This window comes from Ptychodera flava, chromosome 10, assembly GCF_041260155.1.
Source record: "Ptychodera flava strain L36383 chromosome 10, AS_Pfla_20210202, whole genome shotgun sequence".
Lineage (NCBI taxonomy): Eukaryota > Metazoa > Hemichordata > Enteropneusta > Ptychoderidae > Ptychodera > Ptychodera flava.
Window position 1 is genome coordinate 10,337,427 of NC_091937.1, and position 60,948 is coordinate 10,398,374.

The 60,948-nt window shown below is 37.8% G+C and overlaps 1 protein-coding gene across 1 annotated transcript; it reads right to left on the reverse strand.

Annotated features, from left to right (window-relative positions):
* Window positions 1–42,201: 42,201 nt before the first annotated feature.
* Window positions 42,202–60,585, reverse strand: LOC139141955 (aminopeptidase N-like). The gene is made up of 18 exons (XM_070711733.1): window positions 59,807–60,585; window positions 57,008–57,281; window positions 55,361–55,481; window positions 53,714–53,868; window positions 53,347–53,460; window positions 52,801–52,935; window positions 52,287–52,352; window positions 51,845–51,910; window positions 51,403–51,584; window positions 51,081–51,175; window positions 50,208–50,350; window positions 49,498–49,701; window positions 48,073–48,149; window positions 46,583–46,693; window positions 45,765–45,932; window positions 45,176–45,316; window positions 44,213–44,294; window positions 42,202–43,837 (listed from the first exon to the last, which is right to left on the reverse strand). The coding sequence occupies exons 1-18, from the start codon at window positions 60,400–60,402 to the stop codon at window positions 43,688–43,690; spliced, it is 2,880 nt and encodes a 959-aa protein (XP_070567834.1). The 5' UTR covers window positions 60,403–60,585; the 3' UTR covers window positions 42,202–43,687.
* Window positions 60,586–60,948: the final 363 nt, after the last annotated feature.

The window sequence follows — 60,948 nt, forward strand, 5'->3', positions numbered from 1 at the left end:
AATCAGGTTGAACTCCATTATGTTTATAAAGTGTTTTTTTTTTCTAAACTAAACAAAGCTTTCCTAGCTTGAACAGAAATATATTTTTTTGTGCTTGATACCAAGCACCAGAACTAGAAAATATAACACCCAAGTAATTATATTTTGGAACAACTTCGATTCTTTGGCCTTACCAGAACCATTTCTCGGTTTTCTTCAACCCCCTGCTTTGCAGAACATAAAAATTTTAGTTTTGGCAAGATTCACATTAAGTCTCCATTCTTTACACATAGCCCGCTAATCGATTGAGGAGACGTTGCAAACCAATGGGTGTACTACTAATTAAAACAAAATCATCTGCATATAAAAGATACAATAGTTTTAACAAACTAGAATACACCACTGTTTCCGTACCTTGTTGCAATGCCTCCTCAAGGTCATTTATATAAAAACAGAACAAAAATGGCAGATCCTTGTTGTACACCAATATTAATGTCAAAATATTCTGTGATGCCTTGGGGTGTTTTAACAGCAGCTTTTACATGAGAATACATAGAAAAAAGAGCAGATAAACATTTCCCTCTTATACCAGTTTTAGCAATTTTATAGAATAGTGAATAATGGTGAATCCTGTCAAATGCTTTTTCAAAGTCTATAAAGGCGCAATACAGTCGACTCTTCAGATGGAAGACATATTTTTCGATAAGGGTGCGCAGAATAAAAACATTTTTCCCTGAATCCACATTGTGCTTCAACTATCTCGTTATGCTCATCAAACCACTTACCAAGCCTGTCAGATATAATATTTGTGTAAATTTTACTAATAACATTAAGTAGCATGATACTACGATAGTTACCCTGAAGGTCTCTAATTCCCTTCGTGTATACTGGATTTATCAAACCTAATGCCCATTGTTCAGGAAAACTACCACTATTAAGGATTTCATTAAATAAAATATGTAACATATCATAAATTTCTATGGGTGCACATTTCCAAAATTCTGCTGGAATTCCATCTTCTCCAGAATTTTTTAACCTCTGATATGGGAGGCGCATACTGCTCAATAATGTTAGACATGAATATCAGTCATAAGTTGTTGTCACTAAGGTAATCGTCCCACCTCTCTGTAAGAATGTGACGAACTGTTGTTAAAATAAATATGCAGGATGGTTTTGCCCAATACGCTAGCGGGACCTATTGTATCAATTCATAACGCCTCTGTTAATTCGACTCCGAGATCTTAACCGCTATCTACAAATCGCCAAATTGTCTGGACGTAATTTATTTCCATTTGAATATTCTGATTATTACAATTTGAAAGAAATGTCACATCTCTTGTATGCTCTCATCGTACAACTATAGAGGGCGAGATTGCCCGTCATTGAAATAGGCCTAGAATACACATAACAGAAAGCTCACTTAAACTATTTGAAATTTCGATCGACCTCCACATTACTTCTTACCTTCGCCAGATCATCAAAACTAATCCAAATGTCGTCGTTGATCTTTGAGTACATGTAGTGTTCTCTTCGTTTGAATGAATAGAAGCCAGGTGGCCACCCACAACATTGGTTCGGCAGTTATGGTCCGCGTCGCCGTAGTTTACCAAGTTTGTAAATACTCTGTAGCAATTGCCATTCCATTCATCGTAGAGCATAGGGCATCCTGTCATATCACACGTGTTGTATCATTGGTATGTATTTATTGTTTTGAATGATATATATATATATATATATATATATATATATATATATATATATATATATATATATATATATATATATCTCCACTTTCTAAGACATTGTTGGTTCATTTGTATTGTACACCGTATTGCACATTTCTTACGTCTGCATGTGATGTACATCGCATTCAACATATGCAAATCAGCTTGTAGTGTCAATCACCCAATGCATTTCAACCTCTGCTCTGGTTGGTTCAGTGTCATTTCCATCTTGACAGTCAACAAGTGAGTACAGTCTTGCGTTGTTCCACAACTCTTTGTGTAGTATAGATCCTCGTGTTGAGCCCGAGGTTCAGTTACCAGTAAAAGTACTTTTTTTTAGAGTTTCGCTTTTCAAATTCGTTTCAATTTTTTTAGCTTCCTGTATTTTCTTTCACATGCTTTATAGTCTGTTATCCGTTTATTTCAGTTTTTAACCCTGATGAAGGGATTAAGCCCACGAAACGTCGGACAATAAAATTTAGTTTGTAGTGAAGAACACTGTGTCCTAGAGTTGGTGCTGCTTGACCTATCCTGTTAATATATATATATATATATATATATATATATATATATATATATATATATATATATATATATATATATATATATATATATATATATATATATATATATATATTGCCAACAGTGAACGCCCCTTATATTACGCAAGAGGCTGCCCAACAATCTCAGAGTGCTCTAACTACTATTAAAGCAGTGAGTGGTGATAACCGGGAGGGCACATTGTATACATTTTGTGTATATATATATATATATATATATATATATATATATTATATATATATATATATATATATATATATAACTTGGCCAAAGCTTATATCTACTGGTTTTAGACACGCACAATTCGCTCATCTTAGTCTAGTCTTTACTAGTAATGATATTTACCAAGTACCTTTTCACAAAAAAACAAGACAGATACTAGTTTCAGGTCACAGACTTCTTCTGGGTCATACTATCAACATTTAATTTATTTACTGTGGATTTTCTGATAGCCGACAAATAATCGGTTGCTGGTGTACATGTAGATATGATACAAAAATAGAAACATGTGATCAGCCATCGAATAGGAATAAATGAGGTGTAAATAAAGCCATAGAAATGGCAGGACAGGCTCTGGCACTGTACCAGGAGATATCCCATGATTCATCCTAATATAACCCTCCGAGATTCGTCACGTCTCCCATGTATAGATAAATTGTAGATTTGTGTTTGGATATTCTTAAAACGTACTTTTAAAGAAAATATTCCTCGAATCCCGTTTTTAGTAATTTGAAAAAAAAAGCATGCTTGAATGAGATTGATGAACAATTTTGTATTTTTTTACTATTGCATCCTCAGCCATACGGCATTATAGTGCAAGTGAAAATGTGCGGGGAGGGGGAGGGCAGTAGCATCTGTTTTGCAGACAAAAACATTTTTTCCTATGGATATGACAAAAGAAATTTACATATTAGCTTTTCTTAGAGTGTTAGCCCGTAAATTGGCCGTAACTTGTTCCAGTAAGTGTAATGGCATTTGTATCCAGAACAATGACTTCTGAAGTTATTTGGTGATTTTGTATTGACTTTGAAACTGTTACCGTAATACCAATGTAACTAAATACTTCTTTGGATGCTTAACATTATTGCTAATATGTAGACTAGGAAAATTTATTAGACTGGCAAACATAATTGTAATTTACGGTACTGTTGTTCTTCACTGACACCATTTAAAATTACTTTAACACCAGATGTCTTCATCATATGGTATTTTTAAAGGGCGACTTTTGTAATATGTGTGATATCAAGTCAAGTCAGTAACAATTGTTAATGATGATAGTTACAGTAAAAGAAACAACAACGACCAGTGCTAAACTCCACTGTCCATTTTTCAGAGGTTCAGCCGCGTTAATTCGTTCTCATTTCGGACTATCCCCGTTGAGGGCGTTTAACTGACCCCCAAAAATCTTCGCGGCTCACGATGAACGCTGTAACTGCATAAACTAACCTCTATTTGTAAAGTCGATTAGGTCCTTGATCAAAGCGTCTAAGATTGTAAAACTTAGACTGGAGTGAAGTCCATGGAGCTGTGCCACAGGGTTCATGGCTCGGTCCCTTATTATTTATCATAATGATAAATGATTTGAAACCCAATATCCTGACATATAAATTCATGCACGATTCAACTATGTCTGAGTCCTTTCTTTGTCAAAGCTCCATGCAGGGGCAGTAACCTACACAACTATAACATGAATAACATGAAACTGAACCCAGATAAAACAAAAGACATGCTAATCTGTTTTAGGAAAGACAAACAAGACATTCCAAAATTGTCATAAATGATTCGGTCATAGAAAGGGTAAAGGTCCAAAAACTCCATGGAATTATGATAAATGATACACTCTCTTGGTCTGATCACATTAACTACATTACAACAAAGCTTCAAAACGTCTGTATTTTCTCAACCTACTAAAGATCAGGGTTGAGCACAAAGCATTTACAATTATACTACGTGTCAATCATAAGACCCGTGGTCGAGAGTATTATAGTCTCCACCAGAAAGACTCGTCACTCCAAACAATATGCTACTCCTAGGTGTCGTACACAAAGGTTTAAGAATAGTTTTATCCCCTACGCTCTTTACAATTATCAAAGATAGCTTTCCTTTTTATATGTATGCGCTTTTAGAACCACTTTTTATGATTTTTATGACTTTTAACAGAGCAATTTTAATATGCACCTTTTAATTTGTGTAATTTTTAATTGTAAGAATTCAACCTGTCTGTACTTGTATGGCATCTGGTTGCAAAACGTTTAATAAATATAAAAAAATAATAAAAACACACATCATAACCACACTAATTTCATGTTTGTCACGATGTTAGAGGACGTATTAATATTACAGTATATCACTATTTGAACTAAATTGCGATAATTAGATGAGGGTAATTGTAACGAAATGTGATGGAATCGAAATTTTACTGCCTGTGTTTTCATTCATCTTATTATAAACAATATAAAATTGCAAACCATAAATTCTCAATGATGATTTGAAATCAGGCCAGTTTTGAAATGTCCCTGACCTTTACGTCAGTTTGAGGCTTAATTAACGCTAAATGACAGTCAAGGCATATTTGAAGTGACCCTAACTGACTGACTGCAACTGTAAATCGATCGAAAAACTTCAATTGGTTGAGGCAATGACCACAAGGTGGTATTAGTACTAGTATTTCGGTGACCGAGAAAATATAGACAAAGTCTTAAATATATTGATTGAGATATTAATATTTGTCATGTTTTGAACGATATTGGATCAGATACCGTAGTAGTATTTTCAACATCGCAAAAATTTTAAGATTGAAAGCAAAATATACACTTATATTATACAAATTTGTTATTTTTTGAAAAAAACTGTGCAAATCGAATTATCACAAATTATTTCGAATTGTGTTACGTTTAATATTGTATATCCCTCTAGAAACTCTTTGATAAAGTTTGATGTTCGATGCCTGGATTCCGATGTTACCCTATTACTCTCAAAAATTTTTAGAGTAAGTCAATCTTTGAACAATTGTTAATGCGTCACAGCGTATGAAAGTGAAGCCACTTCAAGACCACTTGTTTCATTTGTTACTTAAGTTTGAACTTTGACCCAAAAATGACTTTAGAAACTTAGATTTGTCTCGGACAGGAACTGAAGGATATCCGTCGACATGGATACTAGGTGTGAAGGGAAAATCTGCCGGGGTTTAAGGAATAGCAAACTCTGGTCCCCTGGGGATGATGGAAAATATGTCTGCAAATAAATCTTTCTGATCCCCATGTAATTTCACATGGTAAGTGCTAAGCCATCCAACGATAAAGGGAAAAGAGATGCAAATAAACCAAAATATACAAGCAACCATCTAGGCGCTCATTTGCTTGCCATGTTGTTTAAACACGTGCCCAACACTAATACATCATAGGATCGCCCCTTATACTTGCCTACTAGATAACAAGCTCATGGGTTCCGGAAGGAATGCGTAAGATTTCCTGTTAAAAATCATTTCCTTAATGACAGACATACAAATGATCGATGCGTCGTTTGTTCTGTCACGTGACTGTTTCGACCAGCAGTTCAACATTTGTATCTGGCACGATTTTACGAAAGACTTTTCGTACACATCGATACTGAAAGCATGCCTCGAGAATCAGCCGACCAAGCGGTATTAAGACCACCGTTTACAAACGGAAAAGCCGGGGTTTAGCTTGTGGAAGAGGTGATATTGGTTGATCTACTGAGACAGGTGAAATCGGGCAGGCGAATGTTTTCCGGCCATGCATGACCACGGAGCGTCGATTTTTCAGTGCCTTGTCAAGTGTGTACTCATTCTTTCGTCGTCAAAGAGTGCCGCGCTCAATCATCAGCACATACATCATCCATATCAAGGTAACTTCATACAAATCCTATCCTTACTTAGTTATTTCAGTTTTACTAACCTCTTTGTAACACCTACTAGAACAAGTAAACTACCTCAGTCATTCAAAAATACGCGGTATTTGGATCATGGCAAAATACTTATGCATGAACTTTTTAGATGCACAGTTACAAGTGTTTAACTTATACTTTGTTAGGGCAGTAAGACCGAAGTCTGTAATAACAATTCGATGACAAATATTTAGGCCATATTTACAAAGTAACTATTTAGTATTCAACATGCCTTAAGGGAGTGTACAACAAGAAACGGTTGTCAATAGCAATAATATTTAAAAACTACCCGCGCTTGAAACATGATTAAGAACTTTCAGAGAATTGACAAGGTACATTCAGAAATCATCGTGCATATCGACTCAGCCACTCGACCCGAAATGCCATTTCTAGTTTTCCATTATTCCGTGGCAGTCATTCTGGAGGGAGTGGAAAGTTACTATTCTCCTTCCCAAAATCTCTCAGTTCCCCCTCTCAAAAAAGACTTCATTTTCCAGGCTGAAAAAACCCAATGAAACCAGGCCCCTCTTACTTTCAAGACGATTTCTTCATCAACATATGTTAAATCACACCCCCTACCACCTATAAACTATTTATAATCATATTTGGGTAACCTTCCGGTTGTATCTTCAACTGTGCTGAAATTCTAGCATTATTATTATAGCGCTATTACATAACAGAATTCAAACTACGACTTTTTGTGAAATGACAGTTTTCATGAAATAGAGAACAAGGAAAATTCATTACACTTTATAAATATTGAAAGAGACAAAGCAGAATGCAAGCAGCAAAATTTAATAATTTGGGATAGAGGTAGCAACAGGTGATGTCTCACGTTTAAAAGATAGAAAACTTTCTTGTAATATCGAGTTGTACACCGTTCATATGTGTAATTGGGGGCCAAGGATCTTACCTCGGTGCAGACGTTGGCTTTATGCAAATATAAAATAACATTGTATGTCTCAGTTTAGACAAAGTGGTACATGTTGTGTATAACAAAACGAAAAAGAGTTCTTCTTTTACGAAAACCAAGGCCTTTTGGGAAACTGAAAATCTTACAGAAGTTGCAATGATTTTTGAATATTTTGAGGAAAAATTGAACAAGGTGAAAAGAAAAATTTCTGAGTGATTTTTTTTTTCAATTTATTCTAGAAACAGGAAAATGTAATTGTATTTCTCCATAATAAATGTTTCAGAAAAATTCAAATTTAGATTGAAGATCTTGTCAGACTTTCATATTTTACTAAATTAACATCGAAGGGAATCAGCTTTTTGTCGCCGTAGCTCCAGTGTCAATTCATCTATTCATAATCTATTCGTACGTTTGGTTTGAAATGTTATTTTCAGTATTATCTTCGTTCAAATCGAGTGTAACTCTGCATTTGATAATTATCACGATAACACGTTTGGCCAGAAAATGCCTTAGATAAAGGGACGGAAATTAAGATATTCCTCACTGTTTGGTTAAAACATTGATATACGCCCACCCAATCTGATGCCGTTTGTTTGCACTTGCTTCACTTAACTGAACATTGCATTGAAACTCCAAATACGATCCATTATTAGCTACAGGCCCTGAAAACACAATTACTTGGAATTTCAAACAATCTAATCGTCTGCTTGCAAATGATAAGCAACGTAACGTCAACGAGTATATGCGTATATAAAGCTGTTTTGAAGAGAGGCTTATTGAAGGAATTGTATTTCTGCGAGGAAAACCTGTTGACTTTAATACAGTGATCTTACACCAGTATGGCATCAGTAAGCAGATTTGTTTGCTGGACTCTGCTCCTAGAAACCATAATGACCCTATGTTGGCCTTTCAGACCTCTCATTACATCTTTGGGATTGAGCCGGACAGTGCCTTATATCTCACTTCGAATTGAGCGGTAGACAAAGAGTGCATTCTGGCAAATAAGATAAGTTTTATTTAGACAGTGGGTAGGACTCGACTGGACACCACTGTGTACTGTACAGTGAAAAAAGTGATGTCCTTTATGAGTGCACTTGCTTGTAATGGACGACCTGTAATTTTAATTTTTAGGTGGTAGTAAACTTTCTCAGTACTTGATTCAAACTTGTCTCAATGTAACGCAGTGTATCTTGCAGCGATACTTTACCTGACAATGATGCTTTGAAATTCAATATTATTATTCGAAGAATAAAATCGTTGCCATTGATCTTCACGCGGATAACGACATGCGGGTGATGGCATAATGGCATAAAATACTAGTCAGTTACTGTTTACAACAGAGTATCAGTACGAACGCATGTCAGCGATAGCATTTCATACCATACACAAAGTATTTTGTTTGCGAGACTAATACGTGCGACCGTGCGTGTTAAAAAGAATAAGGACATATGCCGCTTTTGTGGAATCCAAATATTGAAAATGCTAGACTGTTACGGTCAATCAATTGAAACACTCTATGACTGTTCGCATTAAATACGATGCTGTATGATTAAACACATTTCCTTATTATAAGTCTATTAGTACATTCCCAAAACCATGACATTGCGTAATTATCCGATCCCTTTACTCTTCTTTGGTGGTTTCATGTGCACATAGTGAAGTTAATCGACTACGACAGACGCACGACTCGTACACACAGATCACTTTTATTCGACGTAGTCACTGCAAGTTACAAGATGAACGCTAGGAAATTAAATTATTGAAGATTATACAGGAGAAAATCACGGCTCTGATGTTTTCCGTCTTCCATGAAAATTGAGCCGCTTGTTCGTTCGATTTGTAAACATTATTCTTGTGTACCGGCAGAAGATGTACTTAGAGGAACTTTACAAACGTATTGAAGCTGAGTGCTACAACTTCTATCGTTCCATTTATTCCAATTATCTGTAATGACAATCAAAGTGTCTTAATTATCAGACGTAAAGTGTAATGTCGTTGAGTTCTGCTTCAAGGCTTACAGAACAGAAGCTTCGAAAGAAACAATTCACAGATCGACGTTTCCACTTATCAATCTATTTAGAATGAAATATGAAAGCGGGGTATAGAAGAGACTGCATGTCAAATAATATTTTTTATGTTGACCGTGGCTTGAGTTTGGACTGAAGACAATTTTAAATGCCGCTTAAGGCAGATTAGGCCTCGGAGACAGACTCTTGTGGAGTTAGTACAATTTACTCCCGGTATATTTTTGTGCAAATAATTAAAATTATTATACACATCTACAGAGTTAACACATGGATTGCGGCCATTTTGAATATTAAAATCGGAAAATATTGAGTAATTTGTTATCCTTGATTTTGAAATGGGATGGTTTAAGTTTGCCGTACGGAATGTTCGCAACCAACTTTTTTTCTTATTTTCATTGAATTGCAGAGTAACATTTGATATTTAAAAAAATGCAAAATAAAAATCATATATCACCAGATTAGTTTCGTTTTTCGCTAGAAGGAGTTAAAATGTTCCACGTTTCACGTTAAGAAAACATAATTCCATTTACTGATAAAGTGACCTCACACATTTATTTTAAGTCAAAATCATTAGAAAATTTTCATTGAAATGTTATCATGGAAACGGACACATGTGTTGAATGTTATTTCCTATTCCGTCAATAAAATATATCATACTTCCAACCCGATTACTTTGTAATATAATATATTTTGGGCTGACATGTGGCACCTCAAAAACCCCCAATAAAATATAGGGCCATATCCTATTTATTGAGTTTCGACCCAAAGTTAAATCTCTATCAATATCAAAGCAGAATATTTTCTTCTGCAGAAACGAGTCTTTTTCACTTAAACATAATTATGTTCTAAAGATTTATAAGTTTCCTTTCTGTGAAAAGCTCTGGACTCAATTTGCAATATCGTCACCGGGGTTTACAAAAGCAGCTCTAGTGGCAACTTATTTTGGGACGCATTTCAATGAAATTGAATATCTTTCTCTCACAGCCAAGTCTGCCTATTTCAAGTTACGGTGGACACACACGGGTCGTAGGGCCCAATACCTCATTTTAAAAACTTACTTCCTGCACCGTACATTGTGGCACAGTCTTCACCACCGGAACCCGTGTTGCTAGGTTCACCAGGAGCCCAGTTTTTAAACGCCGTGAGCGAACCATCTGTCCAGAAAAACTCATCTTCCTGTTGATAATTTACAAAGAGTGTTGTTCGTCAACTATATATGTATACAGTTCAATACACTTCAGTTCATTTTAGTTCGACTAAACAACGTTCTAAACAACGAAACATCCCTCTGAGGATGTCAATCACACTCGACTATACGTGCGCTACCTTAGTAATAGCTGCAGAGACCAGCCAATTGCAAGTAATCGTTGTGCACGGAGTACTTCATGAGCAAAGAGCCAAAAGATCGCTTTCAGCTTTTGCGGCCTACACTTTCAACGTCAGAAGTGAATGTCACTAGTGATGCCTGTAGTTAAACGGGAGAATACAAATAATCTGTTTCCCAAATACTTCGTTTCACAGCATTCACGTCCAAGGGCGAACAGTGCGATTGGTGTTGTTAGGCATTTTACTGATGCTGACGGCAGGTTTTACATTTCCTAATCACAGTTCAGCTCTTATGTGATTAATACTGACGCAGACAATAGAGCGACAGACTGGCAACGGGTATTGTTCATGGTGTGAAGCGGTTACGTAAGCCCTTCATGTACGCCTCGCCTCAGGTAGCTCTCGCCTCTCTTTTCCGAAGAGTGCCGACCATGCACCCTTCGGTAGTTTCCGAATTTTCGCGAATTTTTAAGTGAAAGAATGTTCGGCAAAATTCATACTGTTGTCGTGTGGCCCTGAGCGGAGTTGGCATGCTGGCGAAAACAGGAAAATTTTGTGCTTCGGGGACGTGAGTTTTAGTACAGTAACTATAAAATTACCTCTCACATTTTTATGAATATAATGAGTGTGTTTGAACCAAATTTGAAAGTCTTTTATCGATACTGTCTGGTTTTACTCAATGGTTTACGGTCAGTCATATTGTTTTTTACAAGTTGGTCATCGTAGGACGTGTTTATGAAACTGCTGGAGTGTTATGTTTTGATTCGCATGAAACAGTGTTTCTGCCCTGAGAGCTCACAAAGTAAGTATGGTTGCTACGCGACTGCTGGCAGCACGATGCCATCTCGTCGTACTTTTTCGCATAATCTCATGCAATTATCAACCACAAACAAAGTTTCCAAAAGTCTAACACCTGTGAAGCTCATTTTAATATGAAAAAGCCATAGTTACTGAGACGGCCATGAAACAAAAGGAGTGCTGCGTTGCTAGTCTGTCATCTATTTTTCTGTGATGCTGAACAACTAATTATATATCATTACTGCGTTCTTTCGCCAGGGTTTTGTTAGCTATCTGCCACGATTTAAAAATTAAATTTCCACACTATAATTATTTTTGGTGTAATATTTTATATTTCTAGCAGGTAGTAAAATTTAGCCCGTGTAGTTCTTGAGGATTTATTTACTTCCACTGTTTCCGAATCTTTCAAAAGGCAAAGGATGAACTCCTAATAATGACGTAATATCAGGATATGGTCTTTGGTCTTCAATCTCCTACATGGCAGGCGCGTATACATGAATATCACTCATAGGTTTTATTTTCACTGAGGTTATTGTCCAATCTCTCTGTAAAAGTGCCGAACTGTAGCTATAATCAATATGCGGGAGGGTTTTGCCTAAGAGGCTTGGGGCGCTGCGTTCTAAAGGCACGATATCATTTCATATCGCCTCTATCATTTTGACTCCGAGGGCTAATCTTCAGCATCTACTAAACGCCAAATGACCTGGATGTAATTGGTCCCATTTTTATTTGAATACTCTGATGATTAATATTGAAAAAGGTACGTCACTTCTCAACTGTGTTCTCAGCATATCGAACTACAGAGGGCGACATTGCCCGCACTTGAAACAGGCCTGGAATACACAGAACGGAAAACTAACTTCCACTATTTGAAATTTCTAGCGAACTCCACACAACTTCTTACCTTCGCCAGATCATCAAAACCAATCCATGTGTCGTCGTTGATCTTTGAGTATATATAGGTGTTTTCTTCGCTTGATTGAATAGAAGCCAGATGGCCACCCACAACATTGGTTCGGCAGTTATGGTCCGCGTCGCCGTAATTCACCCAATTTGTAAATACTCTGTAGCAATTGCCATTCCATTCATCGTATAGCATCGGGCATCCTGGTAATCACATGTGTTTTATCATTATTATTGCAATAAATCGATATGTATATATTTTTTTGGATGTTATGCATACATACATACATACATACATACATACATACATACATACATACATACATACATACGTACACACATGCATACATACGTACGTACGTACGTACGTACATACATACATACATACATACATACATACATACATACATACATATATATATATATATATATATATATATATATATATATATATATATATATATATATATATATATATATATATATATATATATATATATGTAAGTTTCAGTCGATCACAGCCACCCGATGAGTGTAGGCCGCTCTGCAGCCTATACGAAACAAATTTGTAGTGGAAATGTAATATTTTAGATTATCCTGATCAACTCAGTTGTGCATATATATATATATATATATATATATATATATATATATATATATATATATATATATATATATATATATATATATATATATACACACGTCATTATATATATATATATATATATATATATATGTATGTATGTATGTATGTATGTATGTATGTATGTATGTATGTATGTATGTATGTATGTATGTGTGTGAGTGTGTGCGTGTGTTTCAGAAGCTGCATATTTATATTCTGTCTGATGTTCACAATAAGTAATAAATTTTATATGTACATACATTATATATATAATCAAAGAGATTGTGTATACAAAACGGAGATCCTGAATTAAATCTTTAATATATATATATATATATATATATATATATATATATATATATATATATATATATATATATATATATATATATATATATATATGTAACCCATGGTTACTTTGACATCGATTTCTGTATTGCTATATAACGAAACTTGCAAATTTCCCTTTATAGAGGGCGCTTTTTAGTTTGTGTTTATTATGCTAATCAGTAAGTTGTACGCAACATAAACAACTAAAAACAAAGTTTTGAGCAGTATGTGCACTGTAGTTTATGTCGACATTATTCAGCCATTACAATACTTACCTGTCTACAGTATGATTTGTAACACAATGATTACAGTATATCAGTAGGTTTCAGTACCTTCTGTAATATATACAGTGAGAAATTCCACTTTCGTATTCCAGATGCTGTTATCATGTGAAGCGCAGTGTTTTGAAAATCGCGCGAGTAAAAGGGTTGTTTCAGGTATCATTGTTTGCATTATAAACCATCAAAATGACATGCTTTATTTCTATATTGTACTCTCTGTATGATATCAGTAGTCAGGAACGTATATTTTGTTTGCATTTTAACAAACTTTAGTATATTTTTGAAGAACTCATTTGGCGTATGAATTTCAAAGAGTTGTCTGGTTTTCAATTTAAAGGGACAATCGAAAATTGTCCATGGTCGTTGTGCAGTGTTGGTTTTCAGTGCAGGTCGTGTAAACGTGTGCGTAGTTGTTTTGAAGTCTAAACGTGGCAACAGCGTAATTTTGACTGTAAAGAGATGCCATAGTGTGGACTTTTGAAGCTGCAACTTCAGTCGAGTGTTGGTAACGTGTTCAACATTAGAACGATGAAGTTTGGTGTGCTGTAGTGTTCATTTAGTCAAGTTATGACGAGTTTTGGAACTCCAGTTGTGATTTGAGTTGCATTGTCATTTGCTATGCATGGACCGCCACACTGAGAAGCCGTACTCGTATAAAGACAGAAAGTGAACTGTTTCTCGTCGCTAGAAACTGTGAGTATTTGTGCTAGAATTTTCCTGACTAAAGTGCCAGATGTTGTACATTTAAAGCCAGAACTGTTGAAGTCTCTGTGAGAAGTTTCTGCAGAACTATTCTGTCCTAGAGTTACTCTGTATTCGAACTCTGAGATTGTATTCGCCGTGTAGAGTTGTGAAAGTCATCGTCGCTGTTATTTGTATGCTGGACTAGACTTTGCATAATCAGAATACCAGCGTACCAGATGTTGTGCAATGCGGTTTATGCAAATAGAGTCGTCTGTGAGCAGAACGAATTCATTACTGCTGTCGTGAGAGTTTCAGAAAGAACTGTAAGCTGTCAGTACCATTCCGTACATTTCATTGGCATCGCATAGTGTTCCTTGAGCCGCCACCTTGGACAACATACAGAAAAGGTTTGGTCAACGGTGGAGTGATGCCGTGCTGATTGAGACAAATTTGATGTAACTGTGAAAACATGCTTTCATTTGAAAGATATTTTTGAGTGTGCGTAGTACAAAGAAAACACCGAATTTCCTTGGTGAATATTTATTTCTATGATCTGTAGTTTGTCAGCGTACATGTCACTTCAGTGTCAATAGTTTACTAAGCATTCATTATGTGTATTTTTGATTATAAGTGAACAGAGAAATGAGAAATCTATCCGTGTTTATTTGTAGAGACGATACTTTTGAGAATAGTTTGTAACAGTGGTTTAGATCATTGTATAAAACTATTGTGAACACAATTATAAAAAAAAAGCAATTGTGCTGAACATTGGAAGTTGAAGTATTTGTGAACAGTTATTCACTATTTGGAGAATGGTTTGTAATAGAGTGGTTCAGACCATTGTATAAAAAATATTGTGAACGGAATATGAAAGTAATATATAGTCATTTTTGATTTTCACAGTATAATTTGTATCGAGTGTTTTTGTTACCCTGCTAATGCTAATGTATGAGTGCTCTTCTGACATGAAATCATGGTGCCGCAATGCTATCTGGGACTCCCGTTAAACAAATAATTTGTGATAGCCAAGATAGTTTCTGGTTTCGGCTAATTTGGCATTTTCAAGGTATAAAATTGTGGTTGGTGTCAAATTTGGGGTTGTTAGTATTGTTGGGCTACACAACTGGCGCCCAACGTGGGGCTCCAGTATAGTTACAGATTAATTTCTGGCATTCGTTTTCATTGTTGCAGAAGAGTAGGGGTAAACAAAACATGTTAATTTTTTTTGTATCATTTGGTGAAGTCAATGTGTAGTGATACTACACTAAAGAGCAACATTGCATTATAAAAAAATATTTTTCTTCAGTTGGAGATATTTTCGCCCAATATTGTGTGGGTGTTTCTCAAGAAATTGTTTTTTTTTAATGAAAACGCCAGTCTGTTTATCGCATGTGGTTTGATTTAGTGATTTCAAAATTGAGAAATTCAAAGTAACTTCATATGGTATATGGGCTATAATCAAAAAAAGTTGTAAAGTTTGTAACTTTATTGTGAGAAGTCCATGGAAATTTTGTTCTTCTGTTACTTTGATATCACAATTTGCATACGTATTAGCAAATGTTGAACTGTATTGTAACTGTTAAGATATTTTTGCAATAGTTACAGTATATATTGATCATTGGTAAACCCGCGTGTTGTAAATTGGATCAAAGTGTTATTACAGTATGGCATCTGGAGGAGAAGAATTTGAGGAGGACATGAAACCACCTCGCAGTGAAGAGCAACAGGAAATGATAGAAGGGACACGTTTACTTGAAGAGAAGGAACGGAGGGAAAAAATTGAACAAATACTTGATCATGAAGAGAAATTGCTGGCAGAAGGACTCAGAATAGAAAGAGAACGCCGTAGAAGGAAAAGGGAGATGGAAGCAGAAAAAGAAAATATGCAAGGATATCCAGGTAAAGATTATGGAACATTTATGTCTAACCCAACAGACAGCCAGTCCATGGCAACTTCAGGGCTCCCTAGTCAACCAGAAAGAGACACATCCAGGGTCAGAGGTGAGACAGAAGTTCAACATAATGGTGTGAGTACTGATGGTACTAGGCGGTCTCAACAGCCAGTTTACTTTACACAGAGGTCCAAATTATCCGCTTTCTCTGGTGAACCATCTCGCAAAGGAGATGCAGACTTTGAAGTTTGGAAACAAGAAGTTCTGTGGTTTGAGAGAAACTATTCAAGTTCTCCTTCATTGGTACTGCAAACTGTCAGAGAGTCACTACGTGGTCGAGCTGCTTTACTGATCATGGGTATGGGACTAGATGCTACAGTTGGTGATATATTGGATAAGTTAGAAGGTCGCTTTGGAGAAGTGGAGTCTGGTGATGATCTGTTGGCACGTTTCTATGGTAACAGTAAACAGAAACCTGGTGAGTCCATTTCTGATTTTGGAACCAGATTAGAGTTGAGTTTAGATATGGTATGTAAGAGAGGTGGCCTTGCATATGAAGAGAGAGATCACACATTGCGAACTGTGTTTTGGAGAAACATTAACAATGATCAGGTGAGAGAGATAGCACGACATGGATACAGGGACGCAAGGACTTATGATGACCTTCTGCGTATTGTGAGAAGTGCTGAACAAGAAGTTATAGAGCGTTCTGCCTTCAAAACAGCTACTCCAGTCCGTAAAGCCTCTGTTAAAACACAGCAAGCAACAGCTGATGGTGAAGATTTGGAGGGGGAGCGCCCAGTGGAGCAACAATCGGTGAGTGCAAGTGACATTGCCAAGATGACAAAAGCACTTCAGGCTAATACATTGATGATGTCAGAGATGAAGGAAAAGATAGAAATGTTGGAAGAGAGACAAAAGAATTTTGAAAAGAAAACGGAACATTTTCAGCCAGTATCCACACTGCCTTCTGTACCAGTTGACATCTGTTACACATGTGGAGGTAAAGGTCATTATTCGAGACAGTGTCCTGTAAAGAAGTCAAAGAAGTCTGTTGTCTGTTATAATTGTGGAGAAGAAGGTCACATATCAACGCGATGTCCCCATCCCAAGACCGAAAAGAAAGATAAACAAGTCAAGAAGTCTACACAGTCTGGCAGTAAGAGTTTACGTGTGCAGCATGATGTGACTACAGTTGTGTGCTATGCTTGTGGAGGAAGAGGGCATGTGCAAAGAGTTTGTCCATCTGTCAGTCATCCAGCCTCGGAGAAATCAGTATTAAAGCATAATTTTCAGCACAAGAGGAAGTCTATCACAAGGCAAGTAAAGACTGGTACACAAAGTAGAAATCCAATTCTGATGAATAGTAAACAATGGCACAAGCTTGTCGGACCAACACCTGAGGAGTATGTTTTTATAAATGGAGTGAAGTGTCCTTGCTTGATTGACACGGGATCACAAGTCACCACAGTATCATACACATTTTATAGACAAAATCTTTCTGATGTACCACTGAAACTGTTAGATGATTCTTTCGTAGTAACCGGTGCTGGAGGAGAACATCTACCATACCTTGGATACATAGAAGCGACTATGTCATTTCCCATGTCTGTGTTTGCATCAGAAGAGAGCCATGATGTCTTAGTTTTGGTGGCTGCTGACAATGACTACAATGTACAAGTACCAGTGACTACAGGCACTAACTTGTTGAGTTTCTTCATGGACAGTGGTACTCTGACCAGGAAACAGAAGAAAATTCGGTCAATGCGTATGTCTACCACAGGCAAGAGGACATGTGACTTATTGATGAAAAGAGAGACTTTTGTCGGAAAGGAAGGCTTCCTAGGAGATGTGAAGGCTATGTGCAAGTCTCCAATAACTGTCAAGCCGGAGAGTGATCGAGTGGTTTGGGGAAGAGTTCGTGGTGGTACTCCTAATGATGAATATATTGTTACAGTGGAACCAAGCATGAAAACTCCATGTAATATAGCGACAAGTCCCACTGCCGGAGTGTTGACATGCCACAAACGCAAGTCTCAAGTGCCAGTGCGTATCAGCAATACAACTGATAAACCCATCACAGTTAGACCTGGCGATATCATTGGAGAAGCGAGAGCAGTTACATGGATAACACAACCAGGACAGAATTCAGCTTTAGCTTCAATTGAAGATAACTCTGATGCTGAACAACATTCTGAGGCCCAGTTTTCAGTTAGTGGTGTACAGTTCGATATGACGAGTACTAATTTGACTTCTGAGCAGTTACTGCAAGTGAGAAGAAAATGTTTACACAGGAACAGGATGTCTTTTCAAAAGGTGAAAATGACCTTGGTACTTGTGGATTAGAAAGACACCGTATCAGACTTACAGATGACACTCCTATCAGTGAACGTCACCGACGTGTACCTCCCGCAATGTATAATGAATTGAAAACTGTTTTACAAGGCATGGTTGATAGTGGCGTGATAAGAGAATCACACAGTCCTTGGGCAGCCCCTATCGTAATAGTTGGTAAGAAAGATGGCAGTATAAGGCTATGTATTGATTATCGCAAGCTTAATGGTCGTACTATCAAAGACGCCTATGCATTACCACGTATCGAGGAGACGTTTGATGCTTTAAAAGGAGCAGCTCTATTCAGTACAGTTGATCTTAAGTCTGGTTATTGGCAGATACTGATGGATGAAAATGATGTTGAGAAGACTGCATTCATCACACCTGTTGGACATTATGAATGTTTGAAATTACCTATGGGATTGACCACAAGTCCAGCAACATTCCAGCGAGTAATGGAAAAATGTCTTGGAGACCTTAACTACAAGATATGCCTCGTATACTTAGATGACATTATCATATATTCGAGCAACTTTGAAGAACATTTAGACAGACTACAACAAGTGTTCAGGAGATTGATAGAAGCTGGATTAAAACTACAGGCGAAGAAGTGCTCTTTCTTCAAAGAAGAAGTAAAATACTTGGGACACATCGTGTCAAAAGAGGGTGTGAAGACAGACCCGGAGAAAACTAAAGCCCTGAAGACCTGGCCAGTGCCTACTAGTGCAAAAGAAGTGAAAACTTTCCTTGGTGTAACCGGCTACTTCCGAAGATATGTGAAGGGGTTCTCAAAGATTGCAAAACCTCTGAATGATCTCACAGTCGGCCTGTACAAGCGGGTAAACCCTGTTGGTAAGATGAAACTAGTCAGAGAAGAAGACAGACCAAAGTTTGAGTGGACTGACGAGTGTCAGCTAGCATTTGAGACTCTTATTCAGAGATTAACAAATCCACCCATATTGGCATATGCGGACTACGACAAGCCATTTGAATTGCATACAGATGCAAGTTTCCTCGGATTAGGTGCAGCTCTGTATCAACAACAAGAGGATGTAAAAAGGGTGATTGCGTATGCAAGCCGAAGATTGTCAAAGAGTGAACGAAATTACCCAGCTCACAAGTTGGAGTTCCTGGCATTAAAATGGGCGGTGACAGAAAAATTCAAGGATTATCTGTATGGTAGGAAGTTTGTGGTGATAACTGACAACAATCCGTTAACATATGTGATGACTACTGCAAAACTGGATGCCACTGGACACAGGTGGTTGGCTGCACTCGCACAGTATAGCTTTGAAGTTCAGTACACAGACCTGGGACTCTTCATGGTGATGCAGACGGATTATCCAGGAAACCTTGCCAAGGCTACTCTACAGACAGTGATGGTAATTCACATTGGTTGGATTGGTTGCCCCCTGCAGAGAGAGAAACTCTGAATTGTGATACAGTAGATGCAATTAACCAAAGTAGTCAAGTTTCAGTCCTTCCTACAGTTGAAGTGATGGGAACCGAAGCAAAAACTTTAGGAAAAGTTCATGATGATATGAAAGAGTGGTCTGAACAGTCGTCTTTACCAAATGTCAGTATAGAAGAATGGAAAATGGCTCAAAGATCAGATCCTGTGATAGGAAGACTCTGTTGGTATTTCAATAGATGTAGACGTCCAACTCCAAGAGAAAGAGGCAAGGAGTCCAGATTGGTTCAAATTGGTCTGAAGGAATGGGAACACCTGTGCTACCGCAATGGTATATTGCATCGGAAGAGAAGAGACCCTCATGGTGAAGAGTATTATCAATTGGCACTTCCAGAGGTATATCGTGGTACAGCTATGGAGGCTCTTCATGATGACATGGGTCATCCTGGAAAAGAAAGGACCACTGATTTGATCAGATCCAGGTTCTATTGGCCTAAGATGAGTGTCGATATTGAAACAAAGCTGAAGACATGTGAAAGATGTAATTGCAGAAAAATGACTCAAGAAGCCAGAACCATAGCACCTTTGTGTAAACTGGAGTCAAAGCAGCCACTTGATTTAGTCTGTATGGATTATTTAACTCTGGAACCATGTAAAGGCAATTATAAGGACATTTTGATTATAACTGACCACTTCACACGGTATGCCATAGCTATACCTACCAAAGATCAGACTGCCAAGACTACAGCAAGTGCACTGATGGAACACTTTTTGCTACATTATGGTTTCCCTGTTCGGCTGCATTCTGATCAGGGCAGAAATTTCGAGTCGAAGGTAATCCAGGAGCTGTGTAAGATTTTAGGTATAAAGAAATCCAGAACGACTCCTTATCATCCTCAAGGCAATTCTCAATGTGAGAGGTTTAACAGAACGTTAATGGATATGTTGGGCACATTAGAGGAGGATAAAAAGCAAGATTGGAAGAAGTACATTAGTTCGATGGTACATGCATATAATTGTACTAGAGGAGAGAGTACTGGTTTCTCACCATATTTTCTGATGTACGGTCATCATCCGAGACTTCCAGTTGATGTATATCTAGGTTTACAGCCTTTAGATGAGGTAGAAGATAGTGTTGAAGACTACGTCAGTAAGCTTCAAGAAAGACTTAAAGTGGCGTATGAGTTAGCTTCAAAAGAGGCCATGAAACAGCACCAAGCCAACAAGAGGAGATATGACATCAAAGCTCGAGACGCTCTGTTGAAACCTGGTGATCGAGTATTGGTTCGTAATGTTGGTGTGAAGGGAAAGCACAAAATTGCAGATCGTTGGGACAAAACTGTGTATATTGTGGTTCACCAAGTCAACCCTGATATCCCTGTGTACGAAATCAGACCAGAATCAGGAGAACAAGTTACCAGAACTTTGCATCGCAATTTGTTATTACCCTGTAGTTCACTACCTATGCCTTATTCTATGCGACCGATGAGGAAACAGTACAAGACAATCCGTCAAGGACAGAAGATGAGGACTCGTCAGAAACCAAAGACCACCAGTTCCAGTAGTGAAATCGTGTCATCTGACAGTGATGGTGAACGAGTTTATTGGCTTGGAGATACAGGATGTGACAGATTACAGTCTGAATACAGAGATGGTCAAGTTGGAATCTTTTCAGAGAACAATATACGTTGTACTGACCAGCCAATAAGTTCCAATGGTGAGCTGAGACCCACTGCACCAGAGTTTGTCCCTACTACACCTATAGAGAAGACATTTGAAGCATTCACGAATGTGAACAGAGATGTACATAACAGTGTATCTGAGATTGGTGTTCAAGATGTTGAGCCAAGCAATATGAACAAAACTACAGATGCTTTTGAGCCTGTGGATCATGACACTGCAAGTCTGAGAGAGGAGGAGGCAACCATTCCCAGTGGTGAAACGCTGATAAGAGAGACTACTGCCGCCGAGACGGGAACAGAGACACAGTCAGTGAGAAGGTCAACCCGTATCAGAAACGTTCCGGAACGATATGGATGGGCACAGCAGCAACAGTGTGTGTCAGGCCAAATTTTGAAAGAATTGTTATCTTTAACCAGAGAATGGGTCAGGATGAACTGTAATGAAAATATATCTGACAATGTGTATTATGCCTAAGCATAATAAAACTGTTTAACGTATTGGAAGTTACATAAAGTTCAATATGGAAATTTCATGTGGAAAAAAACATGCAAAATGTATTTTTGATATGTGTTGAACATTTTGATGACACAAGCATGTTAAATTGAGCTTCTTTCAAGAAGTACATAAGGTATAATTATTTTCAGAGTCACAGGGTGGTTTTATACTACAAGTTTTATCATAGACCTGGTAAATAATTGTGTATATCCTACCTAGTTTGTACATATTCCTGCATGGTCAGGGATGACCATGATTTGGAGGGGGAGTGTGTAACCCATGGTTACTTTGACATCGATTTCTGTATTGCTATATAACGAAACTTGCAAATTTCCTTTTATAGAGGGCGCTTTTTAGTTTGTGTTTATTATGCTAATCAGTAAGTTGTACGCAACATAAACAACTAAAAACAAAGTTTTGAGCAGTATGTGCACTGTAGTTTATGTCGACATTATTCAGCCATTACAATACTTACCTGTCTACAGTATGATTTGTAACACAATGATTACAGTATATCAGTAGGTTTCAGTACCTTCTGTAATATATACAGTGAGAAATTCCACTTTCGTATTCCAGATGCTATTATCATGTGAAGCGCAGTGTCTTGAAAATCGCACGAGTGAAAGGGTTGTTTCAGGTATCATTGTTTGTATTATAAACCATCAAAATGACATGCTTTATTTCTATATTGTACTCTCTGTATGATATTAGTAGTCAGGAACGTCTATTTTGTTTGCATTTTAACAAAGTTTAGTCTATGTTTGAAGAACTCATTTGGCGTATGAATTTCAAAGAGTTGTCTGGTTTTTCAATTTAAAGGGACAATCGAAAATTGTCCATGGTCGTTGCGCAGTGTTGGTTTTCAGTGCAGGTCGTGTAAACGTGTGCGTAGTTGTTTTGAAGTCTAACGTGGCAACAGCGTAACTTTGACTGTAAAGAGATGCCATAGTGTGGACTTTTGAAGCTGCAACTTCAGTCGAGTGTTGGTAACGTGTTCAACATTAGAACGATGAAGTTTGGTGTGCTGTAGTGTTCATTTAGTCAAGTTATGACGAGTTTTGGAACTCCAGTTGTGATTTGAGTTGCATTGTCATTTGCTATGCATGGACCGCCACACTGAGAAGCCGTACTCGTATAAAGACAGAAAGTAACTGTTTCTCGTCGCTAGAAACTGTGAGTATTTGTGCTAGAATTTTCCTGACTAAAGTGCCAGATGTGTACATTTAAAGCCAGAACTGTTGAAGTCTCTGTGAGAAGTTTCTGCAGAACTATTCTGTCCTAGAGTTACTCTGTATTCGAACTCTGAGATTGTATTCGCCGTGTAGAGTTGTGAAAGTCATCGTCGCTGTTATTTGTATGCTGGACTAGACTTTGCATAATCAGAATACCAGCGTACCAGATGTTGTGCAATGCGGTTTATGCAAATAGAGTCGTCTGTGAGCAGAACGAATTCATTACTGCTGTCGTGAGAGTTTCAGAAAGAACTGTAAGCTGTCAGTACCATTCCGTACATTTCATTGGCATCGCATAGTGTTCCTTGAGCCGCCACCTTGGACAACATACAGAAAAGGTTTGGTCAACGGTGGAGTGATGCCGTGCTGATTGAGACAAATTTGATGTAACTGTGAAAACATGCTTTCATTTGAAAGATATTTTTGAGTGTGCGTAGTACAAAGAAAACACCGAATTTCCTTGGTGAATATTTATTTCTATGATCTGTAGTTTGTCAGCGTACATGTCACTTCAGTGTCAATAGTTTACTAAGCATTCATTATGTGTATTTTTGATTATAAGTGAACAGAGAAATTGAGAAATCTATCCGTGTTTATTTGTAGAGACGATACTTTTGAGAATAGTTTGTAACAGTGGTTTAGATCATTGTATAAAACTATTGTGAACACAATTATAAAAAAAAAGCAATTGTGCTGAACATTGGAAGTTGAAGTATTTTGTGAACAGTTATTCACTATTTGGAGAATGGTTTGTAATAGAGTGGTTCAGACCATTGTATAAAAATATTGTGAACGGAATATGAAAGTAATATATAGTCATTTTTGATTTTCACAGTATAATTTGTATCGAGTGTTTTTGTTACCCTGCTAATGCTAATGTATGAGTGCTCTTCTGACATGAAATCATGGTGCCGCAATGCTATCTGGGACTCACGTTAAACAAATAATTTGTGATAGCCAAGATAGTTTCTGGTTTCGGCTAATTTGGCATTTTCAAGGTATAAAATTGTGGTTGGTGTCAAATTTGGGGTTGTTAGTATTCTTGGGCTACATATATATATATATATATATATATATATATATTATATATATATATATATATATATATATATATAATTCGGAAGGCTCCATTAACTTCGGAATACCCTACTTCCCTATGAGGATCAATTTCACAGACCTGCCTTTCCTACAATGGCACTACAATAGCACCAGCTGGATTAGATAAACATAACAATGGAACATTCACACCTTGGGGATTAAAAGTGTTCTCTTTGTCACCCGAGTTGCTCAGGCAAGGACTCGGGTTTCAGGTACCATGCAAGTTAATGCAGTCTTTCCCTAATGTGCATATATATATATATATATATATATATATATATATATATATATATATATATATATATATATATATATATATATATATATATATATATATATATATATATATATATATATATATATATATATATATATATATATAATATATATATATATATAAGATTTACTTGAGGATCTCCTTTTTGTATACACAATCTCTTTGATGTACATGATGATTGTGAAAAATTACACACTTTTTACAATAACAAAATGGATTCCTGGGGTTAAATTAAACTATGCACCAAATATATAACCATGCAGACTGACGTTAGACAGCTTTACGTGGGAAAAACAAGAAGAATCATTGTCAGTAGCATAGCTGATAAAAATTTGCCTTCATAAACCAGAAAGACTGTCCATCCAGAGCCGACAAACCTGGGCTCACCGTGACATTTTATGACTGGTAATTACATGTACACTTGGTAGATATAACATCACTGGTTGTCACGTATAAAGAAACAACGTCTCTTACGTTGCAACAACCGGTCGGACTAATGTTTCAACATCAAATGTTAAAAAACTACAGGTAGGACTCGAAAACTCTTTTCGTCATTTGCAGGAAAATCCATGACGACGACATTGATCAAAGCGAGGTCAATTCAATTATACATGCACGATACAGACATTTGGAGACACTACTAAATTTGAATAAGCACACTGAAAAGATCTCGTCTTGGAAACTGTACCGAATATAGAGAACTTAGATTGATACGGCTTATAAATAAATAAACAACCCACCTTGCCCTTGCACAGACTGTATGACGCCGAGCACACCTAAAATTATACCAATCATTTTTCAGTCTTGTAGAGAAGACGAAAATAATTAGTATTAAGATGATAACCAGGATTCGATTCAGAGGCATTCTTTATGATTAAATCTAGTACAAGCGTATTCCAATGAAATAACAATGAGAAAAGATGATAAATAAAGAAGGTATTTATGACTTTGTAACTTACCGTTGGCTTTTGATATGTGGTGTCTTTAGAGAAAAAATGGATGTTAACAGTCCGTTCATTAACGACACTGGATGTGAACAAGGAGTACACACACCAGTTTATATGTATTCATCAGAGTGAGAACAAAACACCTGAATTTTTTATGACACACTAAAACTGTATTTCAATATATACACTTCATGTATCTACACGACCTTGCCATATTCGAATGTCAACGTGTCCTCGTTTTCGTTTTATAGGTCCAATTCGGTATACAGTGAAAGATCTTCAATAGCCACGGCAGGTCATGCTCCAATGACAAACTAAACATTGATGTTTCAACCTACTTTCGGGAAATGTACAAGAACGTGCAATTAGCACACAATCAAAGCTTATATCTACTCGCTGTAGACACGCACGATTCTGTAAACTTGGTCTTTACTAGTAACGACGTATACCAAGTACTTTTTCGCAAAAACAAGACAGATACCAGTTTTCAGGTCACAGACTTCTGAGCTGCATATCAACTTTAATTTAATTACCGTGAGTCTCCTGATAAGCGATATATAATCGGTTGCTGATGTACATGTAGATATGATACAAAAAAGAAACGTGAGCCAATCGAATAGGAATAAATGAGGTTTGTAAATAAATGACATAGAAATCGCCGGACAAGCTCTGGCACTGTGCTGGAGACATCCCATGAGTCATCCTAATATGTACCCACCGAGAATCCTCACTGGACTTATATGTCTCCCATGTGTATACAAAGTTGTTGATTTGTTTTGGATATTCTGAAAATTTTACTCGATTCATGTTTTTAGTAATTTGAAAAAAATGCTTGAATGAGAGTAATGACATAATAATTGTAAATTGTTTTGACAATTGTGTCCTCAACCATTGGAGGGGTGGGCTAGTCGCACCTGTTTTGTCAGTCTAAAACTATTATTTTTTCCAGTGGATATGACAAAAGAAATTTACATTCAGCTTTTCTTAGAGTGTGACCACTTAATTACTTGCTCCAAAAATATAACAGCTAATTACATGTACGCTGGGTAGATATCACAGCACTGGTTGTCAAGTACAAAGAAACAGCGTCTCTTACTTTGCAACAACCGGTCGGACTAATGTTTCAACATCGAACGTTAAAACTAAAGGTGGACTCGAAAACATTTTGCGTCATTTGCAGGATAATCCATGATGACGACATCGATCAATGCGAGGTCATGTTAATCATACGTAAACGATACACGCAGTTCTCAACTCTATTGCATTAGAAATCCTTCAAAAAGAGAACATCCGTTAGTAATAGCTTACCTCTGACAATTACAAAGAAAGCAGTGTTTGCTCATATGACTCCTACATGCGAACCGGTACCCGCGTTTTCTTACGGCGCGTTCACTTGTTTTCATGTCACAAACTTTGCTACTTTCTACGATCATCGATTTTGTTAAGTTTCATCTGATTGGCTAAATGACCGATACGTGCAGCCTCTCAGCCAATTACACTGTATGTTCCATAATGCGACCAAACGTGTGCCCCCATATGTTTAATTTGTATACTTTCGAGCAGACTCTGTGGTTGCGTCATTCTCTAGAACCATTTTGCTATTAGACTAATATGTAAAAGTTGATCATAGGCTAGTTGTAGGTAGTGTGTATTAGTTAATGTTTTTTTGGGGGGGGACAAAAGTACATCATTCTCCCCCCCCCCCCTCCCAACTTCAGCGTTGGGGCACCCGCCCGGCCCAGTTCCTACGCCTGTGATTTATGACTTAGCAACTTATCATTGACTTTTGATATGTGGTGCGTCAGAGAAAAAAGGATGTTACAGTCTGTTAATTAACGACACTGGATGTGAACACGGAGTACGCACACCAGTTTATATATATATATATATATATATTCTCCAGAGTGAGAACGAAACACCTGAATTTGCTTATTACACACTAAAACTTTATCTCAAATAACTATGTACTTGATTTGTCTCCAACCTTGCACTATCGAATGACAACGTGTCCTCGTTTTCGTTTTGGAAGGCCAATTTGGTATACAGTGAAAGATTTTTAATTGCCACGGCATGACAAGCTTCAGTGACAAACTAAAGAGTCGTTGTTTCAACATACTTTTTGGAAAAAAAAACAAGAACGTGCAATCAACACGCAATCAAAGCTTACAGCCACTGGCTCTTTAAACACACACCATTCGCCACACTTAGTCTTTACTAAACGATATATATGAAGTATTTTTCCATAAAAGTAAGGAGATATACCAGTTTTCAGGTGTTTGCTCTCGCAAACAAGTTCTTCTGGACAACACTATCAACTTTAATTTAATTACTGTTGGTCTTCTGATAAACGACAAATAATCAATTGCTGGTGTACATATTATACGATACAATAAAAGAAACACGTGAGCCAATCGATGAATAGGAGTAAATGAGGTTTGTAATTAAGTGACATAGAAATCGCGGGACAGATATCACACGATTCAACACATATTTGTACCCTCCGAGATTCGTCACTAGATTTACAGAAAATTTTAGACCAATCCTGACGCGTGCTAGCAAGGTACGCTTACCCATTCCGGACACCTGGTACCACCACTAACTATTCGTGGTTGAGGGTGGCCCTACTTAATTTTGTAAATCACGAACATGCATCCCATGGACCTGGTAATGTATTACATTGGACCAAGTTAGTGCCATATTTGAATGGCGTACAGTTACCATGACACCAACAAACACGGCCATTGGATCATGGATCGCAGATTACAAGCACTGCATAAAAATGAGACTTTGACTTCTTGTAAGATATTTTGCCGATAAAAATGACTCGCAGACCAACTCTAAAATGTACCAAAATTTGAAAGTATGCACGCTCTTTTTGGATATCGATGTTGGTGATGAATTTCACCTTATCCCATCATGTCAAGTTACATCAGCAATATTGGATCTGACTCTGAGTGGCGTCATGTTGACACAGTTTTAGTGCCGACTAGAAAAGTCACGAGAAGCTGATTCTGGGATTGGGGTGACGTCAACTTTACGCTCCTCAACGGTTACGACTTCTACAAAATGTGGGTCAAAGTGTCAAAGGTCGCGATCGTTCTAGAGGTAAAAACGGAATAATTGAACATTTATCCTACTTACATGAGATGAAAAGAGGGATGTCAAAATTGCAGGTGTGAATACTCCTTCAACAAGAGTGGGTTGGGGTGGGGCTGGGGGCTTAAACGTATTCACTTCTCAATCCTTTTGGCAGCGCACGTGCTATAATTTCTTAAATAGTCGAAGAAAGACTATTTCTTACACAGACACTGCTTCTACATAATTTCATTCAGCAGGGTACCTTGGTGTTTTATGACAACGAATTGGACGACAGAACATGACTTGAGTTTGTAAAGTACCGTGGTAACAGATTACTCTGCGTATTCTTGGAAGACTAGCAGTTGGGAACTATTACTGAATATGATGATCCCATAAGAACGGCTAAAAGCTGGTCGCCAAGAAACAGGCACAGGTTTTACACCTTAAAAAGAGTTTAGTTTGAAACCTTTCTGCTGTCACAGGAGATAGACAAATCACTTTTTGGAAGTTATAATATCTCCGGAAAGAAAACTTAGGATTTCCATGAAAAGAGCGTAGATTCATCTTTCGAAGGAAACATGTCATAAAGTTATGAATCCAAAACCTAATTCAGGAGTTTTAGCCTGCAACTACACGCAGTAAAAGGTCAGATACTTAGCTTTCTGACAACATATGGTGTGCAGGTGTTTCCCGGCTATCTTAAAAGCGTAACTTAGTTTTGAAAAACGTGCTACGTGACACTGCAGTTTGACTTTTCAAAATTATTGTTCTAGCATAGAAAAATGGCCCAACAGCTTCAAATGTATATACCTAGATACTTTGTTCCAAAGATATGATTTTTACGTCCTTTTTCCTAAGTAAGATTTTTTTCAACAGGCGTCGCTTTGGCAACGACCCTATTTAGGCATGATCATGACCTTAGATGACCTATATTGTGATCGCCATCAACTGGCCAACTTCAAATACGTATACCCAGGTAAAAAAAGATAAAGATCGATGATGCTTTAAAATCCAATATTATTATTTGAAGATTGAAATCGTGGCCATCGTTCTTTATGCCTAAATGACATAAGGGTGATAGCATTATGGCATAAAATACTAGTTTGTTATTGTTTACAACGAAGTATTAGCACGAACTTATGTCAACAATAGCCTTACATACCGTACACAAATAATTTTGTTTGCAAGGCTAATACATGCGACGGTGTGTAAATGCCGGGTTTTTTTTAGAACCAAAATAATGAAAATGCTACTTAACGTAACTGCCATGGTCAATCAATCAATCAATTGAAACACACATTTAAATTTGTCGTATGATTTAATATCCATCCTTAATTAATTTCCCAAATCCACGATATTGCATAATTATCCGATCCCTCTGGTTTCCTTTGGTGGTTTCTGGTCCCCAGAAGTTAATCGACTACAGAGACAGACGCACGACTCGACATAGATACATAGTACAAGTTCACTGTTATTTGATGTAATCATGTTACAAGATGCATGAACGCCAGGACATTCAATTATTTAAGATTACACAGGAGAAAATCTAGGCTCCGAACATTTCCGTCTTCCATGAAAATTAAGCCGCTCTTTCGTTCGATGTGTAAAATCACTCTTGTGTACCGGCAGAAGATGTACTCAGAGGAACTTTGCAAACGTATTGATGGCGAGTGGTGCAATGTCCATCGTTCCATTGACTCCAATCATCTGTAATGACAATCAAAGTGTCTTCATTATCTGACGCCAAGCGTAACGTCGTTGAGTTCTGTTTCAAAACTTATCAACGTACAGAACAGAAGCTTCCGAAAGAAACAATTCACAGATTGACGTTACAATCATGGGCAGTCTATTTAGAATGACATTATGAAAGCGGGGTATAAAAAATATTAAAGACTGCATGTACTATAGTATCTTTTTCATGCTGATCTGTGGCTTTCGTTTGGAATGTACACAATTTGGACACAGGTATTTGGGCTCTCAAACCTTTTTAATGATCCGTTTTCGGTTAACCACTTGCTGGGGGTCATTTTCGAAACTCTTGGAGTAAGCAAAATTTACTCCTGCTTATTATTGTGTAAAGTATTAAAATTTATAATACACACAGAGTTAAGGCAGGAATGGCGTCCATTTTGAATTTCAAGTTTCTCTAGTACCAAATTTGCACGCTGACCCCTATTTTTATCCATGATTTTGAAAGGGGATGGTTAAAACTTTCCTTATGGAAAGTTTTTTTTACAAAATTCTGTCGATTCCTTCAAATTCAAATTTAGTATTTAAAAATGCAAAATAAAAGTCATATAACACCAGATTAGTTTTTCGCTAGAAGAGGTTGAAATGCATTCACTTTTCACGTCACGAAAGGAGAGTACCATATACTGCATAAAATGTGACCTCACCCATGTATCTATTTTAAGTCAAGATTTTGAAAAGTTTTCATCGAAATGTTATCATGAAAATTTTAATTATCACCAGAGTTTATATCTTCCTGCTGAAAACGGACATGTGCGTTGATCGAGATTTCATAATTCTGTCAGTAAAAAAAACTTCCATAATATATACCATACTTCCAACCCGACTAATACTTTTTGATATCGTATATTTTTCTGTTGAAATATTGCAAGTTATAAACCCCGAATAAAAATATCATGCAGTCACATCCTGTTTAGTTTGCGGAGTTTCTTCCAAAAATTAATCTCTGTCAATTTCAAAGCAGAATATTTTCATCCCAGAGAAATAGTCTCCTTCACGCAATTGTGATGACTTAAGGTAGCTACATACCTTTTGACACTTTCAGATTTTTATTTTTTTCTCCATGAACACGTCCCAAACCCCAATAAAGTATACATTTTCTGAAAGCCCTGATATAGAGCTATCCGACCAAGCACAGTACACGGTCATTATTTGCATAGGAGTCACGTGACAAGCGTTTTGCTGAACCTTCCAAAAACCGTTTTTTCCCGCCTTATGCAAACACGCTGCAAGATTTCCAGTTAGAATTTCTTCATTGACAGACTTGACAATATCCTTCAAAACCGTGTCTGCGATTTTCTTTATATGCCTTTGTTTTTTTTTAATGCGCTCTTAAAGGTGTTAGATGAAGGTGCTTTTCAAGGAATTTTAATTATCACGCCATATAATTTGAATGGAGCCTCCAGGAAAAAATCGCAGACACAGTTTTGAAGGATATTGTCAAGGCTTGTCAATGAAGAAATTCTAACCGGAAATCTTGCAGCGTGTTGCATAAGGCGGGAAAAACCGGTTTTTGGAAGGTTCAGCAAAACGCTTGTCACGTGACTCCTATGCAAATAATGGCCGTGTACTGTGCTTGGTCGGATAGCTCTATATCAGGGCTTTCAGAAAATGTATACTTTATTGGGGTTGGGACGTGTTCAATTGAGAAAAAAAATAAAAATCTGAAAGTGTCTAAAAGGTATGTAGCTACCTTAAACTGAACGACAGCAATATGTAAAGATTTTAAAGGTTTTCTTTCCGACAACAAATCTAGACTCAATTTGCACGGCGGGTTTTTAAGCAATTCATTCGAGGACGCATTTCAAATGTAAGATTTCTTTCTCACAGCCCAGGACAGTCAAGTTAGAGCGCGATCTCTAATTCTGAGGCTTATTGACATAGTCAATTCCTCGATCATTTTGAAAATGGTCAGTAACAACATAGTACGAAAAACGGAAACTTACTTCCTGCGCCGTAAATTATGGTACAGTCCTCATTATTATCGGAGTTGCTCGGTTCACCAGGGGCCCAATTTTTAAATGCGGTGAGCGACCCGTCTGTCCAGAAAAACTCATCTTCCTGTTGTTGTAACAAAAAGTGTTGGCCGTCAGCTATATATCTATACAGTTCAATACAGTTCATTTTAGTTCGACTAAAGGGGTAGGTAACTGAAAAATGAAACATGCCTCTGCAGGATGTCAGTCACAAGCAACTATATGTGCACTGCCCTAGTAACAGATGCAGATACTGAAAAATTACAACTAAGCCTAAGCATGGAATACTTCATGAGCCATGAGACAACAGATCACTGGCCTTGCACTTACAAGGTCAGGAGTAAGGCGACACTATAGTCGACTTTAGTTTGATATGGAAAGGAGAGTACAAATAATCTTTGTTTCCCAAATATTGCGCTTTAAAGCATTCACATTACAAGTTGAACAATGCGATTCGTGTTGTTAGGTACTTTATGGATACTGAATATTCTCAAATTTTCCTCATTACAGTTCAACTCTTACATAAATGTGGAGCAACTGATCATATCATGTCACTTCGTTTTTGCCAGGGTTTTGGCTGTCAACCACGATTTCAAATTTTGAATTCCACACTTTAGGATGTAGATGATTATTTTGGGTGTCACTTTTTTACGTTTCAAATTAAGCCCGTTTAACCCTTAAGGATTTATTTATTTCAACAGTTTTTAAATATCTCAAGGGTCTAATGATGAACTCCTCATAATGACGTAATGTCAAGATATGGTCTTTGGTCTTTAATCTCTGATATTGGAGGCGCATACCTGTCAATTATGTTAGACATGAATATCAGTCATAGGTTGTATTGTCACTAAGGCTATCGTGCCATCTCTCTATAAAAGTGCCGTACTGTTGCTAAAATCAACATGCAGGATGGTTTTGCCCAATATGCTAGCGGGGCATTATATCAATTCATAACGCCTCTGTCAATTCGACTCCGAGAACTTAACCGACTTATCTACAAATCGCCAAATTGTCTGGACGTAATTTATTTTTATTTGAATATTCTGATGATTAGATATTGAAAGAAATGTCACATCTCAAGAGTGCTCTCATCATACAACTATAGAGGGCGAGATTGCCCGTCTTTGAAACAGGGCTGGAATACACATAACAGAAAGCTCACTTCTACTATTTGAAATTTCGATCGACCTCCGCATTACTTCTTACCTTCGCCAGATCATCAAAACCAATCCAAGTGTCGTCGTTGATCTTTGAGTATATGTAGATGTTCTCTTCGTTTGAATGAATAGAAGCCAGGTGGCCACCTAGAACATTGGTTCGGCAGTTATGGTCCGCGTCGCCGTAAGTTTACCAAGTTTGTAAATACTCTGTAGCAATTGCCATTCCATTCATCGTAGAGCACCGGGCATCCTGTTAACCACACATGTTGTATCATTAGAGCAATAAAATTGATATGTATTTATTGTTTGCAATGTCATATATATATATATATATATATATTTAAGGATCTGCATTTTGTATCATTTACATGCATCATGTACATAATGACTGTTAAAAATTACACACTGTTTACACTAGCAAAATGGATTCCTGGGGTTAAATTCAATTGGGTACCAAATATATAACCATGAAGATGAAGACGTTAGGCTTGACGTGGGAAACACAAGAAGAATAAATTTCAATAGTATAAAGATTGTCCATGCATAGCTCACAAACCTGAGGTCACCGTCACATTCTATGACAGCTAATTACATGTACGCTGGATATATATCACAGCACTGGTTGTCACGTTCAAAGAAACAACGTCTCTTACTTTGCAACAACCAGTCGGATTAATGTTTTAACATCAAATGTTAAAACTAAAGGAGGATTCGATAACTTTTTGCGTCATTTGAAGGAAAACCTATCACAAAGAAATCGATCAATGCGAGGTCATTTCAATTATACATGCACGATACAGACATTTCCAAAGTCTACTAAATTTGAATAAGCATGCTGCAAAGATCAAGTCTTTAGGAAATATCTTGAAGATTGTGGCAACGCAAACATTGGGAACGTAGATTGACAATGGCTTACAAATAGGTAAACAACCTACCTTGTGCTTGGACAGACTGTATTACGCTGAGCACACCTAGAAATATACCAATCATTTTTCAGCCTTGTAGAGAAGACAAAAATAATTAAGTATAAGATGATAACCAAGATTCGATTCTGAGGCATTCTCTAGACTATTATAAAATCTATACCAATGAAATAACATGAGAAAATATGATAAATATGTAACTTACTTTCGGCTTTTGATGTCTGGAGCCTTGGAGAAAAAAATGGATGTTACAGTCTGTTGATTAACGACACTAAATGTGAAAAAGGAGTACACACATCATTTTATATGTATTCGTCAGAGTGAGAACGAAACACCTGAATTTTTTATGACACACTAAAACTTTATCTCAAATAAATATACTTGATATGTCTCCACGACCTTGCCATATTCGGATGTCAACGTGTCCTCGTTTTCATTTTAGAAGTCCAATTCAGTACACTGTGAAAGATCTTTAATTGCCATGGCAGGTCATACTGCAATGACAAACGAAACGGTTGATGTTTAAACATACTTTTAGGAAAAGAACAAGAACGAGCAATTAGCACACAATCAAAGCGTATATCTACTAGCTTCAGATACGCAAAATTCGTTCATCTTAGTCTTTACTAGTAATGATATATACCAAGTAATTTTTCACTAAAACAAGACAGATACCACTTTTCAGGTCACAAACTTCTTCTGGGTCATATTATTAACTTTAATTTATTTACTGGGATTAGGTCCTTGATCAAAGCGTTTAAGATTGTAAAACTTAGACTGGATTGAAGTCCATGGAGCTGTGCCACAGGGTTCATGGCTCGGTCCCTTATTATTTATCATAATGATAAATGATTTGAAACCCAATATCCTGACATATAAATTCATGGACGATATATAATACAACTATGTCTTAGTCCTTTCTTTGTCAAAGCTCCATGCAGGAGGCAGTCAATTACACAACTAAACGGTCAGAGGTAAATAACATGAAACTGAACGCAGATAAAACAAAATATGTGCTAATCTGTTTTAGGAAAGACAAACCAGACATTCCAAAAATTTTCATAAATGGTTCGGTCATAGAAAGGATAAAGGTCCAAAAACTCCTTGGAGTTATGATAAATGATACACTCTCTTGGTCTGATCACATTAACTACATTTACAACAAAGCTTCAAAAGGTCTGTGTTTTCTCAACATCCTTAAAAGATCAGGGTTGAGCACAAAGCATTTACAAACATACTACATGTCAATCATAAGACCCGTGGTCGAGTATGCATGTCCCTTATGGCATAATGGCCTCACATCAGACCAAACCACCCTTCTTGAATCAGTTCAAAAGAGAGCATTTCGAATCATATATCCAGGGAAGTCATACCAAGAAAAGATCACAACTAAATGCAACACATTGCATCAGAGAAGAGAGAAGTTATGTCGTTCTTTCTTTCATAAGATTTGTATTGATACTGACAAGTTGAACTACTTAATCAACCCAGTCTCCACCAGATTGACTCGTCACTCCAAACAACATGCTACTCCTAGGTGTCGTACACAAAGGTTTAAGAATAGTTTTATCCCCTACGCTCTTTACAATTATCAAAGATAGGTTTCCTTTTTATATGTATGCTCTTTTAGAACCACTTTTTATGATTTTTATGACTTTTAACAGAGCAATTTTAATATGCACCTTTTAATTTGTGTAATTTTTTAATTGTAAGAATTTAACCTGTCTGTACTTGTACGGATCTGGTTGGAAAAACGTTTAACAAATAATAAAAAAAAACATCATAACCACACTCATTTCATGTCTGTCACGATCTTTGAGGGGTTACAGTATAACACTATTTGAAATAAATTGCGACAATTAGATAAGGGTAATTATGATGAAATTGTAATGGAATTGAAATTTTTACAGCTTGTGTTTTCATTAATCTTATTATAAAACGATACAAAAATGCAAACGAACATTTTTCAATAGGCATTTTTGAAATGCCCTGACCTACGTCAGAGCATTTTTGAAATGCCCCTGACCTTTACGTCAGTTTGAGGCTTAATTAACGCTAAATGAATATTAAGGCATATTTGAAATGACCTTTACTGACTGCAACTGTTAATCGATCGAAAAACTTCAATTGGTTAAAAAAGGCAATGACCACAAGGTGGGATCAGTACTAATATTTCGGTGACCGAGAAAATATAGACAAATTCAGAAATATTTTCATGGAGATATTAATATTTGTGATGTTTTGAACGATATTGAAAAAGATACCGTCATAGTAGCATTTTCAACATCGCAAAAATGTTAAGATTGAAAGCAAAATATACACTTATATTAAGCAAAATTGTTACATTTTGAAAAAAAATGTGCAAATCGAATTATCACAAATTAGTTCCAATTGTGTTACGTTGAATATTGTACATCTCTCTAGAAACTCTTTGATAATTGTGATGTTCGATGACTGGATTCCGATGTTACCCAATTACTTTCAAAACTTTAAGAGTAAGCCAAGCTTTGAACAATTGGTATTGGGTCACAGCGTATGAAGGTGAAACCATTTCAAGGCCACTTGTTTCATTTGTTACTTAAGTTTGAACTTCGATTCAAAAGTGAATTTGGGAAACTTTTGTCGCGGACAGGAACTTAAGCGAATCCGTCGATATCGATGCTAGGTGTGAACCGCCGGAGTTTCAAGGAACAGCAAACTCTGGTTCCCATGGGGATGCTTGAAAATATCTGTAAATAAATCTTTCTGACCCCTATGTAATTTCAAATGGTAAGTTCTAAGCCATCCAACGATAAAGGGGAAAAGAGATGCAAATAAACCAAAATATACCAGCAACCACCAAGGCGCTCATTTGCCAGCCATGTTGTTTAAAGGTATACAGTCACCTGTAATATAAATATGCCCATGTATGGTCAAAGGGGCGTTCCTTGGTATTCAAAATGCCCATGTGAGGGCGCTGTTTTAAAATCTGTGATTGGTTAGATTTTCTCCTTCCATAGTAACTGTGGCAAAATTGGAACTGGTGATAGTATACCTTTAAACTCGTGCCAAACACTAACACATCATAGGATCGCCCCATATACTTGCCTACTAGATTAACAAGCTCATGGGTTCCGGAAGGAATGCGTAAGTTTTCCTATTAAAAATGATTTCCGTAATGAAAAACATACAAATGATCGATGCGTCGTTTGTTCGGTCACGTGACTGTTTCGACCAGCAGTTCAACATTTATATCTGTGGGTTTTGGATCAATATAATGGCACGATTTTACAGAAGATTTTTCGTACACATCGATACTGAAAGTATGCCTCGACAATCAGCCGACCAAGCGGTATTAAGACAATCGTTTACAAACGGAAAAGCGGGGTTTTAGCTGTGGGAGAGGTGATATCGCTTGATCTACTGAGGCAGGTGAAAATCGGGCAGGCGAATGTTTTCCGGCCATGCATGACCACAGAGCCTCGATTTTTCAGTGCCTTGTCAAGTGTGCACTCATTCTTTCGTCGTCAAAGAGCGCCGCGTTTAATCATCAGCACATACAACATCCATATCAAGGTAACTTGAATACAAATCTTATCTTTACTTAGTTATTTCAGTTTTACTAACCTCTTTGTAACACCTACTAGAACTAGTAAACTGCCTCAGTCATTCAAAAATACGCAGTATTTGGATCATGGCAGAAGACTCATGCATGTACTTTTCATTTGCGCAGTTACAAGTGTTTAACTTGTGCTTTATTACGGCAGTAAGACCGAAGTCAATTATAACGATTCGATGACAAATATTTAGGCCATGCCTTAGGGAGTGTACAACAAGAAACGGTTGTCAATAGCCATAGTTAAAAAACTACCGGCGCTTGAAACATGATTATGAACTTTTAGTGAATTGACAAGGTACTTTCAGAAATCATCGTGCATATCGACTCAGTCACTCGACCCGAAATGCCATATCTATTTTTTCATCATGGCAGTCATCCTGGAGGGAGTGTAAAGTTACTATTCTCCTTCCCAAAATCTCTCAGTTCCCCCTCTCAGAAAAGTCTCTTCATTTTCCAGGCTGAAAAAACGCAATGAAACCAGGCCCCTTTCACTTTCAAGACGATTCCTTCATCAACATGTATGTGAAATCACATCCCCTACCACCCATAAACTAATCATATTCAGGTAACCTCCCGGTTGTATCTTCAACTGTGCTGAAATTCTAGCATCATGTGGCTAATAGCGCAATTACATGACGGAATTTGAACTATGACTTTTGGTCTGAAATGACAGTTTTCATGAAATAGAGAACAAGGAAAATTCACTACACCTTATAAATATTGAAAGAGAGACAAAGCAGAATGCAAGCAGCAAAATTTAATAACTTGGGATAGAGGCAACTGGTAATATAACACACCTCATTCGCAGTCTGTGTTCTAATTCATCAATTGATAGTCACGTGGGATGCGTTCTTTTTGTGCTGATCCACGTAAAAGGCGTCATCAGGCATCATTTGTCGGAACTGTTGCCTGCAAGGCATCAGTTCCGAAAAATGATGCCCGCTGACGTCAAAAACGACACTGGCACATGCGCCAACTGGAATGTAAACAAAGATGTCGTCTGCGGCTGAAAGAAACGATAGTCGAGAAATTTTTCGGTTTATCCTACTTTCTAAAGAAGAACTCAATGCTCTGCTTGCCAACAAGGACTCAATACGGACGAAAGCAATAATCAACGGTGCAATGAACGTTCTGCAGAGGTATTGCGACTCTGTCGGGAAAATAAACAAAACTTTTTCTTGCCGAACCACTCCAACATATTACATGCGACAAGTTTTGTATATGGTACGTTCTTATGCATGGCTGCGGATGAGGTGTGTTATAAAACACATATTGACTGGCCATGAGGGCAACAGCATACGCCTTTAACCCCTCGGGCCTGTGAGTCACCCCAAAAATCAGACTGTTTCCCTCGGCCTTCGGCCTCGGGAAAGTCTGGTTTTGGGGGTGACTCACAGTCCCTCGGGGTACAGATGTATGCTGTTGCCCTCATGGCCAGTCAATATGTGTATAAATATCTCACGTTTAAAAGACAGAAAACTGTCTTGTAATATCGAGTAGTACACCGTGCATATGTTTAATCCGGGGCCAAGGAGCTTACCTCGGTGCAGACGTTGGCTATATGCAAATATAAAATAACATGGTATGTCTCATTTTGACAAATTGTTACATGTTGTATATGTAGAAAGATATACAGTCACAGTGTAGCTATTCACTTATCTTCTACAATCAAATGTATTTGTCCATCAGACCATCATTTGCCAGCAAATAACCATCAACGAATGGAAAATCAAGTCCGACCAGAAACTACAATAGATAACGGGCGGATGGCCGCTTCAACCAACATGCCATCCTCAACATCTACTTCTCCGACGCCAATTATGCAATCGAATACTTCGCCGATTGTCGTGGCGTCAACGCAAATGCCGCCAACAGCGACGATGACGTGGCAGGCTGGCCAGCCACAACAATCATCAACGGCGGCGCCCAATTGGCACACGGTAAGCGAACAACCAGCTGGCCTCCCAAGTACCCTACAGCAGACTTGGCAAGCGGTTACAACTGCACCAGTCGGACCACAAACTACAAAGACGACAGTCGGCACTTCGAGTACATTTCAGTCAACAAACACGTTACCAGCCACTACGGGGTCAGCGACCACATTGCAACAGCGTACAACTCAATCACCAACTACGTTGCAACAGGCTACCACCCAATCGCCGACCACATTGCGACCAGCCACCACCCAATCACCGACCACTTTGCGACCAGCTACAACCCAGTCACTAACCACATTGCAACCAGCTACCACCAAATCACCAACCACTTTGCGACCAGCTACAACCCAGTCACTAACCACATTGCAACCAGCTACAACCCAGTCACCGACCACTTTGCGACCAGCTACAACCCAGTCACTAACCACATTGCAACCAGCTACTACCAAATCACCGACCACGCTACAAAGAACTACGACCCAAACATCAAGCACACTACCGTCAGCTATTCTAACAACAGGTAAAGTTAAGGCACATTTTGCCATGATATAGTCAAATATCAGAAACCATCAGAAACCATAGTTTTCTGAATTCTGTCACAACCAAGATTTTAACAAACCGCTTTTGAGCGAAACACAGCTTAAAGTTGCAATTCATTCTTTCACATTCCATGTGATTTCATCAACCTTAATTAAATGACACATCTTATTCAGCACCCAGTCAGCAATTAATGAGAGTAAAGTACACAAAGTCAGAAAATAAATAAAAGTTCGGGACACAAATTCTGATTGCTCTTTCTTTTAACATACTAAAGTCGAACAAGTTATCTCGTTTTTTCTGATCTTTTCCTGGTGGTTTAGGGGTAAGATATTTTCACCGTCTTTGAAACAAATTAATTTTCGCGAGCGGTATCTTGTAATCATGTTATACAGCTAATATTTGACACCAACAAGCCCTGTTTGCCTTTCCATGATACAAAAATAGTGTATTTTTCATTAGATATAAAAGAGATGACTGCCTAATATCCTTTAATGCAGTGGTCTTACAATCAATATGAATTCTGGCAAAAGTTTCCCTCCTCCGTTCCAGGACGAGCTTCTAGATTGAAAAAGCAAGCCGTATTCAGCCTATTAGCATCAAATATGAAACCACACGCGGGCCATCAACCCTTGGCGATTGTAGTAACCCCGTTGGGATTAATAGCTTGCGCTCAACAGTGCTTGGTGCACGTCCTTTGCAAGAGCTTCAACTACGAAAACACCGGCCAACGTTGTGCTCTGCATGTCATCGTAATGAAGATCGAAGATATGTTAATCACGGAGAAGTGTGAACACTACAACATTCAGTGACGATCACTGCAATATTCGGTGACAATCACCACACCATTCAGTGATGTAATGTTTTCTTGAGTAGGATGTACGCCATGTCTATTATGTATACACGTTGCGATCGTCGGGTACATATAGAATTGTATCGTTGTAGAATTAAAAACATCCTCACCCAGAAGAGTTGATGATATACCCTGCTTAAGAGCAGCTATCCAAACTTGAACGATGGGCCCAATAAGGCCAACGGTATTGAAAATAAATCGCGCGAAGATCTCATTGAGGGGTGAAATCAAGACTTCATTGTATACAGCAGATGTACACACCAGCAGATGACGAACATGGCCCCATTGATTGCCTACTTACCCAATATGTCATAACAGCGTCAAAAGCAAAGAGTCATTGTTATACTGATTTACAAAAGTCTTGACGTCACCAGTCAACAACCTAGCAACGAACGCGTTATACATATATTGGAGTCGATTCTTGTCGTTAGAATAAATTCTCTTAAAAATTAATATCGTAGACGTACATTCTTCTGCATGAGACGGCGGTCTGATTAATGATCTATTGTACCATTTCGGTATCAGTTACCTTTCATGTATGTGTTCGGGTGATTGTCTTCGATTTCTATTACACCGGAAAGATCTTTTCAGTCCAGCACGGGTATCAAACAATTCAACATCAAGTGAAAATTTTTACCTTACCAGAAAGTTAAAAGTGTATCATAAGACCTAGCACATATATTGCGAGTTCAAACAGGTTCATTCAGTGTGTAGTAATCGAGTCAAATACAACGTAACATCGATTTTCTTTCACAGCTATAAACAGTCAATGGTCCACATGACAGATTGGGATGATAACGATTTAAGTGTTTATTTGTTAGTTTCCACTTGAAAATGACATCACATTTCGTACATTAATTTAAAACGGCTATGAATATGTAAATCAAGTATATGTACATATGTATATATGTGGATTTTCATAGCTTAACTATTGAATGGAAGACAAATTCGATCTTAGATATTTAAGCTTAAGTACCAGGTACAAAGTTTATTTGTTAAGCTTACACAGTTTATGGACACTCAATGGACAAATGGCCAGGACTACAGGTAGTTATTGAAGATTTAAAATGTACATATAACATCCACAGTTTATTAATTTCTAATAATTTTAAAAAACGTGGAAATTCCATCATTATACCTCCAAGGGTAAACTACACATACCTAATGATTAAAATGATTCAACACACGATTTTGTAAATAATATCCTGAGTTCAGCGGTAAGCATAAACTGTTTCATCATCACTAGCTGAGAGCTACCTGTATATTGCTAAGCCTTTTTAGATAGTCAGTTTGCTTACATCGATTCTTATGAAATCTTTGACTTTTTAAAACTGTTCCCTACAACCATAAGGGACTGTCCATCAGATCTTTGGAATGATCTGGTCGAGGAGATGGCTTGGCGTTCTAGGACGCATTTTTACACCGTTCAGGGAGGCCCTTGAAAGATCCTCCAAAAATTACTTTTTATCACTTACATGACCTTTATCTTATCCACAACACCAAAACTTAAATTTTTAAACAATATTCTTTCTCGCATTTTCGAGATCTGATGTGTACCTCGTGTAAATGTTTTCCTTCCGTCTGATCCTAAAGAATACCATTCTATGCTCTGCTGACCAGTTGTACGATCCACTTTTAACTTGCTGATGAGAAGGATCTCTAATCTTGCTACAATACTCTACAATAGTTGTCCTCTCTGAAAGTTCTAAAAGAGTAATGAGTCCATACAGATTCGATGAAGCTGCTTTTTTATGAATATGTCTCTAGTGATTACAATTAATTAAAACTAAAAATTAGTTTTAATATAGAAATTGTGACAGAATAGTGGTTAGGCCGAAAAAAGTTGTGCATTTACATGTACCATAAGTTGTCCACATAGGATCATGATAGGTAGACAGGAATATTTTAGATTGCACTTTTCTGTGTGGGTACTATTATTTGTTTTTAGGTTCAACATTACTTAAAAAAGAAATGGCTGAATATATATTACATCATCGAAAAACACTCATTACATTCAACGTTTTGTCTATTGTCGTGTGATTTGAAGGGAGGAAAAGCACAGTTAGGGCGGAGGACTTCAACAACAGTAACCAGAATTATGGTTAACCAGAAACGGTTAAAAAATTAATATTAGTCAACCAATTAATATTAATATGCATTAATATGGTTAACCAGCATTAATATGGTTAACCAGAGACGAACAGCGTTCTTCGACCTTGATGATAAACTTCTATGGTAAATTTTAAGTACAAGATCTAGTTTAATATGATGCATTACGTTTCTTGGATATTTCAAAGTTGAAGGTCATTTTAGCTTTCTGACAACAAATGTCCGATTATTAGCCATCTCCTTAAACTAATATGACTGACCATCAAATAATTAAAAAACTGATAATGTAAATTTTACGTTTTGATGGAATGAAACGTCTGAAACATTGGTCTGTCTCAAAACTAAGAAGCTCCGCGCCTCTCAAGCCAGACTTGTATGCCATCAACGTTTGTTTGTTTCCACCTGATGTTGGCCTTTGTTCTCTCCACTGCCTGGTTGAAAGCTTTGGCGCCCGTGCCGAGGTTCGGGTTGTTGCCCATGAAGTCCTCAAGCTGAAAGATATTTACAAAGAACCGAAAGTGTGTGAACTATGCTCTTGAAATGGACTTAGATGAATTAAGGAGATTCCTTCAGTCACAGGGTGGTGTTTGTTAAATTCACAACGTGGCGAGTATTACGGGAGTATGACCAATTTATCTGGCAGGTACAAATTCATAACCTCAAATATTTAAGATCGCCTTGCATAACTGTCAGAGAGCATTGAGCGTAAACTAGTGGGTATACAGTGACATTTGATGGAGCCCGCTAAGTTTTCAACATAATTCCTATTGCTCAGGACACGTATGTGAAGGGGAGATGTAGTCTTTTTACACTGAATAAAAAAAATTCTCATGGCTAAGGATATAAACCATATCGATAATATTTACCTCTCTGAGTCTCAGCTCGGTAGAGAACGCCCCCGTGACACCGTTGATCAGGTCGGGAAAGGAGAACATATTGGTTCCATATCTGTCAAGGATAAAGTGCCAATTATACTTTTAAGGACGAGCGATGTGACAGTGCCACGGTGTATGTATATTGCGTTGAAGTAATCCTATTAATTAATAAAAACTGCAAACCTAATCATTGGCTAAGATAATTTGGTGACCAAACGCATCTCGGGTGTAAAAGACATAATTTTTGTAGAAATTGCATCATTGAACTGTTAATTAACATAATTTTTGTAGAAATTGCATCATTGAACTGTTAATTACGAAATAAAATCATGAAAGATCACCTAACTCTGTGGGGAAAATAAATTTTCTATTTATACAGATACAATACACTGAAAACCTCATTCAATCGAGGAAATTAAAAATGAGCCCACGCACTGCATGCAAAAGATTAAAATATAATTATTGTGAAATCTTAAGATTTATAATATGTCCCGTTCGCACTTAAACTCTAGGTAGTGCAATCCTCATTGACTCAGATTAAGCAAATTTCGCAATCTGAATGCAATGTTGACATTTCTTGCCGCAAGGTATTAGAATGCGATCCAAAGAGCATGAAAAAGCTCCGTAATCAAGAAGCCATTAGCGGCTGATTTTTATTTCCATGCAAAGACTCCTACAAACAGACAGATTGATGAGATCTTTTTACGGTAACCTTGGATGAACTAATTATATAAGTTGTCTCGTTCGTGGTTCCTAAATAACTCGTGAACCGGGAAGCATGTCCAAGCTTCCTTATTTACACAATGTGCTTATCCCAGTCATCAACTTCAAGATGTTTCCAATTTTATACTTTTAAGGACAAGCGATGTGACAGCGCCACGGTGTATGTATATTGTATATGTTATTAAGGTTTTGTTTTTATTCAAATTAAACATAGGGGATCAAGAAACTCACGTGGCGAAAAAGTAATCCCAATTAGCTCGAAAGTAGTCCCATGCCAGGGACTCTCCAACTATATTGGCGGCGATGTCTCCAATGACGCTAGTGGCGTCCTGGCGACGGATCTCGTCCGATTGTAAGCACAGTTTAAGATACCTGAGAATAAATTAACTACATGAATTTACATACATTTACGTTAAATGATCAATACACTGTGCAGACCTTTACACCGGAAAAGTCAATATCTGAAACTGTTCGTCATTGGGTTTTATTTAGCTGACGTTGTATATTCAGGGTCTTCAGGTCACTTTTTTCAGGGTTTTCAACTATGAATGACAGTAATATTATTTAGATCATAGCAAGCAAAAAATGGGACTTTGAGATTCTCCATTACTTAACATCATAACACTATCGAAGTCACCGACTGCGCGGACAAACGTAGAAGAAAAATAATATCATGAAATTCATAGATGGCGCAAAATTGTATTTCGTCACACGTCAATATATTTTGTTGACGTAAGCTGAAAAGATCGATTGTTGAGCTAACAGATCACCTTTTTCTTCCGAACGAGCGTTTCCGGAGATTTGCCATTGTTGTACTTACCGACTCAAAATCCAGGGTTCCTTGCTACACGTCATCGCGTTCATCAACAGTAGTTTTTCGCTGCTGACTTGGGTGGCCTTGTACTGTTGCCATGCAAATTCCCAGTGCTGCCTGTCCCCTTGGCCAATCGCCGTGCAGTACACTACATCTCTTACATTGGGAGAAATACTGAAAAGGGAAATTTCACAAGTTACGGATGACCGCAGAACAAACTCGGTCGATTAGCAGGAAGATACACGATGTGGACAAGTACACAACGACAGCTACATTTCTGTCACCTGTTCCAATTTTGCCACAGTTACCATGGAAAGAGAAAATCTAGCCAATCACAGATTTTAAGCGGGTGGCCGCTTTTTAAAAACAGCGCCCTCACATGGACATTTTGAATACCAAGGCACGCCCCTTTGACCATATATGGGCATATTTAGATTACAGGTGATTGTATACCTTTAATTTGCATATTTCAATCTTTATCGTCCTCCTCAATGATTGAGAGGGAGGCTAGGGTGGCTGGAGAAAAGGAGGGACTTTGGTAATACGGAGGTTCAGGCAAATGATATTACAATACTATACACTAAGAAGTCAACTTTACTTGGTTGGCTGCATGAGGATGTGTTTTCACAATACTTCGACATATTGGATGATGTCGACCAACCCCTCCCGCGCGGCAACAAAACCTAAAAACACCTATCCCCCCCCCCAAAAAAAAACAACAAGTACAAGCATCACTAACCCAAAAATAATGAGCGTGTTTTTGTTTTTTGGTTTTTATGTGTGTGTGCGTCTTTTGAGGGGGGTAAGAAATTAATGAAACCCACCGATTATTTTCTGTATCTGCCATCCATTCGTCAAACAGCCTCACAGCCTCTTGTATGCAACCTTGGTGCCCGTTGTTACAGGCAATATTCAACGCTAACGACCTGGAGAGACTGGATTTAAAAAAAAAAAACTAACTGAACAAACAGACAATTCTTTCATATATCATTTGCTTGTCTCGCAATTAACATTTTCAGGTGTCTGTTTTTACCGTCTTACTGCATTTTTCTAATAATCATACTGACGTTACTGTAGACAAAATCATTCTAAAATTTCAAGGGCGTATGTCAAGACTTGAGCATATGCATAGATTAAGCCATTACATAATCATTTGTTTTGTGGCGTTTCGACAAAAAATATTTAAAATCATACGACGTAGCCTTTGTCAACAGTGTTCTCGTGTACAATCGCAGAGCAAACTGACCAATTCTGTCTTTGATCCGGGCGAACATTTCATCCGCATGCATATTGCTTTTTTTCGGCTGCAACAGTGACCAGGCCGTCAGACATTTAATCAAAATTAACCAAGCTAACTTCGGATTTCGCGAGGGCCAAAACTTGCCGTCATACTAAGAGTGAGTATGATCAGCTAAAATGGTATTTTGTTAACAATCAGGAAAATTGGCACTGAAAATGTGTATGTTATGACCTGCGAATTTGAAAGCATAATTTCATTTCATTGATAGCCCGCAATCGTGCATGTTTAAAATCTTCTGTTCAGAAACAATGTTTTCCGACACACTATTGGCTGTTTCTCCAAAGTTACATGTATCAAGTTTTGAGCTGAGCGAAATGGAAGCTACCCTCCTCATGACAATCCAGTCGTTTCAACTGTAAGGAGTTTGTATCTGACAACAGAAAACAGGTGTGTGTCTGTATGTCCTGCTGTCGAGCTCTTTTTCACCTGAGAGTCAAACTAATTTTCTAGAAGTTGGCCGTATTAAACAGTGAAGAGATAAGAGTATTGCGAACGTATGAGAAAATACATTTAAAATGTTACCTAATGTAGACTTTTGTAAAACCAAATTGCGACATCAACGCCACATAATGAAAATGTTTACGTGGTACTCACACATCTCGCTTAATGTCAATGACGACCTGAGTCCGTTAAGTGCCCTTTGGATTGGGAACGTATATTAGACGCTTACATTATATATCGATAAACCGACAAGTACTAATCGAGACATCGATATCATGGAATTCGAGATAGAAGATATTCAACGTTAGTTTCTGATGGCGATGCATTTTATTTTATTTTTAGCAAGACGTTATCTATATATATATATATATATATATATATATATATATATATATATATATATATATATATATATATAGACATTATCTATCTGTCTATATATATAGACATTATCTATCTGTATATATATATATATATATATATATATATATATATATATATATATATATATATATATATTATATAATATATATGACACCTGGAAATTTTGCCTCCTTGTAGAAAAAAACTTACCTTTCAACATTTTCAGAATGCGAGTCATTCCATCCGAGCCTTTCGTAGAAAGTTGTCACAAGATCCAAGACAAATTCCTTTTGATGAAACGAAAAAAAAGGAAGCAAAGAAACAAAAATACCGCAATTATACGGTGTCGCTCAAATTTGATCAGAATTGGTATATACCAGTATGGGTTACCAATTATCAACAATAAATGTTGTTTCTATCTGTTCAGTGGAGGAAAATTCTACGTTGATGTTATGGCAATGATTTCTGCACAGTACAACAAGAAAAACAACAAGAAATATCTAAACCAGAAAAACAAGAATGACAAAAGTAATTAAGGTCTAACTTTAGGTACTGGAGGTCAACTTTAGCAACATGCATAGCAGAAACAAGCCCCTCTTAGTTTAGTATAAACGGTCTTCCCCCATCTACTGTCTATGGTTGCAGCTGGTCTGTTAATATGTAACAGTTAATAAACAATGACAGGAAATGAGTCAAGATCAGTGGTGTTTGCCTGTTTCTCACTGGCATGCCTCCTGCACATTTGCAGGATTTCACTTTTTCTTACCTCATTTGCACATTTTTGACACTGATGTATTCATTTGAACAAATTCACATCTCTACCCCTGCATCTACCTGTACACCAAATACTGAGATGGTATCTTTGGCGGTATGGGAGCCTTTGTGTGTGACGGACATACATCCGCACATACCCACAAATATACAGACATACAGATATGCAAATCCGATGCAAATGCACTGATTCAGCTTATACGATAACCTCACATTGGTACACCAAATGTGAGCTAAAAATCCAAAGCATGATCCACTGTGTCAGCAATATTGTTGACACCCGCATTGATTTCCGATCTTTGCGAATACAATGCATATATAGGCATGACGCAAACTCGAGCTCTTCGCACATATTTCAGTGCATTTAACAAAGACAGGCTAAAGTAACACATTCATATATTCCTGTTGATTCGTTTGGGCTGTACAGCATTGTGAGCTGCACTGCATTGATTCAGCGACGAAATATCAAATGAACACTCATGACAACAATTTCAAATGCTGAGTATGTCCTATAGTGTACGGGTTAGGCAGGGATGAGTCAACACAATCCTTCAACACTCACCTATTCGCGCAGCTGCTTTCAAGAATATTGCTTAGAAGTGAACAACCTTGGAGGTGTATTTAATAACTGCATTACTTGCAAGAAATATTTATTTAACGTGATACTTTGTAAAACTGCAAATTATATGTTGCAATTATTTCTTAGTACGATGCAAAGGGCTTGTCAAACAAAAGCGAAAGAGGGACGATTTCTTGTAATCACTCATCATCATCATCGTCGTCGTCGTCGTCGTCGTCAGTATTGTCGTCTTCATCGAAAAGTCTCGATACTCTAAAAATCTACCGCCATCTCCTGCCCCTAACCTGGTAAGCTCCGTATGACCCCGTGGTTCGTAACATGCTTTCCATGTAGTCAAACGCCCTGCTTGCAGCCACCCACGGAACATAGTCCCGTTCCTGTCTCAGGTAGCGACTCAACTCCAAGGCAGCGGTGGTAGGGAGGTGTTCTCCCCTGGCCAGGCTGAAAGCGTCGTTCAGAAGAGCTGCACGACAAGCGGACGGTATCACCTACAGAGAAAAATGCAAGTATGATACAGAATTGTGATGGTTTCTTGCATATAAATCGCAAACTTGAATCAAATCCATACCGTCTTACAATACATGCATGCATGCATATATGGCAGTAAGGTTCATCAGAAGAAAGAATAAAAATTCTGTTTAACGAGCAGGATTGTTTCATACTTTGGTAAAGTGGGTGGAATGATTTTCCCTTTCTTTTTCTTTTTTTTTTTGGGGGGGGGGGGTTGTTTTTCAGAATTCCTGTGCAAGATGCCCTTTAATTTCCCTCACATTGAGTAGTAACACGTACAAAAAATATTTAAGATGCGGCTCTGTTTATGTATTTCTTTTCTAAGATTCACAAGAACATGAAGCAAGTATGTTCACATATGTCTTTGTTGTAAGCTGAAAGACTTCTAGTATTAAACTAGCCAAACGCAGGATCAAAAACTTACTGTAAAATAATAATTATTTCGATTGAACACCAAAATGAACCCGACATTTAGAGTGGTTACCTCGTGTTCGTCTAGCAATTGTCGCTTTATTAATTCCCAGTTCCGGTCATCGTAGTTTACCACAAAGTAACCAGTTTGGTTGATATTTGTCAACAACCAATCGTCATTTCCACCACGTAGTGCTGATTCGTCGTCCATCGTCACTGTGGGAAAAACCTAGCGTCAATGGCAAATCTAAGAAGCATAAAGTAGTCAGACAAAAATTATGGCGTGAAATGTTATTGTCTTTTGTCATGGACGCTCCGCTGGCTACTATGTCAACCTATAATTCCCGGTCATCATACTTTGGTGGCTCATGCTTGAAATTGTTTTTTGGAAAATTTCAACTAAAGTTCTCCAAACCACTGAATGAAGCCGACTGATAATTACTATCATGATGATGATAATGATGATGATAATGATGATGATGATGATCATCATCATCATCATCATCACCATTATCATCATTGTCATCGTCACTATCGTCATTATCATCATCATAATCATAATCATCATCATCACTATCATCATTATAACCGTCATCATCATCATCATCATCGTCATCATCATCATCACTATCATCATCATTATCATCATCATCATCATCATCATCATCGTCATCATCATCTCCATCATCATTATTATCATCATCATCATCATCTGCAGCAGCAGCAGAAGCATCATCATCGACATCCTCCATGTAGCGGCAAAAGATGCAGTTGCCATGACGATTGTTACCACTAAAACCTTGCAGCCTGTAATCACACCACTATAACAATCAAAGTCGAATCTGCGTCGCCATTATAGTATCTTTCATTTAGTGTACAAAAATACCCAAATTCTTAATTTTCACATTTGTACATTATGATTTAGTATAATATCACGATAACATACCGGAGCCTCGCTCAAGCCAGATTTGATTGAAGTTTCCCTCCACATATTTCGGATCAGACCCATCCGTGAATGTTAGCGGAACATACCATGTTGTGCTGCGATAAGATGAAAAAACTCACTCAAAAGACGCTATATATGGCATAATGACAAAATCCCGTTGAGTGGAAATCCTACCTTTCATCTGGGTCAAATTTAAGAGGTTTTCACGAAAAATAATGAACTTTTACACTTTTGCAGTATTGATTTTATTTCTTCTCCGCGCAAACTCTCTTCAAGATCCATGGAATTGATTTTGACCTTTGGTTTGGAATGAGAAACTTACTCATCAGGTGCCAGCGCAGACGGGTCGATGAGAAATTGCTCTTGTGCGCACGAAAAGGTAATGACATCAGGTCTCGAGTAATCTCGCGTGACAGTGACGACCGGATAACCCATTTGCAAAGTCCACGTGTTCATGATGTCCTTGATCGAGGCCGGTAGTTCAAGACCATCCTCGTTGGTGGCCTGGATATAGAACAAACATCGAAAGTTACAGGCACTGTACAAACTTCCAGACAAAGCAAATCGAAAAATAATTCGGACGGCAGGTCATTGCCACATCTGTATGTCGTCTAGAGTGCAAGTAACATCGTGAACGATCGCTCGTCGAAGTTGTTTTCGTCATACACAAATCATAGTATTTGAACGTGCTTTTATTGACTAACTGACGACAAAAAATCGATTATTGACAAAGGGAAGTACTTTTGAATCAATTGTTTTCTCACCTCCGTCAAAGCGTCCCAGAGGTCATTCATCTTGGCATTGCTGTACGCAAAACGATTCAGGTATTTCTGGGTAAGAATCGATAGCGGGAAAAGCGATATGAATTTCAAAAATAATATTCGTGCAGACTACAAAGTACACAGAATACCACAGCTAAATGCTCATTTTAAATGGACTTTGTGTAACGGTAGAAATTGTATCGATCTCTTATTTCAGAAAAATATTGCAATATTATCATAGTGCAAGGTCGTAATATGCCATAATGCCACTGCAGTGGGGGAGACATAAACAAATACTCTTGGGATATAGCCGAGCAGTTCACAAGTTGCGCGCTTCTGACAAGACTGGCGCCATGCAAATCTACACACTCTACTTTACATGCCATGTCCCTCTTCAGATTTTAAGGGGAAATGTCGAACACTTCATTTGACTACATATACATACTTTAAGGCCATTTCTGAATGTGCTCTCGCCGAGGAAGTAGCGAAGCATTCTTATAACGGATGCACCCTGCAAGAAAGAGAAAAAAATATAGTTTACAGCATTACATCGTAAATATATGTAAAAATTATCCAGCGACTCTTTGTTTAATTCATTAGGCGACACTTTAGGACACAGTAATACGATATTAGCAAACATTAATATATTGTATATGATGAAGCCAATGTTTTTTGCATTACGAATGCCCAATACTATAAAGTTTAACTGTTGGTGGCGCTATGTACGACAGAGACGTTCAATGATGTTACAGGTATACTGCCATCACGTGTGTGTGTGTTCGTATGGTATGAACTTTTAAAAGATCATTCATGAGTCATTGGACGAGGATTTTCCCTCGAGGTTAGAATTACACGGAGCGTCTCAAAGTGACTTCGATGCACTTAAGGATTAATAAGGTATCTATTGCATTATTTACTCGAATCCACCTCTGAATCTTATATGCATGGCATGTATTTACCTTATTATATGATATCGCATCGAATATGGAATTGATCTCGTCTACTTGATTGACAGGTACTGAGATCGGATGTGACGACAGGAGGGCGTCAAGACTGAGGGCGGTATGCAGATCAAGAATTAAGAACTGGTCTAACTGGAGTAACAAAAAATATTTAAGTGACAATAGTTTTAAATCTTTATGTTAATGCTAATTTTATTAAAGCACGTTGAAATACAAAGTATTAGCATAATAAATGTATATGTGCGATATACAAGGTTATTAGTATTGATGAAAAGCAAATTCTACTCCGCACTAAAATTCAGAGTTATCAGAAAAAACACAATGGGATCATAATACACTCAGACGTGCATAAAAGATTGAACTTGACCAGAAAGAAAATTCAGCTCTCTTTTAAAATCCTTAGCCGTTCAATGAACTTTGCTTCGCTTGCTGTGACTTTATCATAAAGAAATAAGTGACGTACAAAGCTCTTTACAGATATACACAGTTCACAAAGTAGGGGCAATGTGGAGTCTTCATGGGTACGTGGCAAGTTGAACTTACTATTTTCCAAGATGGTTCCACAAGGTCAACGCCATAATATTCCATGAAGCTGGCAAAACCTTCTTTTAGCCATAGGTCTTCCCACCACCAGTGTGTGGCTAAATTTCCAAACCACTTGGAATATTGCAAAAGCGAGGAAAGCAAACCAGTGAGAATATAGTAGCAACTTCTTCTGTCCGGCATCATAACAGTTAAGATAGGTATGCGATAAGTACAAATATCCGTTAACAAAATAAATATACAATCGAGCATGCTTGAATCACAGAATGGAGAAAATTTGGGATGCAGATACAACGGAAAGATGCATAATGAATCATAGTGCAAATGCCAAACGCAGTGTCTTGTGTATTTCTTTAGTTTGGTTTACCTGATGGGCTAGCTCATGCGAAACAACCGTGGCGACTCTTCGCTTAGTGACTGCTGTAGTCTTCTGTGGGTCGTAGAGGAAAGCGCTTTCCCTGTAATTAATGAGACCCCAGTTTTCCATGCCTCCAGCGCCATAATCAGGCGTGGCTGCCATATCTGTAATAGAACAGAAATTAGTTTGTCTCAGGCTGTCATATATTAAGTAAACATTAGTTATGATTCTGATAATAATGTGTCTCTGTGGCAAGCATTTTGCGGCGACGAAGTCAATAAACACCTTCTCAACTTTTTGAGATGTTACTGCTTATGACATTTGAATACAGCCCTTAATTATGATTTATGCGTTATTAAACAAAGTAAGATTTAACTGGCAACCATGCAAAGGCAATATCTTTACGCCTGGCTTGAGTGGAACACAGTACATTTGTTCTAAAATGTGGAGGGCGCTCTCCTGTGAGGCTAAAGAACATTTCCTCCATACATGCTTACACTGGCATAACAGAAATTGATACTATAAAATTAAACAGTAACTTTATTGTTACCGTATGATCGTTTCTGACAATTTGATAGAATATCAACAACGGTGGAGGACAAACAAGTTCCAATACACATTCAATAAAGAGAAAACTCCGTAATGGACTACCAACACACCGCTTGCTGACGTAAATGTCATTATCTATGAATGGTTGCAAACGTTTTAAAGAGTAAAATCGACTCTCATGTTCTTCTAAACCATATGAGAACAGTTTAAATAATATTTTCATCATTTGTGTTCTGTCTGTGAAATATTGTTCCTTATTCTCTTCATTAAGCATCCGCCTACATTTGGCCCAACACTGCACTGCATGTGTGTAACACTCAATGTTATTAACTGACTTCTTGTTCGAAGTAATATTCATTTATCAACGATGATATTGCCTTGAACAAATCCTGTGTGTCCTATGTATCCCTTTAACTTCCTTTGAAAGAGAAACGGTGATCCTCTACCTTTGAAAACGGCCAAAATGCTTGCAGTGTATAATGACATTGGGGCGTTCTTCATATCAATATTAACTTTCCGAGTCAATGGATGGAACATTAAACAAATGAGTCTTTATGAGAAAGCTATTGAAGTTTGTCAAATAACTATTAATATATCGCTCTTTTGCCGGTAAAATCTAAGATACTCCCCAGAATAGGTGTTTCATTATTAACCAGTGTGGTACGCATCTCGAAATTGAAAGACTTAGAATTTTGCTCAAACGTTCTGTAAGTAAACTTTAAGTCGCTTCCTTTCTTTTGAAATCAATAATACAAATCAAGGCTATCGCGAAAAATTCAGTACCTCTAGGGAAGCAAACTACCAATATTTATACCGACTGTTGAAATTCAAAATGACCGCCATCTCGGTGTTACCTGTATCGGGAAGAATTACATTTTCTATGTTAACAAAGAAATAAACTTAATTATTTACTTCATGAGCTTCAAAATTAGCCCCCTCAAGTGGTAGACCAAAAATGTATTGTGAAAGGGGAAGACACTGAATGGAATATCCCCTCACAGGCTAATTCTATCTTCCACAAAACGTCATCAATGTATACACAAATAAATTGCACAAATTGGCCAATACATTCGCTAATAGTCTTGTGACGCATGAAATCGGACTCACCTATTTTCGGAAGAGGGAAATTTATACCGAAGTAATCCTCGTAGTATTCTAGAATAGGTAATGCTATCTCCATAGCGTACTGCACTTGTTCTATGGCATTGTGGCGTGCCCATATACGAATCTGTTCAACGAATATGAAAACCAATTATGGAATCACTAAGTTAAAAAAACAGATTAAACTGTTTCAAAAATAACATCCTCGACTAGTTAGCATAGCTTGGGCAGTGCTTTTGCGCATTAAAGTATAAAAGGTGCATGCAAGTAGCAACTGACAATCTGTGTGTGTATGTGTGTGTCTTCAGTGTGTCTTACCCATGTACGTATGTATGTATATACTATGTATGCATGTATGCACGTATGTATGTATGTATGTATGTATGTATGTATGTATGTATGTATGTATGTATGTATGTATGTAGCCATGTAGCCATGTTTTTATCTGAGTATCTGTGTCCGCCTATGCCTACTTCAAATTTTCTTTTCGCTTAAAAAATCTAGGCCCTCGACGGTGTTCTCTTTTCGTCGACAGTAACCGGGCGCTACTGAAGAGGATATACGGCTTTCAAAAACGAATAAGGAGCACGTGCAAGCTCGATAACACTAATGGGGTGAATAGTTTTCACGTCACGATCAGTATAATTCTCGTAAAGGTGAGATCTTTATCATTTGATAGGCAGTGCCCTGATAAGAACACATGCATATATCTTTAAATTCATCCAGGTACGGTTAAGTTGATAACGGGCTGCAAGTAATACCGGCGATATGCGGTCACCAACAAATCGCGAGAAATCGCTTTTTATTCCGAACAGCCGTTTACTCAGTGCTATTGGACGGCGTAGAAGTATTGTGAAAAAACACGATTCATACAGCTCACTTGCACAATTCAGTCTAACCGTTCATTACATTGACTATAGTCGGGCCTTGGGTTCTGTATAGTTTTATGAGGATAAACTTGACGTTCGCACTAATAATTGTAGCATCAACTATGGGAGAGCATCCTTACATTCTTATGATTCTGATAAATTTAAAATTACTAAACTAATCACGTCATATTCTGTAGTCATTAATGGTCAACCTGTCTTTGTCGAGCTATTGAGTTAAATTAGTAAACAACATGAAACGGACGAGTGGGAGCAATAAAAATAGCACGGGCAGCCAACAAAGTTGTCCGCGAAAAAAAACCAAATTTTCGCAAACGCTTCCTCGGTGTGACGTGGGCATTTGTTTTTCTCACGTATCAGGTGGGCGTACACTTTTTGTCACCAGCGGGCGGGAAAACTAAATGCTTCTTTTGCTCAGTGAACAACTTACGCGGACAGGAGTGGAGTAAGACTCAGTCACGGTTGTTCTAGAGGGTTTCGCCATGGGGAGGGCAAAATCATATGAAGGGGAAAGGGCAGGTGTACAGGGGCTTATTTTAATAGGAGAAAATCACTAGGAATGTCTTGGTTTGGAGCGTAGGAGAGAGAAGCACTGCAAAGCTGGGGTGGGCTACTAGAATCTTACCGGGCGGGCAGATGCAAACAATCTCTTTTCCTTATTGAAGTTTAGATTGATTTTGCAATTAGAAAATCATATTTACATGTAAGAACTCATTTTGCTGGAATTTCTCTGAATCGGCTTGCCTGAAAATAGGGTGAAACTTACCTCAACTCGGTCTCTCGAAGTATTCGTTACAGACGTGAAGTCGCTGACAAAGAAACCGACCACATACGTGGACATCGTAGGTGTCTGCTCGAACGTTGTTTCAACCCACCCGGCTCCATCGTCAGTTTTGCTCGACGACGGCATGTTTGACAGAGCAACGTACTCCGGTCTATGGACGAGAGTTGTGCTGATGTTTGCCTTCATGGCCGGCTCATCGAAGCATGGAAACGCCTTCCGTGCGTTTGCTGGCGAGAAAAACGATGCTGCCAAATACCTGTGGATGAGAAGAAGATGTACTTGCACTTTACACATGTCATGACAGTGGGTACTATGGTGTTTACTATAAATTTAAATTTACAGTATAGCTTCGTCCTTTAACTCTCTTTTCATATTTTTTCATTTCAAATTAAGCGTTTCATGTAATTGTATCTTGTTAATTACAAGTGTGTGCTTTCTTGCTAAAGCACTTGTTCAAGGACTGTTAACTAATACGCATATCTGAAACAATATTTTTGGGTAATCCCATAAATTTGGTTGCAAAGGAAAGCTGGCGAGAAAAACAAGAGTTAGCGTAGTGTAGTGATATCCTGTTCGGGGGGCTGCTAATGTTCCGCGCAAATCCCGCATCAATCTCAATAAATATAGCTGACGACAAACTGTGTGAAATGAATAGAAGAGATCTTCAATTTTCAACAAAGTCGAAATCAATCATTTAACATCTGTAGCATATTGTGGTTATCCAGTGGTACTGAAACATGTCTGGCCTTTCACATTGATATTTTTTGCATCTGTCGAGCATTTATCGTTCTCATTTAACAAGCAGTTCGTTGTAGCAAATAGTTCTCGTCCGGCAACGTACTATCGAAATGTGGGCCGTTTGGAATTTGTATAAATAAATCGATCGGCTGTCAGCTTAGAGAGTTCAAATAAAGGTCATCTCGGGTCATGACAATAGAATGTTATTGCTATTTTACTAAGTCATGCCATGCGGGCTCATTTGTAACGAAACAGATGGAGGCGAAAATACTCACTGTAGAAAAAAGTCAAATATTTTTGTTTGTAATAAATGATTTATTCTGTGATATTTTTGTTCAAACTTATCCTCAGGCTGTTGATCGCGAAGTGCGAATAATTTAAACTACGGTGCTATTACGCTAATTTTAATGGAGATATGAACGACAAGTTTGAGATCAATAAAAATGTTGACTGCACAGTAGTTTGCGGCTAAAGGAAAAACTGATCATCCAGATTTCTCTTCTTTTTCATATTTTATCAATTGATATGTAAATCGTAGAAAGTAGCATCAAATGTGTCTGTCAAAACTGCCAGCATACACATTTTTCGTCGCTAGACTGTTTGGTTTGACGGTGATTTTTGTGCAAATAAGATAAAAAAGTACTCTTATCACGCAAAAGCTTAAATCATGATAGGCGACATCGTTGAAAATATTGTAAACGAATCGGCGGACGATCACCTCACAACCTAGACGCATGCGCACTGTTTTATAAGCCCGGGAAAATATAAAGGTCAGATCATAATGAATTTAACTTTTCACTCCTGCAGGACGTGATTGAACGTTATTCGTGTAAATGTCAACTTCTAATTTTTAACGAATTTCTCTGGCACTGATGGATCACATCAATAAGCAAGTTGTAAAGAAGTCAATCAATTATTTGTCTACCTCAAACTGGAACCGGAAAATTGGCGATATATTCGAAAATTGGCAAAACTCGAGAAAACCAACCATATTCAGATCAGCGCAAATGTAAATCTCTTTCAAGCATAAGGTATAGCGTTCTCCATCTCCCTGACAAAGTCGCAAAGTTCTAGGGGCGGGGGTCATGAAGAGGTCAAACACGACCGATAGAGATATTTCGTTATCATGTGACTCCGAATAAACAACAGAATCGGGTTTCAATAATTGTTTACGTCAAGCATAGTATGAGTTATAGATCCATAACTAGTCTTTTCATGCAGTGAGAACAGCAGCATTTATAACTCCTCGTCGTTATGTGTATCGTCTGTTCAATTCATATCGCACAGTTTGATAAAGTTTACCAAGCCTTACCCTGACTATACGACGGTTGTAACACTGTCATTTTATCAGAGGAAGGTCGGGAAAAAATTTAAGGTAGTACGCGTCTCGACATTGACAGTCTTAAATTTTTGCTCAAATTTCCCGTACACATTATACCTGTCCCCTTGGAAATAAAGAATGTAAATCTGGGGTGTCACCGTGCATTCTACAGAAATAAATTACCAAATATTTACTGACACTTGAAATTCAAAATGGCCGCCACTCCTGTGTTAACTATATGGGGAAAATATAAATGTCTCGATTTTCAAAAAAATAACAAGATAGAAACTTTATTAAGTCATAGACCCTCGATGAGATCAAAATGAGCTCCTACTAGTACGAGTAGAACTGTAAAAGTTTAAGAGTCTGAATATCGGTCCCAGCAGCATTTCTACCTTAAAAGGCACGAGTATGCGCGTGTTGCTACTGATATGTAATGTGTTGAACTATGATTGTTCCTGGTACGTGTTCAGGCTTATCAAAACAAACGATAGCTAAAAAACATAAAATCGTTCTTTTCTACGGATTTTTTCGGGGGGACAGTATCCAAGCTAAATGTTTGCATATTGTACGCATAAGCCTTTACTGAAGCGGACTGAACAAGGTGTAATTGAGACTGCACTTCAAATCAGTAATAGAATGATGAAAATCAATTAATTTTATCATTATTTGTATTGGCTAGTCTTACTCGAGAGATTGGTGAGATAATAAATTGAAAATACCTTCTATTTCCGTCATCGTCTATGTATGAACTTCGGTATATTCCTATGAGATCGTCTTCTAGGACCCCTGTGTACTCAACCACCACGACATAATCAACATCTTCTGTCAAAGACGTTGACAACTCTATGACAAGGTACTGGGTCTGCGGATAAAGCCTTGAGGGGGCCGACTGCTCCAGGATTTCACCGTCGGTCTGACGGCAGACTTTAATCGACTCTTTGTCGATCTCCTGCAGTTTGGTGTGAAGGATAACGTAGCGAGTGGCCGCGGTGCAAGTGAAAGTGATTTCCGAGCGCCCGGATATGAGAAACTCGTCGAGATCGATTTTGATTTTTAAGTTGTACAGAAGTGGTTTGAGGGTGTCCGGGAGGCGGTGAGATTCCCAGGGCTCTTCCGGAGAGGTGGTTGATGGAAGGGGCGACGGCAACGCCGTAAGCTTGGGTCCATCTGTGACTGCGCTAGCTTCGCAGCCTTGTGGGCGGAGGAAGTAAGCGAGCAGCCCAGAACCCGAAACTAGCGCCGCGGCGACTAAAACAGCAAGGGCGCCGGCGGAAGTACTGACATAAATCGTCTGCTTGGGTTGAGACCTGGCCATGTTACAACAGACGATACACTTTCCACTGGACGCCTCGACTTAAGGTCAGTGATTTTTCCTTTGGAGTCCGCTCGGCCAGCCAACCATCTGATGTCCCTCATCCAACGACGAAGTACTGGAGATTCTCTTCCTGCTGCGGGATTGTGACAACTTTCGACTGTATGGGGCGTTATATGCGAGCATAACCTCTGACCTCACATAAGATTATAATCGATTAGGGGACTCCATATTATGAATAAGAGGCGTGGCTACAGCACCATGCCATAATGTTTTGTTCTCTTTACAGGTCATAGAATTTAATTATTCGAAGTTCTGAAGACATAACCCTCTCTTCCCGCCATCTTTTCTCTGTCTGTCTCTTCTCGCTGTCTCTGTCTGTCTCTCTTTCTCTCTATCTGTCCGTCTCTCACACTTTACAAAACTTGCTATGACACCATGATCATCTCAATAATGCTTCAAGTTGCGACAGTTTGATGTATTAAAAGTGTAATTCCACTATGGACTATGCATCATATGCTGATTTAGGAAAAACATTGTTTTAAAAGA

Coding starts and splice junctions, on each gene's coding strand:
- LOC139141955 (XM_070711733.1), bottom strand. CDS start 60,402: ATGGCCAGGTCTCAACCCAAGCAGACGATTTATGTCAGTACTTCCGCC. Junction 55,482..57,007: donor CTTCGAGAGACCGAGTTGAG/GTAAGTTTCACC, acceptor TTCGTTGAACAG/ATTCGTATATGGGCACGCCA. Junction 50,351..51,080: donor CTGGCTTGAGCGAGGCTCCG/GTATGTTATCGT, acceptor TTTTTCCCACAG/TGACGATGGACGACGAATCA.